The sequence below is a fragment of the Juglans regia genome, chromosome 8 (genome assembly GCF_001411555.2).
Source record: "Juglans regia cultivar Chandler chromosome 8, Walnut 2.0, whole genome shotgun sequence".
NCBI classification, from domain to species: domain Eukaryota; kingdom Viridiplantae; phylum Streptophyta; class Magnoliopsida; order Fagales; family Juglandaceae; genus Juglans; species Juglans regia.
In genome coordinates this window covers 26,886,427-26,958,515 of record NC_049908.1, presented here as the reverse complement: position 1 = coordinate 26,958,515, position 72,089 = coordinate 26,886,427, and the positions used below count along the sequence as shown (strand labels likewise).

General features: G+C 32.9%; 4 protein-coding genes and 1 long non-coding RNA gene across 9 annotated transcripts in view; 4 read left to right on the top strand and 1 right to left on the bottom strand.

Moving 5' to 3' along the window:
• The first annotated feature begins 18,380 nt into the window (after positions 1 to 18,380).
• Positions 18,381 to 19,877, top strand: LOC109022041 (homeobox-leucine zipper protein HAT22-like). Its single transcript, XM_019004824.2, has 3 exons — positions 18,381 to 18,988; positions 19,097 to 19,176; positions 19,409 to 19,877. The coding sequence occupies exons 1-3, from the start codon at positions 18,524 to 18,526 to the stop codon at positions 19,698 to 19,700; spliced, it is 837 nt and encodes a 278-aa protein (XP_018860369.1). The 5' UTR covers positions 18,381 to 18,523; the 3' UTR covers positions 19,701 to 19,877.
• Positions 19,878 to 31,139: 11,262 nt separating this feature from the next.
• Positions 31,140 to 37,470, top strand: LOC109022032 (E3 ubiquitin-protein ligase FANCL). 5 transcript variants are annotated; one of them, XM_019004813.2, is made up of 11 exons: positions 31,140 to 31,393; positions 32,749 to 32,820; positions 34,085 to 34,155; positions 35,091 to 35,169; positions 35,247 to 35,321; positions 35,412 to 35,526; positions 35,615 to 35,672; positions 35,755 to 35,826; positions 36,392 to 36,482; positions 36,603 to 36,726; positions 37,076 to 37,470. In XM_019004813.2, exons 1-11 carry the CDS (start codon positions 31,391 to 31,393, stop codon positions 37,129 to 37,131), a joined length of 816 nt encoding a protein of 271 aa, XP_018860358.1. In that variant the 5' UTR covers positions 31,140 to 31,390; the 3' UTR covers positions 37,132 to 37,470. The 5 variants fall into 5 exon arrangements, with proteins under 5 accessions (XP_018860358.1, XP_018860359.1, XP_035548945.1 ...); XM_019004814.2 differs by having other exon boundaries at positions 35,490 to 35,526; positions 36,392 to 36,522; positions 37,076 to 37,436; XM_035693052.1 differs by having other exon boundaries at positions 36,392 to 36,518; positions 37,076 to 37,436.
• Positions 37,471 to 42,047: 4,577 nt separating this feature from the next.
• On the bottom strand, positions 42,048 to 43,364 carry LOC109022043 (probable xyloglucan endotransglucosylase/hydrolase protein 6). The gene is made up of 4 exons (XM_019004826.2): positions 43,115 to 43,364; positions 42,893 to 42,993; positions 42,594 to 42,790; positions 42,048 to 42,506 (listed from the first exon to the last, which is right to left on the bottom strand). Exons 1-4 carry the CDS (start codon positions 43,299 to 43,301, stop codon positions 42,116 to 42,118), a joined length of 876 nt encoding a protein of 291 aa, XP_018860371.1. The 5' UTR covers positions 43,302 to 43,364; the 3' UTR covers positions 42,048 to 42,115.
• Positions 43,365 to 62,710: 19,346 nt separating this feature from the next.
• Positions 62,711 to 68,470, top strand: LOC109022036. Its single transcript, XR_002001165.2, has 3 exons — positions 62,711 to 62,804; positions 64,911 to 64,913; positions 68,457 to 68,470. It is a non-coding gene; the product is annotated as an uncharacterized LOC109022036 (long non-coding RNA).
• Positions 68,471 to 70,638: 2,168 nt separating this feature from the next.
• LOC109022029 (non-functional pseudokinase ZRK2-like) overlaps positions 70,639 to 72,089 on the top strand; it is a 1,472-nt gene continuing 21 nt past the window's right edge. Inside the window, exon 1 of the mRNA XM_019004807.2 lies at positions 70,639 to 72,089. This exon is cut by the window's right edge and continues 21 nt beyond it. Within this exon, the coding sequence (XP_018860352.1) occupies positions 70,815 to 71,807 (993 nt within the window). The 5' untranslated portion in view covers positions 70,639 to 70,814 and the 3' untranslated portion in view covers positions 71,808 to 72,089.

Here is a 72,089-nt window from a genome sequence, read left to right as displayed (position 1 = left end):
TTTAGAAGGATGTGATTGAGTGAGGTTAGGACTCCTAAATTGATGGAGTCTATTTGGGAATGATAGGAATTCGATTAAGGCAAGAAAGATGATGATGGATGGTGTTTGAATGAAACTAGGGTTGTTCATTGAGTTTAGGGATTGGCTAAGATAAGATGAGATTTGGATACAGCAAGAGGATGTAAGTCTTTGGTTGACTTGAGAGATTTTTAGGATTGGAGTGATTTTTGGGATGGAGTGATTTTAGGGAAGTACCTAAAATTAAGAAATTTGAGATGGAAGGTAGGATTTGGAAAGATGAAGATGATTGAGGGAAGATTCCTAACTTGTAGGAATCTATTAAGAAAATATAGGGTTTCAATTTTGATAAGTGAAGAAGGTCTTGATTGACTTGGGTAATTCTAAGAAATGAGTGATTTGTGGGATTGATTAAGTGATTTGAGAGATTGAGTAATTTGAGGGATAGAGGGATTTTAGGGATAAAAGATGAAATGAAAATTCCTAAGATCAAGGGATTGGATTTGGAGATGAGTCAAGGATTCCTAAAATGTAGGAATTGTCTCGTGAGATGTTAGGGTTTCGGCTAGGCTTAGATGGATGAAGGGTGGCTAGGGTTAGGATTCGTAGAGTTTAAGAGATTCTTATAGAAGGCTAGGGTTTCCAACTTAGGCAAGATATTTGAGAAATCAAAATATATGAAAAATATGGCTTATGATATGTTTGACATGCAAGAAAATGTAAGGAAAATATATGAACAAGTAGAAAAGATAAGAACGATGTATTTTTGGATTTTTGAATATAGAATGAAAAACATAAACAAGATATTGATAAAATGAATCAACACCTATTCACGAATTGCAAGGTGATGAAACATAAGATTGATAAAAAGAAAGATAAGTGATTCAACACCTATTCACGAATTACACGGTGATGTATCAAAGATAGATAAATGGACAATATGTATTCTCGAATTGCAAGGTGTTAATCCTCTCCTTGGGATTCATGAATTTCACCTAAAAGAGGCCAAGTGCAAAAGCATCAAAAGTGTTCTTCAAGAACACACCAAACCATTCTACAAAGGAAAAATATTTGTAACTACTACGATTTTTAAGTTAAGGATTTTAAATTATTTTATTTTTTTATGTTTATATTATTAATACCATTATTATTACTAATTTTAGTTCTTAATTTATTTCCTTAAAAACCTTCAGATTTTTCAGCTGTTGTTTCTATTTCCATTCCTCGGGCGATTTTTTCGATTTTCAGACGTTACATAGTAAGAACCGAATACTTCAATTTATATTTCATTTTCTCCGTAATTTCAGCAGTGCAGCAAATACGCTATCTCCTTTATTCTCTGTTTCCATCCTTTCAAAATTTCTCTTGATCTCATCCATCGTTTTTCAGATAAAAAAACAATAATATATTATGTCTGTGTCCGGCATCTTTTTCCTCTAGTGGTAAGCCTCACTGGTTTGCTCTTTTCTTTTTCTTTCTTCTATTATTTTTCGTCAGTCTAACAAACAAGTATTTTGCTCACATTAGTTTTTGCTCCACCGTGCCTTTGGAAGGGGTAGATCTCTGTCCAACCATCGTTTCATTGACTGCCTTCCTCTCGCACGAAGTCGCTTTGTACATGGTGAGCCTTCAAGCTTTTCCTTGTCTCAGTTTTCTTTGAGAAAACAATTATGTTTGACTGAAGCTCATAGTTATAAGTGCAAAACACTATTCTTATGGCCAAGTTTACCTTAGTGTCCTTAGAGCATTGGCATTGGATTTATCAAAAGTCTAGCCAAATATAAAATATGATGAATTTCATCAAAAAAGTGCTGTATTGGATTAGCCAAAGAGATAAATGTGAAACTTTGAGTTACAGTAAATGTATAGGTTTCTTCAAAATTGAAGGGCTACTGTTCACTCATCAAATCTATTTTTTATTCACTTTTAATCTCCAATGGTTTTTTTATTCACTTTTAATCTCCAATTGTCTTGTAATAATAATGTAAGAATCAAATTAAATTATTAATTAACATATGATTAATGTAATTATAAAATATGAAAAAAAAATTATTATTAAAAAAATAATATTATATTATTATTTTGATGAATTCAATAGCTAATTTAATGTGGAGTTATGGATAAGAAAGTTTTAGATATATGAAAAACATGTATTTTTTATTAAAATTTAAAAATAAATTTGATGAGTCCAATATTAATGTTCGTGGAAGGGTTTATCCTTGTTTCTTTTCTTTCATAGTTGTTTTTTTTTTCTGTCATTAAATAAGAGGTGTACGAAAAGGCGTCCATTCATATGTACAGAGTGGTAGATGGTTTTAAACTAATTTTACAAATTTGCCCTTTAAACAATACATTTTTTAATAAATAAACGTTAGAGTTGTCTAGAAGCCTCATGGGCTGACAAAACGTGTTGGTCTACAGAATTCTTTTATGTTTTCGGCTTTTGAGGTATGACAGTCGGGTTTAAATTGTTCTATTTACGTGAGTTTGGGCTTTCGGCTGGATTTAATTGAAACTTAAGTATTTTATTGTTAATTTCAGTATAAGATAATAATAGGTTAAAGCTTAACAAAACATTTTAAACTGTTTAAGTTTATGATTTTTCTTCACTATTTGTTTTGATAGATTTTAATATAAATTGCTACGGGTTTATGATTTAAAAGAATAGATAATTATTTGAATTTAAAATAATAATAATATTTGTTTTGGACGTAACAAAATTGTTATTAAAATTGTTATTCATTATAGTGTGAGTTCAATTATTAAATGGAGCGTCAAAATACGATTCCTGGAATTCTTAGTGACGTATGGTATTTTTTCTAGGCAGCAGAATACGAGGAGATTACTCGGTATCATTATTTCGAGGTAAATAATTTAATCACAAATTAAGACTGGTATATAGATAGACTATTACTATTAAAGGCAGTTCTTTGATAGCCATTCTTTTTATATACCATGCATGTTACGATTTGTAGAAGCATATCAGTCGTCATAGCATATGATTATATTAATCTTTCGCATCATGTTCAGGTTCAGTATTTTATAGTTATTTATATTAATATGAATGTCATGCATCTCACATCGCATAAGACACGTAAGTTATCTTAAATTTAAGAGCAAGATAAAATAAGATAAGATCAGTTAAACAGATGGCCTTTCAGTTCAATATTCAGGGTGGATGTGCAAGCCACAAACTCAAGTGTGGTCCACCGTAATATGTCAGAATACTACTCAGCGGCTCCCCTTGTTGCAGCTGGATGTGGGGCCGGTGCACAACCTTGTACATAGGGTTAAATATGTGGACCAGTTAGATTAGTCAGTTAATTCAGATAAGTCAAAACAGTCATGCATAACATGAGTATCAGCATCAGCATAATATGACATGATATAATATGAAAATTTTATTAAAGCCTTTTAACTATTATGTTTACGTTGTGATGAGTTTTTACTGATTCTTCGACTCATTTTAGTTTTATTTCATTTTTTTTTCCACCAGGTGAGGAGAATAAGGACTACGAGCAGGTGGGCCAAGTTTAGAAGGAGCGGACTAATGAACCTTAGACTATATTGATGATTTCTTTTAATTTAGTTGGTTTGGAAACTTGGATATGACTATGTTTTTTTTTAAATGGTTTAACTTCAGTTTTTTTTTTTTTTTTGGAATGAACAATATTTTTTTTTTTAATTATGCAAGTCTCTTACTTGGCTTTAGTTACGTACGTACGTGACATTTCTAATCCTAGGGAAGGGGATGTTACAATCAAATTGTCCAAATATATAAACTAAGATGTTAAGGGTTCTATTTATAGAAATTATAAAGTGGAAACCCTAAGAGGTCCCTTGATAAATAAAATAAATAAATAATTAAATAAATAAGTGATAGTGACGTGTGGCCCATGGGGGCCCACATCATTGGTCCTTGGTGGCCTTAGCTGGCCCATGGCATGAGCCATGGGCATGGCTAGCATGCTTGCTGGTTTGTGGCTCACATGGCACAGGGATGGGCTGAGCGCTGGCATGGCTGCATGCAGGGCTAGCTGATGGCATTTGGCATGTTGGCATGCTTGTAGTTGGCATGGCCCAGGCGTGGGCCTAGGCGCTGGGCTGCCTGCTGGGTGGCCTAGGCGCTAGGCGTGTAGCTAGCATGGCCCATGCATGGCCTGGGCGCTGGGGCTGCCTCGGTTGCATGTTGGGGCTGCTAGCCTGTTGGCCTGTTGTTGCTGCATGGGCACACTGGCATGTTGCTGGGGTGCACTAGGCTAGGCGCATGGGGCTGCTGGCCTGCTGCTACGGCTAATGGGCGTGCGTTGGGCTGCTGCACACTGGGCCTATGCATGCTGTGTTGCGCACGGGTTGCTGCTGCGCGTTGCTGGCAGGGCTGTCACTAGCCTCGCTGGGCATCTTGGGTGTGCCATGGCGCAGGGGCCAGGACATGCCTGCAGGGCTGTCAAGGGCATGTCATGGCAGGGGCCATGGCATGCCTGTGGGGTTGTCTTGGGCATATCATGGCAGAGGCCCTGCCATGTCAATGGGGATGTCCTGCCTGCGGCATGTCTGTGGTGTTGACATGGGCGTGTTGATGTTGTTGGACAGACTAATGGGCACGGGGCATGCTGATGGGCGTTGGGCTGCTATTGGGCATGCCATGGCATGTCAGCGACAGTGTCAAGGCATAGCCAGTGGGGCCGTCAGGGTAAGTCAATGACAATGTCAAGGAGCTGTCATGGCATGTCAGCGATTGTGTCATAGGGCTATCGTGGCATGTCAGTAGCAATGTCAAGGGGTTGTCAGGGCTGAGCCATGGCACAGTCAAGAGGGAAAACATAAGTCTTGTTCTAATTGACCCGTGTCATTCCTACAATCTTCCTAGGGCATACACTAGACCCCTAAGGAAGTCCTATAAAGATGGGTTTGAGTCCGAAAGTGGCCTGATCTCGAATACCCATGCATGCCTAGGACCAGCTTGTCCTAGGGCGATTTTTGTTGGAGTCTTGTCACTCCTCCTGCCGTCAATGTACACCTCCACTCGAGGTGTTTTTTTTTTTTTTTTTTTTTTATGTAACATCAACATCATGGTGCCCACTAGGCTTTAAAGCCTTTTGTGCCGCCATCACAGAGATGTCCTGGAAGAGGTTCCCAGCCTCCTCCCAGTGCCGACAACGATAATCCCCAACGAGTTTCTCAATTGGGCAAGACAATGCCAATTTCGGGACTTCAAAGTCCCTTTGCGCTACCCTTTATGCCGCCAAGTTGCCGAGACGGTGACACGACCACCTTACGCCGCACACTATCAACACATAGCGGCTCCACCATCATTCGTGCACGGCAATTTCTCAACCTCATTACCCAGCACAGATACAATACAACAAGGGAGAAATAAGAAAAAAAAAAAAAACCTCAAAACCTGAAACACATATAAGTTTCAACACAGCAGTCAGTGACTCAAGGTTTCTCAACACTCAATAACAACATACAGAGAAAAGTGAAAATAAGACCCAGCAAGATTTAGAATGAAAGACGTAAGGGAGTTTCTCTTCCTCCACCACAGACTCAATAAGACAAAATTCACTTTGTGGAAATCAAACACAGAATAGATAAAAGAGAATACCATCGTAATTTCTCTTCTAGATCTAAAAAGCAATCTTTTTAGTCTTTTGCATCATGATAAAATCCCAAATACAAAAGCACATATAAAACCAAATATTAATTCACTGTATGCATTATTGAGATCATAAAAAATCTATAACCTAAAGCTCTAATACCACGTGTTAAATATTTGAAAATGAACATTAATAATTGGACCTTTAATTTTCTATGATACACAATAATAATAAAAAATGATAATTAAATACGTATATTTATCCATTTGTTTGATGAATAATTTGATCTAACTATGAGAGAAATATCACCTTAGCAACTTAACCTCACAAGTGTCTCTCAATGGCTAGAGGCACTCTAAATGTTGTGGGTGAGAACCATTAACCCCTCAGTACTATTTAATTATAGACTTCTGACCATCAAGAAATTTAAGGACTTTGTGTCCCACTGTGATTGGAAATAGGGTTGTTTTTATCCCACTGTGACTCGTCACTTAAGAGATAACAATTGAGCTATCTTAAACTCATTAGGATATATATGGGTGTGTGAGACATAGAGTTTAAATAAAACTCTTACACTCTCATCAATAAAATTATTATTTATTGTTAAAGTATGGATTTTGGAGACTCCCACCATAAATAAATGAAACTAAATATCTAATCATTTAATGCTATATGAAGACTGCTATGGGAGATAATACCAAATCTCATTATATTCAACTATTTTGCAGGTAAGTGGATTAATGAGATGAAGACATCATGAGGTGACAGTGAATTAACATATATTGACACTCAATATATCATTAATTGTAAATTGGACAGCGAAAGCAAAAGGTTCTTTGAATGGGGGAGACATGTCCTACAAATGGAAGTTTCATCTTCAATAATTTGAACTTACTGTGACAACTACCAGTAACTTAATTATACAAATATATGTATTCTTTTGGAGTCAATCCCTGCACGGGTATTGTTTTTAAGCAATCTCAAGATTTGATACCTTTATCTTGTCTTGTATCTTTCATATAATATGAGATCCTAGCTAGTGATCACCAAGCTTGTTTGGGAAATAGATGCCCATGAGCAAGTCTTCAAGGACATATATAACTGACAAGCATCAACGGTTTCTCTTCATTTCAGAACCAAATTACAGTTTCTCTTCATTTTCCAGAAGATGAACGGATTGGTCATGAGTCATGAACTAAGACCACTGCTGCACCCTTTCCCACATATGGAGTATTTGAAAGTATTGAACTCATCATGCAGGCTGCATGATTGCCCCATCAAGGAATGACATAATACAATTAACCTTCTCTGTTTTTTGCTTCTTTTCCTAAGCATTGAACCCATCAAGGAATGACATTGTGGCAAAAATTACAGTTCATTTATAAATCTAAAGTCGTCTAAGAATGTAGACTATATTTAGGTCACTTGCCGATTGCATGCATCAAAGGCCACCTTTTTTTTTTTTTTTGTTACTTTTCTGGTGCGTAAAACTTGAAGTTCGAATAAATACATGTTTGCTCCCTAATGCCCAAAGTTGAGAATATAAGATGTCAAACGTCGTACGTTATACTACAATTTGAAAAGGATTTTGTTTTAAGAGTACGATATATAAATATATATATATATATATATATTAAGGTCCAAGATAAATCAGCTGCTAATTTTCTTGCACAGTTGGGATCTCAATGGATTAATAATAGCTGGGAGTCCTTGGCTTCGATGCCTCATTTATTGAGATGTGTTCTTTGCACTGACAGGCTTGGTTTGCCTCAGATTAGATGAGTTGGCCAAGTCCTGTGTTGAATGTTTAGCTGGTTTTTTTCCACGTGCTGGGTCATTGTTTTATTTGTTATTTGAGTATTGGTACTTGTGATCTAGAATTACAAATTAGTTTCAATTTCTTTTTCTCTACACATGGGGCAAGAGAAAATAAAAGAGAAAATTAATTACACATCTTAGAAGGCTCGGCTCCGTTTGGATACAAGAAGTATTTCTTCTAAAAAAAAAAAATTTAATAGCACAAAAGTTTGCCGTTGTGATTTTAGTATCAATATTTATAATATTATCAATATTTAACTTCTTGTATTAAATTGATAGTTGAATGTAATCATGGTCATCAAGGGTAATCGATCCATGTCATTTTATCATGCTCGATTTCTATGTTAATATGATTAAATGGATCAACATCTTCTAAAGTTTTAAGAATATCATCATAATTGTTGATCAGGCGCATTCACAATATATATGACTTCTTGCAACTAACCTAAAATTGAATGCCATAAAATATTTGAGTGATATTCTCTAATGCCAATTGGTTTTAAGTGAACTGGCGACTTAATGGTTTGATAAGTGATACTAGAACCAGAGAAAATAGGTTGGATTAAGCGTCATTAATGTGCGAGTAATCACGATTCTCAAATTAAAACCTTCGTATTTATAAAATATGACATATATATTACGATTTGGATCTTGGAATATTATTAAGTTTTCATCTATTAATTTGGAGAAGATTGCGGCATGAAGAGGCACACTTTTGTAGACTGTAGTGGCACGTTCTCCAATATTGGAGAATGTCGTTGCCTCATCCTTGGTAAGAGTACTACAGGATCACTAAGGGAAAACGAGAACGATACAAACGACCGGGCCTCAAAAGACTCCCAGGTGGTTGCATGATTGTACTAGCGCATGAGGTCCATTCGCATGGGAGTTATAAATGGGATGGTGATCATGGTCTAGAGGGCTGATTGGCATCTAGGGAATAGTATTAGGTGAGGTGCATGTGAGTGTTGAAGAGGTAGAGGTGCGGCGGCGCATTAGTCCTACATGCAACTTGTAAATGACAAAAATTACCCCATAGACTGGAACGAGAGAATGATTCATTCTAAGCCCATGGAGATGACCCAAATCTTGATGAAGTGATTTGGAGCTCACGATAGTGATTTGGGATATTGGTGTGGTGTCTGTATATACATTTATAGTAGTAAATAGAGAAAAAGATATAGATTTACGTGTTTACGTTCACAGGTCGTTTGGAGGGCAAATCTACTATGATAGGAGTATTTTACAACTTTTTAGTCTCTTATATCTTACTATACAATGAGGTCAAGAGTCTTTAGCTCCAAAAAGATTTAAAAAAAAAAATCATGTCTCCTATATATCTTGAGGTTCTGTTAGTAGTTGGTGAGAAATTCAATTTTATGTCACTTCATGATTCCCTTTTTTATGTCTAACTTGCCTTTCTTCCTCTATTGTTTTTCCTTGCCTTATCCCTTACTTCTTTTTCCCTTTAGTATATTGATGGCAGCTTTATCATGGCTTGGGAATTAGACGTTATCTTAAGCTGTGCCTGCTATCTTAAGATGACGATTGGTAAAGACGTCGTTGCATGGTGGGGTACTGGTGCAATATTAGATTGGCTATCAGCCATCCATAAAGAGAGAAACTAATAAAAAATAAAGAAAATAGCACAAGGACCCTGTGGGGAAGGGCCGGGAAATAAGAGAGAGGGAGCTGGAGCCTGTTATGAGCTTTGATAAGCTAGAGCTTTTCACTCTGGATCCTTTCCTAGCTAGGGTTTGGAATTGGAAAACCTTTTGTTTATGGAGGAGATGGGAGAAGACGAGTACTTTACAATTCAAAGGAGGAAAGAGAGAGAAAGCTGCTAGCAACCTATAAATTATATTACTAAATTTTTAGTTCATTGCATTAATATCGATCGTAACATATAATATGTTAAGAGATAACTCAAGCTAGCTATAAACTATATATTAAAATCTAATAATCTAAGATATATGGAAACTAAAAAATAAATAATTAAATAGTTATAATAGTAGTACTACTACTACTCAATTAAGGGTTAAAGTCAAAACTAGTACTTCTCGAGTGTTCATGATCATGAGTTTGCAAGAAGCTCCTTGAATTTTCAATTTTAGCATTATAATCCTTAAGTTCGAGAATTTTTACAATTAACTCTCTCTTAATTAGGTACGACACGATTGTCAAGAGGCATTAATACCACGTGTTAACTAATTATAAAAATCTTATAAGTGACAAAAAATATATCACATCAACTATATATATACCTTTTTTTTTTAAAAAATAGGGACTAGAGATTTAACAGCTAAAATGTAGCTAGAATTAAGCCCATGATCAACTCGTGAATTAATGATAAAAGATCGATCGACGTTATCGTTACAAAGAGCGGTGATACGCTGCCGCCGCTCATTTTGACCGTTAGTTTAAATTTTCATTTTTATTTTTTTTAATTTTTTTATTCTTATTTTTTTATCATTTTAAAATAATTTTAAAAAATATAAAAAAATATATTAATACACTAATAGTTACTTTCTTAACTATTAAATAAAAAATTAAAAAAAATAATTAAAAAATATTTTTCTTAAATGGACAAAGCAACATTTTTCTTGTTACAAATTAATTAGTGATGGGCATCGCCCTCTCTTTGACACTCACAATAATAAAAGTTTATGTTGGGATTCAAAATTATTTTTAAATTTATTTTATTATATCATTTAATTCAAACCATTTTGATCTGATGACGACCAAACCTAACTTAATTTCATAAGAAAAAAATTATTATCTAATAATATATCTTTCTAGTTTTTGTGATTAAAAATATATAAATTAAAATATTCAAAATAACTCCACAAAGTTATAAAAACAAAGTTACATAATCTCATTTTTCACAAAAAGTATCTCAATTAAGCTAGCCCCACTAGTTTTACAAATTCCAAAAAATAAAAAATAAATACCTCATAAAAAATCTACTTAATAATTCTTAATCTAAACACATGATGATGCATTAAGCATGTTTAATTGCTATTAATATATATAAATCCCAAATCTTTAACAATATTTAAGACCTTAAAAACATAATGATTTCAGAGATCTTTTTTATTTTACTGTCTTGGTGATTGAAAAAGCTGCTTTCATGCATGGACAAAGATCGATATATAAACTATATAGGGTGAAATTTAATGAAGTAGTAGTACTAGCTGCCGGCCTCTCGCCTCTCCATTTCTCTTCATAATTAATTTCAAAGTGTTTAAGTCGCATGGCTAGCTAATATTTATAGATCAGTGGCTGTGAGCCACTTCAATTCTCCATTCAAAAGGCAACTGAACAGTGCAAGATCGATGATGGAATCCATTTTAATTAATTTGCACGCAAAAATCCATTTTCCTTATAAATAATAATGCTCGGCATGGGCCACAACACACACACACACATATATATATATATTCTCTCCATTATTCTCATCGGCAGGACAATATATGTATGAGCAATTTTATATATAATTGTGAAGTGCGTAAACGTCACATAATTATTTTGAAAAAGAGTGTGGTCTATTTTTAAAAAATAAATTTTTTCATGTGAATCCTATATTTTATTTATTTTTTTTCAAAACGATTACGCGATAATTACACAATTTAAGATTACAAATATCTTTTCTATATATATATATATATATATATGTATATATATACCTCTATGTTGTGACTTTTCAGCTAATTTTGCATAAGTCAAAATTAAAATAAATAAATTCTCTTGGCTGATCTTGCATGATCTCTAAATTTTAGCCACCTAGCTATCTAGCTAGGCTAGATTTATGAATCTGATACGAAATTCTCAACAAGCTAGCAATTAATTGATGAATTAATAAATAGATCACTTGAAAATAAATAATAATAATTAAATCGAAAAGGAAAGAAAGTACAATTCAAAATGTGTCATGATCTGCTCACGATCGATCGAGTTGCATGCCAATTAAACTACAACCACACAACCATGGTTTGTGTTTTCATGACTTGAGTACGGCAAATTCAAACAATTAATTAGGTACGACTAGTTAATCTAGATCAGAAATTAATTAGACTTTATTCCCTATATAGCTAGGATTCAACTTGGGAAAAAGAATTAAATTGATCAAGACTTCGTGAACTAGTACTAAAACATCATGTTCTTGCACTTTTTTTTTTTTTTTTTACAAGTGACTACAATTAATTAATATTGCCTCAAATGACAGGCTACATGATCAACATAATTTCTATCAAGGAAAAATCCCATGCATGGCTGGGAAAAATTAATGCTATAGGATCTATAATCTTCTTTCCCCACTACTCTATTATTGCATTTAGACTTGCAAATATATATATATATATATATATATAAAACTATATATGATATTGCATGAAAAAAGAATATGAAATCAGAATATATATTAATCTCTCTTTTTTAAGTCTAGCAGCTTCCATCTGGATGAATGATATAAGAATTGACTAAAAAGGCGTAATTAACATGATCCAGCCCCTTGGGGTCTACCAAGTTAAATGATTGGAGATATATATGGATCATGAAATATCAGTACTAGTCCTCCCAATATATATATATATATGAAATATCAGTACTAGTCCTCCCAATATATATATATATATATAAAGATCTGGACCCCGCAACTTTTATTCTAAAGGATACAATAATGCATGAATGATAACATTCAGGGAGAATATATAAATTGATTATCATGGAAAACTTCATCTATGATTATATATCTAGCTAGGAATATATATGATACAAGGCATTTTGAGCCAATGAGCTAGCTGGTTAGATAGACCTAGCTAGGACGTACATCATGTCACGTGCACAAAGCAATATATATGTGATGTTCCTCCAACCAGCAACAACCCATATGTCCCCAACGAGAAGACTCACTCTTTCCACTCCATTCCAACAGGAACTTATCCCATGCATAGGGCCCCCTTTTGCCTTAACTTTGTGCTACAACATTGCCGGCATTGCCTCGACTCTGTTTGCTCCTTACCGGCCCTCTTCAACCACCAAATTTATAAATCAATTGGTGCTTTGCTGATCTTAAGGACCCCGGCCACCCCCCAAGTCATGCATGCATGCATTACAAGAAAATTGTTTATTTAAGATTAGTTATTTTCAGCAAAATGACTATATCCAGTTAAAATGAATCTATTTTCGTTACAAATATTCATTTTCATCGTATACAAATGATCACAAATACTCGTTTTTCTTGTAGTGATGTCTGCCTGCCTGCCTGCCTAGTACTATTGTAGACTTCCTCCAATATTCTTTATTTTTTCTTTTAAATAATTATTAAGGCAACAGCTCGAAATACAAACACATGATATTATTTCTATCTTATATAGCATGCATATATGAAGCATGTTGTCATAAAATAAAAATATCATGTCATCAATATTATTTTGAAAGCAGTACTTAATAATTTTTGTCAAATAATTGTGATGTATGAGATCGGGGCATGCATGCAATGACCATGCATGGTGGGGGTAGGAGTACTGACATATTGGCTCTATATAATATGCTTTTCCCCACTTTTAAACGCAAAGCATGATGGTTGTGCATGAAAGCTTCACCCCCAACAAGCATTGGAAAAGACAGTTCAAGTGGCCGGGGCTACCTAGCTAGGCCAATGAGGCAACCCAATTAAAGCTAGCTTTAGCTTTATGCAAAAGTCGGTGCGTTTGTTGATGCTTACATATATGATATATCCATCTCTCTCTCTCTCTCTCTCTCTCTCTCTCTCTCATGAAAAATCATTCCAGATTATGTCTCAACTCTGAGTATGCTAGGATCATGTTTAATTTGTTGTTCAATGCTTAATGATTCTGTCGATCTTCTGCAAGTACTTCGAGTTTCTGCTGATGATCTCTCTCTCTCTCTCTCTCTCTCAAATCAACTTTATCATGTATTATTCTTTAAATAATGAAAAATGCTTGGTTGTCATCCAAAAGTGATTTATAGTGCATTTTATTTCTTTTTTATTTTTTTAAATGTTTAAAAAAATTACCACTAATGAATTTGTGTCATGTGTATGTGTTTTTTTAACATTAAAAAAAAAATACAATAGGGGACACTAGTTTTTTAGGAATATTTGGAGGGCAACCTAGCATCTAAGGGCCATTTGTGTGCACCTCTCAGCACAATTAATTGAGATCATGTTTTAAATTTTTTATCTATATTTTAACTTTTTAAGGCTTAAATTTGAATAGAGGCGGATACATATAGTGTGTATAATGGCCCTACATGATAGTTATCCAATTAATATATCATCTTATTCTAATATAAATATATATTTAAAAAATACCACCAAGAAAATATAAGACATTTATCGTAAGATTGATGCCATGCATACTACTAGCTAATTGTAATGAATTGATCTTCTATATATAATTGATTTAGGGAATGATTGGGAAATGAGATTATGATATGAAAAATCTGTGAATATTAGTTAAATGGTTTGTGAATAGTAGTGAAATGATTTAAGTTAAGATGTTTAATTTATTGGGCTTTGGGAAAGAAGAGGAAAAAAATTGAATAAAAATACTATAAAATTAAAATATTGTTAGAATATAATTTCTTAATATTATTTTTGTTTTATAATTTAAAAAAAACTGAATTATTTTTTATATTTTATTTAAAAATTTAAAAAATTTATAATGAGTAAGTAATGATTAGATAAAAAAGCTGAAAATTTAACATTAAAAAATATTTATATTTGAGTGATATTTAGACCGAATTGATCAAATTATAAGAAATTTTAAAATGCAATGTGTTTATCAAACAACCCCTTATTGTACTACTAATGGATATTGGTTATAGCTAGGGCGTTGATGGGAAGTCCTATGTACAGTGGAACCCATGCATGCTCAATATCTTACTAGCGATTTAAATTGTTCGTTCGAATAGTTAGTGTAAGATGCTAGCTAGTGAGCTATCTAGCTAGGGGATAATCTCTGTACCAACCATAGGAATAATTGATTACATAAATTAATAGGGGTTGCAATTTAATTAGCTATAAGCAAGCAGTACTACTTTTCTAGGTAGCAAAACACTCTTAATTTATTCTATTCGTGCGTACGTACTTATGAATTACGCGCGCACTACTGTTCCGATCGAAGAGGAAAGTGCATGCAGCTAGCTTGCATGGGACATGCATTGTCACCGTGCACTACTGTTCGATCGATCAGCGCGCGCGGTAGACATCGATCGAGCAAGTCCTAAGGTTTCCCGACCTTGATTAAGGCTTCGTTTGGATCATCAATTATTCTCAACTCATCTCAACTCATCATTACAACTTTTCAAATTCTAACACAAATTCTAATAAATAATTTAACTTTTTCAAATCTCAAAATAATAATAATATTAAAAAATAATATTCTAATAATATTTTATCATCTCAACTCAACTCACTTCAACATCCAAACTCACCCTAAGACGGTTGGTATAGAACCAAGAAAACTCGATCTCACACACACAAACATATATATATATATATATATATATATATAATTAAGACACCCATGCACTTAAACATCATGAGTACTTTTGTAACTAACACACACATTATATAAAATTAGAAAACTTCGTGATCTGCTGGCCGACTTAAAGCTGAAGAGACAAAAAAGAAGAAAAAAGAAATACACAAATAATTAATTAATTAATATTGCCTAATATATATATATATATATATATATATATATATATATATTGTATTCTCACCCGATGCGCTCCACAATCATCAGATCACGGAATCGAATGCCCATAAGACCAAATCATTGGTAGGGGCCAAGTGTTTAACACAATCTCCCCCTCTCTTAGCCATCCATGTGTCACCCGGCCTCTTCGAATGACACGTACGTTTCGAACAAGATTTTATGTGAGAGAGTAAACAAGCTGGGAGAGGGATAAGGCTAGCTAGCTGGTGGGGGGTACTGATGCCATGAGAACCACTAGCTAGTAACTTGGTTTTATCTGTCACTCGCTTGAGTCTCTTCTATATATATATATATATATATATATATATATATATGGATGCATGAGATCTCATCCTCTAGAGGATGAGATTTGAATATTTTTTTATAGGATTCTTTTGATATATATAATATATATCATGTGCGATATTCATCAGTTGAAGTGAAAGTTGGTATATATATATATATTGATACATAAATTATTATTTTTTTAATTATATTATCAATTACTAAGTGATCATCATGTATCAAAGTCAACATCTATATCTAGCTATATATATACTTGGTTAATTATCCAGAAATGTTAAACTGCGGGCAGCCAGTCGCAGACAAAAGCTATGGATAATCCTTCTATATAAAAATGGCCGGAGTGCTGTCTCACTTGCTCTATAATAACACGAATTTTATATTTATCTAAGCAAAGCAACAAAGAGCTGGGCCCTCTTATGATCTTCTCTAAATCCTTTAACGAGCCATATTTATGGAATGCTACACCGTTGACATCATGATTGGGTATCACTAATTGGAAAGACAAAAAAAGTCAGTACTCTAATCATGTAATTAATTACTGATTCTTATAGAAAAAAAAAAAAAAAAGTTAAAATATCTATCAGTGTGATTGGAAATGATCAACTAAAGTAAAGATCATGATCAGTAATATTACCCCCTTTTTTTAATTAATATAAAATATAATATGTTCGATCTTTTTGCTTGCTTAGACATTAAGACTTGAAAAAGAAAAAGCTAGCTAGAGAAAAAAAAAAAAAAAAAAAAATCTCAATCTCAATGACATTTGTTGTCCCGGCCTCCACCCTTTGATTTGCATGATGATCATGCATATATACCGACTGATCAAAATATAGGAAATAAATGCTCATTGTTACATGCATGATGCTATATATATATATATATATATATATACTGTATGTACGATCGCATATTGATATAATATAGTATAGTAGGATAACGTACAGTACTATATATTAATTCTTGATCTCTCGAGTAGATCTCATCATGTGCAGCGCCATCAGTACTACTGATCCAATTTTAAAACTAAACGTACGGCTGGAAGCTATATGCACGCATGCATGCATGGATATGATCTTACAAATACGGCTATAATTATGAGCACAACTTTCTCATCCTTCTAATTAATAGCTAGCTAGGGTTCTCAACAATATAATTAATTGTTGTATGAAGTAAAGTTTTCTTAATTAATGAATAATATTACTAATATATAGTTGTTTTTCTCCTATCCATGAGAGACTTCGTCTCAAATTTATTCAAAAAATCTCACTTATGGCGGAGAAATACTGTAATAACAATCTCAAAGCCACCAAAGAATCCTAACAAATTGTAATACTCAGGAGCCAAAATCACAAGTAAAAACAATAAACCCTCTCAATCACTTTCTAATATAGGGCATTCCAAGTTTATCTAATCGAATTAATCTCCAAATGCGCCCTCGAATGGAAGACGCATCACAAAAACTTGACGTCAAACCTTGAGCTTCCTGCTTAGCCAAAAAATCTGCCACCAAATTAGCTTTTCTATATATATATATATATATATATATGACAAAATCGAACATTGAGCTCACGTACCATGCTTAACAGTTAAGGGTAATTATAATAAGTTATATAAAATACCATTAGACTAGGCCGTGGTCATGATCAGCTTGTTAATCGATATATATTATTTTGCTAGTTTCTGTTATTTTAGGTTTATCATGTTCATGTTTTATGGGTGACCTAACTTCTCATCAGCATCGCCGACAAAAGCAATATTATTGAAAGTGCTCATTGTTTATATATTTACAGAGAGAGAGAGAGAGAGAGAGAGAGAGATCAGTAGTAGGTCCACAATTCTGCACATCAACTTTCTAGTTAAGCAAAGAGACCCCCCTCCCTCAATAATTCTTGTTAATGAATCATAATCTGGTAGCATGATATTAATATATATAGGTTTTGAAACTCGATCCATTGGTGTTATCTACCTACTTCCCATTTTTTTTAAAAAATCTTTTTCCTTTCCTTTCTTTTCTTTTTTACACATCATCACACATAGGAAGAGATCAAAACCACTGATCACAGTACAACTCTAGTCGAGAACATAGCCTGAAGACAATAAGAAAAAGAAAAGAATACAACTAGAGATAGTGCACATCCCTTTCTAATCTTGGCATTCATGATGGGTAAGAAAAAAACGGCCCACCCATCGATCCTCATTAATTAAAAGAATGCCATATAGGTGAGGCAAAGTGACATGGTACCCATCTCGATCTCTAGCTATAGTTGAATTAGGCATCGATCATGAGTGGGAGACAGTTCATGTGGTCGATCTGTTATTAAAAAAAGAAAAAGAACTTATATATCCATTCATGGCTTTTACACCTCCTAATTTTCTTCTTGGAAATATCTTGAGTAATCTGTGAATGAGTGCAAAAAATTGTATGTAATTTTGAGAGAGAGAGAGAGAGAGAGAGATGAGAGAGAGATCCAAGGCTGCTTGGACTAAAGTAAAACGAGGCAAAAGTGAGCTAATAATTGGTAGATGTAAAGTGAAACTTTATACTCAAGGAAGCATGGGAAAAGAAAGTGGTCGTAATAGTTAAATTTGGTACGCTAATGGGTGGCGAAGGGCGGGCGAATCATCCTCTTGATGTGTTTCCCACTTCCATTTGAAGTACTGTAGTATTCTAGGGTATTTGAGATAGATCAGAGAGAGAGAGAGAGAGAAATTTCTCTGTTGTCTTTTTTTTTTATATTTTATTTTAAAAGAAATTGTAATATTTTCTATATTATAAGGGTGGTTATAACATGGTATTTAGTGGGGTTCAAATGGTCAACCTATGTAAGAGAGATAGGGGGAACTTTGATGATTTCCCAGGCTGAGATTCGTCTCTATACTCATTCTCACCTTTGATTAATAATCATAGCCACCCACCCACCCACCCAACGCCCCCACAAAAGTCTCATTCATTCTCTTTCCCCTTCTTATAACCCTTCTGCTCCCATAACTTTCAACCATATTATCTCTGGCCTCCTCCCCCTATTTCACATAACAGAGAGAGATTGTCTTCTCCAAATGGGTTTTGATGATCATATTGTTTGTAACACAGGCCTCGTTCTAGGGTTAGGTCTCACATCAGCAACATATGAAGAGGTTCCATCTCCATCAAAGGCAGGGCCGCCAAAGAAACCGTGCCTAAATTTCACGACCACTAATTTTGAGCCGTCCTTGACGTTGGGTCTTTCCGGTGAGGGTTATGGCCACCAAGTCCCCAAAAAGATTGATGTGAACAGAGGTTGTGACGAACCGGTTGACTTGTACCGACAAACTTCGCCTCACAGTGCAGTTTCTTCCTTCTCTAGCGGCAGGGTCAAGAGGGAGAGAGACCTTAGCAGCGAAGAAATTGAGGTAGAGAGAGTCTCTTCAAGAGTCAGTGATGAAGATGAAGATGGTCCTAATGCAAGAAAGAAGCTTAGGCTCACCAAGGAACAGTCTGCTCTTTTGGAAGAAAGCTTCAAGCAACATAGCACGCTCAACCCTGTAATCTCTCTCTCTCTCGCTCTCTCTCTCTCTCTCTCTCTCTCTCGTCGGTGTTATTGTTTCGATCTGTTCTAAGTATTAGGGTTGATGTTTTGATCGAATTAACAGAAGCAAAAGCAAGCTTTAGCAAGGCAGTTAAATCTACGGCCACGACAGGTTGAAGTTTGGTTCCAGAACAGGAGGGCCAGGTCTGTATATCTATCATCCTTAACCCTTACAAAAAAGTAAAACTAAAGGTTCCATAACCCAGGAGAACTTTCAAAAGGGTCCCCATAAAAACTGCCCATAAACTACAGTAAAGGGCTCCAGTTTTTGGATAGGAGGATTTCATTAATGTTCCAATACGTTTTTTTTTAGTTGTTTGGGGATTCATATTTTCCAAGTTCCATGAGCAATAAAAAAAAGTACTGTTATGTGTAGGACAAAGCTAAAGCAAACCGAGGTGGACTGTGAGTTTCTGAAGAAGTGCTGCGAAACACTGACAGATGAAAACAGGAGGCTACAGAAAGAGCTACACGAGCTGAAGGCACTGAAACTAGCCCAACCCTTGTACATGCACATGCCGGCGGCCACCCTCACCATGTGCCCATCATGCGAAAGGATTGGATCAGGTGTCGTCGGCGAAAACGCTTCCAAGATCAGCACCTTTTCGATGGCTCCTAAGTCTCACTTCTACAATCCCTTCATGACCAATCCTTCTGCAGCTTGTTGATTAATTAATAGGGTGTACTTAGGATTAATTAGAAGAGAAAATATAGATGATATATATATATATATATATCTCCTCTCATAACCCCTGTTTTTTTCTGGTCTCGAGGGAATTGCTTGTAGTAAAAAACTAGTGTAATTAAGTTGTAGAAATTAAATAGTCCTTACTGATCATCATCAATTTCCTTTCCTTTCTTTTTTTTTTTCTTTTTTATATGTGTCTTGTAAACCGTTAAACAATATTATATATTATATATATATATATATCTACGAAGAGATATAAGTACCATATTATATATACATATATATTATTAATTTTTTTTATTAATATTGATTTAATTATTCGATCTTTTGTTTCAAGTTCAGACACCTCTTCAATTTCGGCCTCCTTGACGTGTAAAATGGATATAATGGATAGTGAGCATGAGGTGCAACTTCTAACAATAAATTAAACACGTACATATGATATATATATATATATATATCGATCCTTATATAATATATACATGATGATATATTAAACCTACGTACGAGAGATAAGGATGCATGATAACTTGTTTTGGCAATTAATTAAGGTATTTTGCACGTACGATTTCTCCCTTTTACAATAAATTATAAAAGAAGCTTATAATAAACCTTTTACATAAATTTCCAAAAAATTAATGTCTAATTTAAGCTGTCATGGTTATATAATTGATTATTAGGGTTAATATATGATGATATGACTAATTAGTCACGCCACATTCATTCATGCATGTTTTTAGTGTCATATATATATAAAAAAAAAAAAAAAAAAAAAGGAAGAAAGATCATGGGATACTTATAAATTATGATCAGTTGGATGTTATGATTAAGTAAAAAGCAGAGGATAGGTGTGGGCCTGAAGGAGGTTAGCTCACGTGTATCTGTCTCTAATTCAGTTGTTTTTGTGTATTAGAGAGAGAGAGAGAGAGAGATCATATGGGTCTAATAAATGGGTGGTCAGAGGCGTGTATAGAAAGTAAGGAATGGATGATTCATTTGAAGAAAGTATTCCAGATAGAGAGGATTATGGTCTCGTGAGATGCTCTCCCTTTCAGGGGACTGGTGGGGCACACCCCACGTGATGTCCCAATGGGCTTCTCCTTTTCTTTTCTTTTTTTTCTTTTTTTTTTTCAATTAATAATAATTCACATTTTTCTTGAAAGTCAGACAAGACTAATTTTGTGGGCCCAAAGTCCGATGCCTTTGCCTTCTGATTAAACTTTGTAAGAGTGATTTAAATTCTTATCATTAATTTCTATAGTTAGTTTCAACCGTTATGAGTTTTTTATTTTTATTTTATTATTTTTTTTACTTAATAATTAAGTAAATATTTTTTAATAATATTATAAATTTTTTTATTTTTTTAAATATATTTAAATATATTAAAATATATAAATATAAAAATAAATAAATTCTAAATATACTAGCAGAAGTCTCAGTCGGAGCGATAGGAGTAGCACTACTCATTTAAATAGGGAGATAAGATGACTTAATTTTAAATAAAAGTTAAAAATTAAATAAAATAATATTAAAATAATATTTTTTAATATTATTATTATTTAAAAATTTTAAAAAATTATAATAATAAAATATCCTTAATAGTAAAAGTTTGAAATTAATCCATCACATAATAATGGTAAATGAGAAATAATGTTACTGCAATTTGCCAAAAACGAAGGGCGCAGATTAAAGGATGGGAGAAAGAAGAGAGAGAGAGAGAGAATGTAAACGTTGGGGGCACGCCAACATGATTAGAGCCGACAGGCAATGCATGAATGATGAGAGGGAACTTCCGTAGTAATAATAATATTATATTAATATTATTATATTCAGACATTCACTCGTTATGGTGCGGACCAATAATTAATGAGAGGGACTTTCGTGGAAAGGAGGTACTTTCCTGGAAAACTCTTCCTCCTCATCATTTTCATCATCATTTTTCTATCAACATCGTCATGATATCAATTATTTGTTTTTGAACCTTAGAAAGTACGTGCAAGCTTGCTTTACGCGCTCTCTCATCCCTTACATTTTAAAAAATAAAAACAAAAAATCTTTCCTAATTATCATTTGTATATTACAATCAAATAAAATGAGATGAAATTTATATAAAAATTTAAAAAAATGATAACGATGATATGATATAATATGATACGAGATAATTTTTGTATCTAAACGAGTCTTTAATTTCTAATAAATACAAATATTTTATACAATCATATTTTAAAATAAAAGAATAATTTTATAAAATAGTAAAAATACTTTATAAAAATACTTTCACTTTAAAATATGTATTATGACATGTATAGTATAGATATAATTACCCCCAATAAAATACCATGATGCCAAGATGACAACTACCCTCCTCCCCTCTCTCACCTTCTCCATTTTCTAATGAGAGTATTATATCCATTTTTTTTTTTTAAAAGTTTAGAGACATGAAGTCTTATCTACAATAATATTTGATATACCCTTAACTTGCATGCTCGTCACCATCAAAATTAAGGTCATGTTTGGCAAATATGAGAATTTTTAAAATTCTCAAAATTTATCATAACTTCATTTTCAAACATCACTCAAATATAAAATATTTTTTAATTTTAAAATTTCAACATTTTCATCTAATCATTAGCTAATCATTACTTAAACACAAAAATCAATATAATTTTACAAATTTCAAAACAAATATAATATTAAAAAATTACATTCAAATAATTTTTTAACTTTATATATTCACTTTCACACACTCCAATACAATACTTATTTTAAAATATATTTTTATTCAATTTCTTTCTCTCATTTCTCAAAACCTAATAAAACATCTTTACTTAAATCATTCACAACTATTCACAAAATTTTGAGATACTTTAAGCAAGCAAACATGCCCTTAAATTAACATATTGATGTATAAATACGTGTGTTTAAGTAGAATAATAAAAATGACAAATCACATATTAGTGTGTGGTGAAGGCTGAATGATAAGTAACATTTTTAAAATTAACCATTGACCAAACTACTTTTAAGAAGGTTCTTTTCTTGATACTTGATCAACCAAGAAATTCAAAAGGATTGGAGCATTCATTTGACTTTATTTTCCCCTTTTTTTCTGTTTGTTTTAACAATTGTAGTAAGTTTTTATATAGTATCCAATCCCGGGCTTTGTGATCATCAATAATATCATGTGTAATCAATTATGAAGGGAAAAAAACCATAGAAAATACGAAAGCTGTGTGATTCACGTCCTTTTCTTTTCTACTTTTTTAGCTAATTAAAAAGAATTAATTGTCACTTGTCATGCATGTGTGTCGACACATGATGAGGGCCAACTTGCATCGGAAAACGTGTGTAGAAGAGAAGCAAAGTTGCTTTAGACAAAAGATTTTGAACGTTCAAAATCTTCTTACGGGCCTGATGATGATTATTTATATATAGACTTGCTTTATGTAAGTGAGTGCACAAACGCAATTATTGAAAAGAAAAAGAAAAAAAAGATCAACACGAAACACACATGTCTTATGTTGGCTACTTTGTCGGCCTGTCGAGTTTTCGGTTGAATTCGTACACATTAATATATTGGATATTATATATGATTAACTCTAATTGATCATTGTGCACCGATCATTTAGTTTAGATTAATACAAAACTGGTGTCTTTCATGGTTTTGGAGGCCACATGATAGATACCGCGCATGAAGTTCATGATCATCAAGGGCTTCTTCTTTTCTTTGTTTCTTAATTGGGAAATAGAGGTAAGAAAGGTTGGATTCATGATGAGATTGACATATTCATCATGAGTAACATAAAATGAGTGAAAGATCAGAGAATAGTAGATTATTATTTGCTTACTTTCCCAACTTAATACATCTTATAATATCATGGGTATGTCTTAATTTAGTTATATACAAAAATGATCAGTTAAATAAAAGCAAGGTGATCCTGTTCTGCCTAACATTTTTCTTCTTCTCCTCATCAAATGTAGAATATAATGGTCATTTAAGACAAAACTAAAGATACACACTATAAGAAAAAGTAGTTTCGTGGCTACTTTGATTTCCGGTGACTAAACAAAAAGTTTGGAGAAAGTTGCAGTGCTGAAGGAGAAGCTCTTGTCTGAAGGAGGTAGAGAATTTCTTATTAAGGCAGTAGCTTTAGCTATTTCAACTTATGCAATGAGTTGTTTCAAGTTACCTATTAGCCTATGTACTGAGTTGGAAAATATGACGGCTCGCTTTTGGTGGGGTCAGAAAGCAAATGAGAGAAAAAATCACTAGATTAGTTGGGAGCACGTGTGTGAATCAAAGTTCAAAGGTGGTTTGGGTTTCCGAGATTTGAGAACTTCTAACGCTGCCCTTTTGACAAAACAAGGCTAGAGAATTTCACAACAAGAAGATACTCTGTTGCATCAAATCTACAAAGCAAGGTACTTTTCAAATGTCGGTTTTCTTGAATCAAGAATAGGCACTAATCCATCATATGCATGTAGAGGAATTTGGGAAGTAAAACATTTATTATTTCGAGGTTGTCAATGGCAAATTGGGAATGGATCCTCAGTAAAAATATGGGAAGATGTATGGATTCCTAGGCATTAGGCTCTATATAAGGAGATGAGAATGACTATGGAGAACAAAAGTGAAGAAAGAGTGGCATCCCTTATTGATAGAAATTTGAGTTGGTGGAATGTAGAGAAAGTTAGAGCCTACCTCTATTCAATCCAAGGGTGGCTACTTGAGAGTATACCATTCATTGTATCCGATTTAAATTAAGGCCAGTGATCTCCATTTGTAGTATTAATTGGCAAAGGGAAAATCCTACATACCACATTTTCATTCGGTCACTTTTATCCTATTATATATGATCATGAAATTGTATTGCCTATAAACCTTTTATTTATTTATTTATTTTTTAAATAAAGTGTGACACCCCGTATTTTAGTATATTTTAATTGAAGGGATATTTTAATTAATTTAAATATTGGTTCTTTTATCTTAAATTTATCGGGTTTCTCGTTAGTTTATTTTTATGACTTTTAAGTTGTGAAATTTATTTTGATATACTTTCTTAATATTAATTATTGTTTTGCATTTAAATTGCTCTTTAATTTAAATTAGTTTATTGTTAGAATTTATTATTTTATTTTACTTAATCACTGCGTTTAAGTTATTTTATTTAAATTTACTGTTTTGAAATCATTTTCGTTGGATCAATTTTGTAACTCAAGTTGTGAGGACTGGACTTCATTTCTTTCCCTCACTTTTTCTTTTTCCCTTTTTCTTTTTCTCCTCTTTTTCTTTTCCTTCTCTTTCTTTTTCTCCTTATTTCTCCTCTGTTTCTCTCCCAGCCCGCACAAGTCCCTCCCATCTCCCATGTTCGTTTGCTTCATCAGCCCCAAGCATCGCCGTGAGCCGTCTGTGTCCACTACCGCCCCTCCCAACCTTTTCCTCATCGGCCGGCGACCACTCCCTGTGTTTTCAGCTCCTCCCGCGCCACCGTTAACCCCCATGCGCGGCCTCAAGTAGCGGCATTCCTTGTGTCATTGCGCCACTGTCACGCCACCTCCGGCCACCATCTCTTCACTATATCACCCTAAACCACCCATCTCCAGCTCCGATCCGCCACCGGTGAAGTCCATCCAACTCTATTTTCATTTTGGACTTTTTGGACTTCAACCGCCCTCTATGCCGCCACCCACGGCCAACCACCACCACCATTAGTTTCACCGACATCCCTAAGTACTTTCCTAATAATCTCGAGTCTTAGTTTGTCCCTGTTCAAAAGTGGGTTTTGAGACCCACGGCCCAGTGCATTTTGCATTGTTCTGTTGCTGTGTCGCCACCTCTTGCTCCTCCGTAATCTTTCGAAAATTATACTATAGTGCTGTAAATATTTTCTCAAAGAATTTTCGTGATTTAAATGTATTTTTGTATAACTCATTTTCATTGTGATCTGGTTGGTTGTGACAGACTGAGTCCAAGGAGTAAGGGGGTCGGATGGATTAGAGGATGAAATTGTTTGTGTGTTTGGATGGTGTTGTGAATTGATGGTTGTTGGATATTATGTCGTATCATGTACTTTGCATATTTGTACGCATGATCATGTTTGTAAATGAAAACTTGGTTTTCGCATGATTGCATACATGTTCATGTGTTTATTTGAAAATTGGGTTTTCACATGAGAAATGGTTTTGGGTGCGTGTGTATCACGACCCCAAGCCAAGATGAGGCATTATCTTGGTGGAGCTCCTCTGGTCACTCGGGAGCGGAATATACTGAGTGACGTCCCCTGGGTTGTCACTGGGCGACAACGAGATCGGATGGGATGGTAACTCTATCTTGCCGACTTCGTGGCTCCTCTGCTGGCGGGGGTTAGAGGATGCTTGGCCACGAACGGGCTGGGCGTGGAACTGGGCATCACTTGTTACGAAGTCACTCGCACGGTCGTTACTTGTGGTGTGACGATGGGAGCTAAAGTGTGCAGATGATCCCTGGGAAAAATCATGGTGCATACGGTTAAAATGGATTATTGGGCTATTTTCTGGAAAAATAGCGTGTGTTGGATAAAATGATTTTATGTGAACAATTTTCTGGAAAAATTGTGGATTATTGTTTTGGGCCAAATGAGATTTTGGCGTGCATTGGAAAATATTCATTTTTGAAAAAAATGATGTTTTGGGCATAATGCATATTTCGTCATATGTATGCATAATTGTTGGTTGCATTAATGCATTTTTATTCTTGAGGATTGTTTAGATTATACTTACCTGCAATATTGTTTTATGGTCACACATATTTTGATGCAGATGAAGCTGAGGGTGAGCCTGAGGATTCGGCTCCTCCCGAAAAGTGATATGGGATCACTCGTTTTTATATTTGGACCTTGTATTATATTTTATTTTGGGATAACTGCATAACTCTTTTTAAACATTTTACTTGTGTAAATTTGTATTAAAAATTCTGGTACTTAGTTGACTTACTTAAATTATCCGTTGCGTTGATCATTGTACACTGTTGCATGTACACACACTTGACACTATCGTTGGTATGCGTGATCGTGTTGTCATCATTTGTGTGTCTCAATTCCCGAATTTCTGTACATAGGGGTCGGGGGCTCCACATGGATGATCCAAAAATAGTAAAAAGGCTATATTTTATGTAGTGGTATGAAAATAAGATGCATAAAAGTGAAATGTGAGTGTAATTTATAATATTAATCTTATTATGGCATACAAGAAGCTAGGGTGGCATATATATTTTCTAGCAGGGATGTAGGATTAATGTGTAGCCTGATTTATGTTGATTTGGATGAACTCTTATATAAATACATATGTATAGGAGTTCATTTATAGGTTTAATAAATTTCTCCTTGTATTAAACTCCGGCTTCATTAATTATGCATGAAAAACAGCTAGGAATAGGCTATTACAGAAAGGGGAAGCCGTCCTAAGTGTTTAAGTTTTAAATAATTAAGCCTAATGTTTGGTTTAGTTTCACAAACATTTTGAAACAATTTCATCATATCTCATCTCATCTTATTTCATTTCAACATCCAAACACCATTCAAACATTTTTTAATTTTAAATTATCAACTTTTTCATCTAATCATTATAATTTTTCCAAACTTTCAAATAAAATACAAAAAATAATTCAATTTTTTCAAATCTTAAAACAAAAATTATATTCTAATCATCTTTTAACTTTATAATTTTTTTATTCCATGTTTTCTCTCTCATTTTTTAAAATCTCATAAAACATCTTAACTCAAACTATTTCATTACTATTCACAAATTATTTTACTATTATTTACAGATTTATCATCTCATTTGTGTAACCAAATGAGACCTAAAGCAAACCAATAGAGCTCGGTTTCCATCCAATAAAAGTTATTTATATAAAAAAAAAAATCTTAAGTTTGGTTTAGATTCAGATATGAGATGAGATCGATGGTTTTAGATGAAAGATTAAAGTTGAAAAAATATTGTTAAAATATCATTTTTTAATGTTATTATTGTTTTGAGACTTGAAAAAGTTGAATTATTTATTATATTTTATGTAAAAATTTAAAAAAATTATAATAATAAACTGAAATAAGATGAAATAATTTCTGACTCAAAATGGGACCTTAGTTAATTAGTCATACCTAACATAAATATAAACGTTTATCACATCAGCCATAAAAAAAAGAGTTAGTTGCAATGATTTTATATCACATCAATAATATTATTCAGATGACGTTTGCTAATATAATTTGTACAACCTTTCACAAAAAGTTAAATCATAAGGACTCAATTTTGTTTTAATTGATATTAATGGTACGTACTTTGGAGTAAATTTCTAGATGTCTATAGTGTTCTATATATCCTTTAGAACATCAAATGATAATTAAATTTAACTACCCTATCAAAATGTGCATGCAAAGCAACAGATCATTAAAGCAAAAATTCCAAATGAAGTAAAGAATATCTGCATGCTGCATGGTATGTATAGAGCAGTTATGGTAATTTGTAGCTTAGGACTAGCTAGCCTTTTTATATAATATTAATTAATATCGTAACACTTAAAAGTAATCTTACTCTTTTAAAATTTAATTAAGAAAAATTAAATTGTTTTTAAATAAACAACTAACTCTTGCAGTAGTCATGAATAGTTTCTAATTTAGCTCTTACATTTTCTTTGGTTTTAGTTAACCCTACAGTTCCTAAAAATAAATCTGAAAAACAAAAAAAAATGTAGCCAGCTACCATACCAGTAATCCATAGGTTATATATAGACTATTATAGGAGGGGGCTATAGGGATGATCCTGTGCCAACTACATGGGAATACGGGTGTAGAGATAGAAATAATCGGAACCGGTGGAGAACCGATTGGCAGGCAATGAAAATTTGATGAAATCGGTGTCAATTGGTTTGATCCCGATTTGAACTAAATTCAAACCGCTAAATAGGCTGATATAATATATATATTAATTAAAATGAAAATATTTCAATTAACGTATACACATAATATTTTAGAAAATAAAAAATAAAAAAGAAACGACATCATTTGGTTTAATAAACCAAACGGCTCGTTTGGAATTAGGGTTTGAATACCCTTGCCACATCCCTTCCCCTCCTCCCGATCTTATTTCTCTTTTAACTTTCTCGCTCCTCACTTTCTCAATTTCTCATTCCCCTCTCTCCCTCTCTCTCTCTCTCTCTCATTGCACCTCCCATATCTCTCCTCTCCCCTCGCACCATTTTCCTTCTCATCATGACGTTCTCACTTCTCACTTTCTCAATACGTTCTCTGATTTTCTCTATTCTCTCTCTCATCGCGCCACTGACGGGACAACTGCTAACCGATCGGATTTATGCTTAGATTGATGTCGTCAGTTGTCTCCTCCTTCACCGGCCGGTTTTAGACATGTTTACACATTATCGGTTCAGTTCGATTTTGGACCGAAATCGAATCATAGCTATTGGTTTTCACTCTTGCTTTGGATGTTAGTGGATGTGGACCTGTTTTTTGAATCTCCAGTGGATCATAATTTTTTTTTTTGGAAAATATTCTTATCACAAAAAAATTACAAAAAAATAAATTCACAAGCTGATATAATTTGATATGATACGTCAAATTATAAAATTACATTATGTAATCTATTTGTAATTATAGCGGATCTTTTTTTTGGTAGTGTCATCGTAGCAACATCTTATCAATTAGAAAGCGGATAAGAAGGACCTAGACGGAATAAACCCACAATATTACACCGCAATTATACTATACTATTCAAGTCATGCTACACATTCGTTGTATTATCAATTCAATTCATTTGAATTGATATCCATCCCCTCTATTTGTTTTATTCAAATTACATTATCTAATTTATAGAGGAAATAAATGCATCATTAAATAATTAATTCAAATTCAAATTTTCTGAAAATTTCATTTGAGCAATATTAAATATTATATATCTCGTATAATAATTAATATGTTTATCATTTTTTTGAATTAGATCATCTAATTCAGAAAGAAAAATTGATATCCAACTAAACCTTTAGTAATGGAAACTTGAAATCGTTTACATCAAGTTATCTGAACAACTCATAAGCTCGTGGACACCAAAATCAACAAACAAAGAAGGAAAGAAAAACAGGATGATCTATAAAAATAGAATTACACATCAGTACTATTTGTTTTTTTTCTCGTGAGCAGTCTTTGTCGGTCATCGACTCATCAATACGAGAGGGGCCCATGGAAAACCAGAGAATGGAGCCCAAGCCCGTGACAATATATAATTTTGTAATATAATGTACTGTAGCGGAGGTGCACAACTGGGCCCTGGAGTTTGGATTTTGTCAACCTTTTAGATGGAGACTTCTTGTTTTAAAGATGCATTGCAGGGCCCACATAGCTGGATCAATTCACATAATCACAACTGGGCCCACTTCTATCCTATTTATAAGCGGTTGTGGATAATATATCTAGTAAAATGCTTATACAATATAATTTAATTTTAAAAAAAAATTAAAATTTAAATCTTTACATTTAAGTTTAGGTGACGTGATTGTATGCATGAAATTACACGTCACTCTTAACCAACTTGGGTGGAGATGATGATAATTAAGAAGAAAGTTGAAAGATGAGGCCCAATTAATGTTAAAATGATTAGGAGTTTCGATCTGGGTTTAAAAGCCCATACGACAGAAACAAGGGAGCCCAAATGTCCATCATGATCACCATCTTGAACTAAATTACTTTCTGTCTCATATACATTTATGGTTACTAATTAAAATATTAATTATCATCCCTAATAGAAAAAAATAGTTACATTTACACCTTAATTTACTTATTATTATAGTATAGTAGATTAATAAGATTAATACATATATAATAATAATATAATATATATCCAACCCTAAATAAAAACCACAAATTCATTAATTCCTGTTAATTATCTGTATTTTTAAGCTTAGATAAATTATGATCTTATTAATTAGTTCTTAATATGCACTTCAATACATATCATGTCCATCATGTGAACGTACGTGTATTCAAGATATAAGAAATTCGATCTGTGTCCCTGCGGACTTTGGTCCGAACTGGTGTTATGTCCCCATCTCCGCTTTGGTGGTGTATGGGGTTGGTGCACTCTACCTCGCGTAGTCGGGGTATGGGTTTTGTCACCAGGTTACTAGTTTTACTCTGTCGGAGATAGAGATGTGAACGACGGATCTCTTAGACTTCGATTTTTAGAGTTCTGTCATCTGGGCTAGACCATGTCAGTCACGAAAGTGTACTGAAGAGCTATTAACGTTTGTAACTGACTTTTTAAGTCAAAGTTATATGTCCTTTTTATGAATGGAATGTGATCCTTTATTATCAAAAAAAAAAAAAAGAAATTCGATCTGTGCATTAAGGAATTGATACTTTTGTGTGGTGGTCTAGCTGGCATGTTTATGCATGATCTGCAATCTGCATGCATGTTGTCTTTTTTACGTTGTCTCATTTGCTTGAGAAATATTATCAAGCAGTAGACGTGTGTTATACAGAAAAGGTGAAGCCATCTGCGGTTACGGAGAGGACGGTGAAAGCGACATATACAGTATGACTATTCTTTGCGACGACAGTGGTGTTTGCTGCAACTAATAGAGGAACGGGCTCAGCAGATAACTTCGTAGATTTTTCTGGCTAAATCAAAATGGTACATTTTCTCCATCCCCCTTCTCTGCCGCTACAACTTCCAGTTCTACGTTTTGTGAATGCTATGTTCAGTTTTGTGTGGTTTTTATTGGTTAGTTCATCCCGGCTCCTATGGTTTTTTCATTGGCGATTCTTGACTATAAAAAGCAAGCGCACCAACCGTTTGGTTAAATGTCTTAAAGGGTTTGCGCCACTGAATTTTAAGAGCGAAATCAGGAATATGTTATTTAAGAATTCCTGCAATGACTTTGACGTGGTATTAAACTTAGATTTTGTTTCCACCATCGATATTATCTCTACAAATATTACTAGTATATGATCGCCACCAGTGTGACTGTTTCCCTCTGCTAGTGCCTTGGAACCAGTTCAATCACTACCAACACCATTGCTGTCATTTCTGATAACAATAACACTGTAGCCACCAAGGACCCACCACCGACTGTACCATTATTGCGTTACCTTAATCACTATAATGTCCACCATCACCACCTGTCTAGCCTCAAAATTATTGCTTTTCTCACTTTCACTACTATGGTTTGCACTGCCTGGCAATATGCTATTCGTAAAATCACCAACGTAGTCCTGCAGTCATGTTTGGGTGCATTCCAATTGCTGCCACCCTTGCAACCGTCTTCACTGTAATCATTGCCAGTTTGCCACCGATCCCTGATCCCCCATCTATACTCTGAATGCATTGGTTATGTCATAATTGTTCCCACTTCTTTAAGTTTGTTACAATCATGCATTCTCATTCTACAACTGGTTTAACATGCATTTCTTTAACTCAAATGATGAAATTCTGCATGAAACCTCCAATAATAAGAGCACCAGAAACTTTTCCAGACTTTCTTTATCAAAAAAAGAAAAAAAAAAAGAGAACCAGAAACTTCACTGGATTTAAAACAATTTATTTCTTAGACCTAAGATAAGGTCTCGTTTGGTTATACAGATGAGATGAGATGAGATAAAAGTTGAAAATTGAATAAAATATTATTAGAATATAATTTTTTAATATAATTTTTGTTTTAGGATATGAAAAAGTTGAATTGTTTATTATATTTTGTGTGAGAGTTTGGAAAAGTTGTAATGATTATATGAGATTAAATAAGATGGTTTCAGCCCTTAATGTTTCTTGAGACTTAAGATGTCAAAAATTAAAAAAGGAAAAATAGAAAAGACATAATTGACTTGAAGATGTAATTGATTGATGCATGTTTCTTGAGAAACCAAACAATGGATTTTTTAAAACTGCTATGTGGAAGAGAGAAAGTGAGCCGGGGAACTCTCCATGTACACAGGACACATAATTCATGGATTTGTACTTCTAAAAATTCTTTTATTTCCTTTCATCTGTAGGAACATACTGAACAGACTAGATGCACAGAGCTGGCCAAATCATCTTCAGTTTACCGCTCACTGTACTCCGAGGTAATTTGACTGTCATAAATGGATACTATTGCCATTCTTGTGTATTCAGTTTTGTTTTACCATTCGGGAATGAAAAGTATCATGTTGTGGCATAACAGTACTTGCATCTAGTCTTATGTTAAAATTATTCTCATTATCTTCCCATGTCTATTTTCTAACATCGCCTACCTTGTTTTCTTGATCATGGAATACATTCACCTTAAAAATCTAATCAAGCTATGCAATGGCTTATCTCTTCTTTGTAAAAATTGAGAAACTGAGTGTACTTGTCAAAGGGAAAAAATGATTCTTGCTCTTTCCTATATAATTGACAACTCAGAACTATTCCTCAAGGTATTTTAATTTTTTATGTTGTATTTTTTTGGTTCAACAACATCCCTTAAGTTTATTGTGAAAAATAATGGTTTTGTCTCTTTGAACATCCTTCATAATGCTAAGATTCCAAGAAACAGTTAATGTGTAAAAATGGTTTTGGAATTATGAACAACCATATATGTGAGTTCAGAAAACTCCCTCTACTCATTCTTGAATTGTTGAAAAAGTAATGATAGGATGAACCCAAATTCCATATTCCCAAAGCAAATCATCCGCCTTCCAAAGTTGGTTTTTTGGAAAGAGGATAGCCATATAATTTAGTCACTATTATCTTTTATTGCATCAATAGCCATTTTCCTTTGATACTTATTTCTTGTGGTTTTATTTCCCTGTAAACCTTCAAAGCCGTAAAGTTATCAAAACCTTCATTTGAAATGGAGCATGTTGGTAATGCAACAGGCATATATATATATATATATATATATATATATATTTTGAATTAATGAATACTGTTACTTTCTGTCCATTCCAATATGGTACAGCTAACGTGCAGGGTCTTGACTCCTTGCACGGTACTGATACAAACAGTGTTTAGTCATGAAATGGTACTTCATAAAAGGTAATTGATCTGAGCCTCCAGGGCTTGGCTCCAGTGCTAAGGGCTTTGTTATTGGGAGTTGGTTCCCACAGGTCTAAGTTTCGAACTTTTGGGTGCAAAAATTTTTCAGGGTCCATGTCTTATCGGTGAAATTCCTATGTTTTACCTGATCTGTGTTATGTGGGCATGTTACAAGGTTCTGAGGTTTACCCGGGTAAAAGGCATGTTGCATTTGCACTGTCTTTGGTGTTCCTTGTCATAAAAAAATTATGTGTGGTTGATGACTGGGACCTTGAGTACTACACTAAAGATCACAATAGAATGCATTGATTTTGATCATTGTATGTACAGATAGAAGAGGTCGGATGGGAGCGTCTAGTGAGATTAGGAGGAGATCTGACATTTCTCAGCTTTCGCATCTTGTAAGATGTTCTTGCTTGCATCAATCATCCATTAAAACTATTTTCTCTTTTGTGAAGAAGGGTCCCAGTTTTCTTTAGCCCTTTTCATTTATTCACATGCTTATATCTTCCCAAATCCCCCCTATTTCTATGTATTTTGCATGTAAAAACAGAAACTAGGATTACTTTGGTGCTTCAAGTTTAATATGTGGTTTTATATGCTGAGACTTTGTTTTGTTGGCCAAAGACGTCATGCTATGAAGCCAGAAGTAACAGCCTAAAATATTGAGAAAATTGACATTTTAATGTTTGTTGTCAAGATATAAAAAAAAAAAAAAAAAAAAAGGCTGTAAAACATGATTGCCAGGGAATCTTAAAAGAATGTGGAGTCTTCTGAGCATGTTACTTGTGAGAAGTTGAAACTTTTCTTGTGAGAGGATGAAAAACTATTATAAAACTATTATATGTATGCAATGATGTAGAAATCGGGTGATTATCCCAGTGCTCAAAATTTTGCCTTTTCTTCCAGAAACCAGCTTCCTCTTCCACTAACTTGTGCTACTGCATTTGTGATCTTCACTTTTGTATAGTAGTTTACTAGCAAGGACATTGAAAAGGTTCAGCAAAGCTTGATGCACTGATAGCATGCAACAAATATCATTGTTTTGTAACTTTCTATGAAGCATAACAGTGTCCAAACTGAAGTACAGTGAGAACATTTGGGCAGCTGACGGATGATCTATATTAAATTTCTTGGTATTTTAATTGGGCGTGAGTCCACTTGAATGTCAACACTTGGTATTTTCTCTGAGGATGCTTGCATGGCCTGCTGTCAAGTCTATGAATTGCTGTGAATTTATATGTTTAAGATATATTGTGTTTCCCTCAGTTCCTTCTCTTGTTTTTACTTCTTATTCATGTAGTGGACTGAGCCTTTTCCTAAATTTGATTGGCAGGGATGCAAAGAGCAGGGTGCACTTTGTGGAAATCGAATTGGATGAAACCTATCCCAAAAGTCCACCTAGAGTATCAGCGGTTGGTCTTTTTCAATCTCTTTGGTAGATGTATTTTCGCATTATAGACTTCAGTTATCATTCTGACTCCTCTCTCAGGATGTACCGTATATTTTTGACTTGAAATGGTCAAAAAGCTCAAGATTAAAGGATGTGGTGCAGCAGTTTCAAAAGGTATTTCTTGCATAGCAAATGATAGCAGCTACACTATTTTCTTACTTTCACTAAAGGATGCAACTACACTATTTAGCATTTTGCTTACAGCATCTGGAGAAACTTCAGGAATTTTGGTCTACTTTGGATGATATTGACAAATCTCTTTGGGTTGTTGACCCTAAACAGCCTTCACGTTCAATGTGCTGTCGCCAAATCAATATTGGTGAGCCTTTTGTAGATTATAAATGTATTGATAAAGCATTTCTCTTTTCTTTTAGTTGATATTAAACCTTTTAGTTTATGTTTGATAGGAAATGATTGCTACATCATGTTGTATATAAATGCCGATGACCCTAAATCTTTACCAGAGTGAGATTTCATCCAATATTATTTCCTGGCATTGCAACCGCTAGTTTTAGCTTTTCATTCAGTATTGAATAAGTTGTGGTAGGTGTCGTTTCATGGGTCCAGGTCCAGTTGTGGATTCATTGAGAAGGATATGGCAGAGAAACAGCAGAAAATGGTATGCCCTTGATTTATAATTCTTGTGTAAGGGTTACAAAACTTCAAAATTTATATATTTACGAAAGAGATGGCAGTTTTCCTGGATGTGCATGCTTTCGTGCCCAATTACAATGTTTCTGCTGAAGGGTCACACTCCTTTGTTTCTATTTAGCAACAATCTGTTATGGCTCAGTACCTGTTGCGTTCTCCTACTTGTTAATTGCAACCCCCCCTTTCCTTGGTTGGTGGCACCACATAAAAAGGATATGCAATGTTGATGGTTCATAATTAAATGATGTAATACCTTGAAGTTTTATATTTAAGAAAAAGGGGATTTACATATTTTCGTTTCTTTTTGTGAGCTGGATATATGAGTGAAGCTTGAGATACCCGTTGCTTGATCCTGCAATCATGTATTGCCAAAGTTCCTTGAAATACTGTAGAATTTTCTTTTATTTTTCTGAAAAGAGATTGCTTCATCCACAACTGTAGCATTACTCTGCGATACCCTTTGCTCAGAAAGGATTGAGGAAAAATCATCTGTAATATGTTTTTTTGTTTTGTATACTCCTTCATCTGCACAGGACAAAAGACAAACCATACCTGGAAAATATTGCATGTCTTCTGGAGACTCAACTGCCAAGGCCCATTGATGTACAGAAGAATGACCAACAGGTTGAATGTGGAATTTGTTATGCTCAATGTCTTCCAGTTGGTATTGCTCTTTGCATTTTCTATATATTTAGCAACTTATTATCAATTCACACATCATTCACTTTTGTTATATTTATGTAGATGATGAGCTGGGAGTTAACAGTGGAAGCGGAACTGACTATAGATGTGATAATACTACTTGCAATAAGGCTTTCCATAGCGTTTGCCTTGGGGACTGGTTGCGTTCCATCACCACAACAAGGCAGTACGTTGGGTTTTAAGTACTTTTAAAAAAAGTTGGATTCATAAGCCGATGTGTGGGACACATTTCATACTGCTGATATGACAAGATTTGATTTGTAAGAAAAAAGTTGTAAATTTAAATCTTGCAAATCAAATCGTGCCACATCAATGATATGTAAGGTGTATTGTCACACCGGCTTGTGAATAGAATGACTCTTAAGTATCATTACGGCTTTCTAATTGGTTCATGCATGAGTATAGCTTTAGCTGTTAGTTGCTGATTTTTTCAACGAGCGGTGTCCTTTTTACGGAGTTTTATATTTCTTCTTATAATTGCTGGATTTAAAATTTCTGTGCATACATCACTACAGGTCATTCGATGTTCTATTCGGGAATTGTCCATACTGTTCAGAGCCAGTTGCTGTGAAAATCACCGACTCTAGAACCTAAATTATAGGTCCTTATTACCTTCTCACTCAGCAGACGTTTCCTTTCCCTGACACACCCCGCAAACAACAAATTTTCAAGATCAGAACTTCGCTCTTGTTGTGAGCATCACATTACACTGATGCATCTGATATTCTTCACTTAATTTATTCATTAACAATAGTGAGCATACTTATGGTAGATTGTGGCTGCATCCAATGTAAGTTTGATTTTTACTTGAGACTCTTTTGTTTCATAAACTTATGACCCTTCTATCTAATACCGATGATAACTTCAATGCATTATGTACTGATCTAATCCACCTACTCTTTTCCTTCAATGTATTTTGTAGTCGAATGGGACCTGCCTAAGAGATAGCTTATTTTAACTTTATGGTTTGTAGCAGAGACTTTTAGTTCCAGCAATCATTTTCTTTGGCTGTATGTACCATGCTTGTAAACAGCTCTGACATCGACAGGTAGAGCTGTTCACGTTTTTCCTTTCTGAGTAATTCTACATACAACTGTGGAGAATTGGTAGCATGAAAAAGATATTTGCAACCGTGAATTGTGCAACCGTTGCGTAATCGCTTTGAAAAAATTGAATAAAACATAGGATCTACATGAAAAAAATTAATTTTTTAATAGTGTATCTCACTACTTTTCAAAATGATTATGCGACGTTTACGCACTTTATGATTGTAAGTAGAATTACTCTTAGCAGCATAGAGTTAGATGTCCACTTACAATTGACCTTACTTTCGACCATTTTGCTGGCTATTTCTTTGAAAGATATATTGTGAATTAACCTTGTAGACTTCATACGCCATCGTATAGTTGGATTTATATTTGTATGAATGTGAGCAGCTTTATATTCATATCAATGGGTAGAACCGAAAACATTTTTTACTCCATTTATATCGGCAGCATCTTATATTATATGCCACAGCTCTATATTCATATTCATATTTACTCGTTTGCTTTGCTGAAGCGTATTACCGGATGGTCCCTTTCTCTTGACAGCTTAGTCAAACCATTAGGGGTTGTGTTGAGGTCCCTCGTTTTAAATGCCTTGCTATCCAGCCGGTTGATGTTGTGGTCCCTATATTTCATACCCATCTAAGATGGGATTGCTCATATAATTTATAATACTAGAACAATGAATCCTTTTTTCTGATATTCTTGGCCCTGAAAAATCTCCTGAAATTTGAGTCTTCTCCTCTTGAATTTTCTTGTCAATTAAATCTTTGTATTTTTCAAATTGAGTCATTTTGATCATTTTCACTTTCATGCATCCCCATTTCTTATGATGATTGTGAAAGATAATTAACACGCCTAAATGAACTCAAGGGAGGTTTAGTGAATTTGAAGAAATGTAATCTTGTCACTATCGGTTAGGGTTGTAAATGAACCAGTTTGTTCGATAGTCTGCTTAATATTCGTTTTGTTAAACTTGAATCGAATTCAACTCGTAAAAGAAAAGCTTGCTTGTGACAATAGATATAAGCGGCTAAATTTGATTCGACTAGACTAAGTTAAGGTTCACTTGTTTATACTCAAGTCGACTCGTTAGGTCTACTTGAGTAAACTCATTCATACAATGATAAATGTGTTATACACACACACATATATACATATTGGTTAATAATATAATCATAGCACATTTTATAATTAAATATATGATATGTAATCTAATTATTTATGTCTATATATTGAATGTATTTCATAGCTTTTTTATAATTTATATAATAATTTCATATACTAGTATGTAGGAACTATATATAAAATGTTGATATATACTATCATATTATCTATATTTATTGATAATTTATGTAGGCATATAATATATGGTTGTTATGGATAAATATAAACTAGTTACATATTAATTATTTATAAATTTTAACAATTTTCTAATTCAATAAAAGATCTATTTGTTAGTTCTAATTTTAACAATGTCACATGTTATATATCTCTCTTCGAATTATAGAGTATGTTTTGATTTTGTTATTCTTTGATTATTTACTTATAAATGGATTTTTCTCATTATAAAACTATTTATAGGTGGATATATAAGCCCTCTATAAAAAAAGGTCCGATACTTTTCTATGAGTTCCATCATTAACCCTATGCTATAAATTTGAAATTTGATAACGACGTAATTATTTCAAAACCTGACCACAAGATGCTATCATATAAAGTTATTTAATAAGTGTGAAGAAATTGTGCCCTATCGTACGTCATTACTCCTGACAATGCATTTGAATCCTATATTGACTTCAAACATGAGATTACATTTCATCTACTACCTAAGTTCATTTTAAATTTTTTTATTATTTTTTTAAATATATTTTTAACATCCTTAATCATTAAAAAAAATTAAAAAAATATATCAATTTACTAATACTCACTTTCTTAATCATTAGGTAAAAAACAAAAATAATAGTAAATAAGTAGTAGTAGAGTAAAAACCTTATCATTATTCTACATTTCAATCCCACACTCGTGCATGTAAACCACACCGGTTTAATGGGGTTATTATTTATACAAAATTTATCTATTTAAAACTTATATTTAGTATTACTCTATTTTCAAAAATTACGGCTAAGAATTGAAATGATATATATACCAAAAACGTCTATTTTACTAATTATTTTATAGCTTATATTTTCAAACCAAACAATATATATATATATATATATAATTGTGTGGCTTTATTAAAAATAATTTTAATTTTAAACAACTACATCCTCCATTTGAAGTAGAATACTTTTAAATGAGTTATATATAAGTTTATCGTTTTAGAAATCATGTAGCCCTATTCTCATAAAGTTTTTAGGGCATATACACTTAGAAAAAAGAAAAAATCAATAAGTCAATTGATTATTTTGTTATTGGTCAAAGAAAAAATAATATGAGTACGAATTCAGTAACGTGTTGCATGCGACGTTTTTCTCATTTCTTTATTGGCTGGCATCCTACATGATGGACCGCCATTATAGACCGACCTTTAATTTGCTTTGGTCCATCAGTTGAAAAGTAAGAAAGATTTTTGCTTAGGGTTTGAAAAACATGTACATAGAGTTAGGGTTAGTTTGGAAAGTTCACTACTATTTATTATTATTTTATTATTATTTTTTTTTATTACTATTTAATATTCTCAAGCTTTGAGTTTGATCAGAAATTATGCACAAGTTCGATTGAAGTCCAGGATGCAAGTAAAACAACACTTTTGTTGGAAAACTACTCCACCGGAATTGCTCAAACTTAATGTTGATGGAGCTGTTTTTGGATAATTGTGCAAATCCGGCATTGGCTGTATATTGAGAGATGATCAATGCAAGGTGCTTATGGCTGCTTCCAAGATTGATAGTGAAGTTGAGGAACCAGAAGCTATGGAGTTAAAAGTCACTTTTTGGGGTCTTCAATTGTGTGTCAGTATGAGCATCTCAAGACTTCAAGTTGAATCTGATTGTTTGTTGATGGTGGAGGCTTTGGAGCAAAATGCTATGGATAGCTCTCTATTGGGACTGATATACAAGGAGATTAAGGGTACGTTTAGGTAGTGAGAATATTTGATAAGTGTTAAAAATGTTTGTGAATAGTTATGAGTAGAGATTGTAGTGTGTTTGTGGATCCCATTGAGAGTATTTTGAGTTGTTTGGATGTGTGAAATATGTTGAGTTATTGACTTTTGAATAGGTAATTAAAAAAGGTGTGGGTCCCATAAATATTATAGTGATTTTATTTTTAGTAATAAATATTATAGTGATTTTATTATAGTGATTTTTTAATATTAATAAATATTGTAGTGATTTTATTTTATTTTTTTATATAATAATGATAAATATTATAATGATTTTATTTTTAATTTATATATAATAGTAATAAATATTATAATGATTTTATTTTCATATATATAATAGTGATAAATATTATAGTAATGTTATTTTTTATTTATATATTATAGTGATTTTATTTTTTATTTATATATAATAGTGATAAATATTATAGTGATTTTATTTTTTTATTTATATATTATAGTGATTTTATTTTTATTTTTATTTAATAGTGATAAATATTATTGATTTTATTTTTTATTTATATATAATAGTGATAAATATTATATTGATTTTATTTTTTATTTATATTTAATAGTGATAAATATTATAGTGATTTTATTTTTATTTATATATAATAGTAATAAATATGTGAATAGTTATGAGTAGAGATTGAAGTGAGTTTGTGGGTTCCATTGAGAGTATTTTAAGTTGTTTGGCTTGTTGAGTATTTCTAATAATATGAAAATACTTGAAAAGTGCTGAGATATGTTCGCTATCCAAAAACAGCCGAAGTCACTTTCCTCATATTTTGTTGATTGTAATTTTGTCTATGTTCCTACAAAAGGAAATAAGGCAAGTCATACTTTAGCTCGATATGCGAAAAATGTGGATGATATTGCTATGTGGTGAAATTGTAATATTCCAAACTTTATTTCATAAGTCATTTGGTTTGATAAATATCTGTAATCTCCTTTTATTAATGGAAGTACTGTTTCTTATTAAAAATATATATATATATTTTATCATTACTTTTTTATTATTATTCACAGAATATCTGAAATAACTTTACCATCCAAACGAAATCCTAAAGAATATCATTTTCACAATTAGCCAGAAGCTTTATTGGCACATAAAATGCCTACCAAATTAATACAGAGAACATGTATATATATATATATATATATATATATATATATATATATTGCCCACAAGTAGAGATTTGACTTTTGTCGTCTCTTGCCCCACCCTGAGCGCCTTAGGTTTCATTGACATATATATATGGATACATATATATATATATATATATATATATATATCCTCCTAACCTTTACATGTAAGTAAATATGACATAAGAGTTATTAATGTACGTAACACTTGGTACGTGGATATATGAAGGTACTGTATGTCCGGCTATATATTCAACGATTTAGATGCCGGCGAAACACTCCGGCGGTGTCACCGGGTACCTCGATTTGTCGGTACAATAGTCATAGATCATGTGGTTGATACGAACCCATCTGTACTTTCTGGCTTCGAGGGCATTAAGTGCTTGGTAAGTAGTTCCCTCCCACCAGTTTCTGGGGTTGGAAGCACAGGTAGAAGGTCCTGGTACGGGGCATCCCTCAATGTCAAAGTCCTTGTAATAAGCATAGAAAGGTGCTTTGCTCCAATCAATCTTCTCCAGCCCGCCTCTCGTTGCCCAGTCGTCGGCTTCCCACAATGTAGAATACACCCCCATCGGCTGAAACTTGGGGAATGGAATTCCTTTGGCTTCATTGTTTTTGTAATCTCTGATGGGCACTTCATCGACGTAGAATCTGCAGTCCCATCAACAACATGATTAAAAGCAGCACTTCAACCACTACTCGGGTATTAATTAAACAAGCTAAGTGTTAACAGCTTACACAATATGATGGTGGTTCCAGAGTATTGTGTAAGTGTGAAAGTCGGCAGAAGGGTCGAACCAAAGGTTGATTCTTTGCTCCCTATCACCCTTCCCATGAGCGTAGATATTGGTCTGGACAGTGTACGGTTGCCCAGTTCGGTTCCCCAAGAACTCAAAGTCCAGCTCGTCACGAACAGAATCCGTGTTTGAATTCATCTAGTACCAACCAATTCAGAGCAAATAAATGAATACCAAGATAAGCTGAATTCATATATAGGGAGCAAAGGTATTTGAAAATTTAAATGCAAAAACACATACATAAAATGCAGTGACAGTTCCAGCAGAGTCTCCAGGAATAAGCTTAATCTTCATGCTGACACGCCCGAACAAGTACTGGCTTTTGGAAGCAAATCCACATCCTGAAACGTAAACAACTTTCTACTCAGATAATATCCAATTAAACTTTTAGAAATATTAATGTACTTTAAAAAAAAAAAAAAAAACATATTATACATGGGAGCCCAAGAAAAGAGTAATTACCAGAATTTTGGTCAAGAACGAGTTGGATGGCCCTCCCTCCATCGATCTGCTTGATATGGTAATCAGACCATGTGACTCTAAAGTCTTCAAGAAAAGTGGCTGGTCGTCCCATAACAGAGACACCAAATGCAAGCATACACAGAGAAAGGTAAGCAACAGCATGTGTTAAGGATGAATACATGACCATGGTACTTTTTTGGAAAGATCAATGAGAGGTTTTGATCGAATATGATTTAGAAGAGAAAAAGGAGGGAGATAGTATATATAGCAGTGAAGAAAGTATGTTAAGATAATCAGGACAAGTGATTAAGACTGCTGCTTTCAGATTAATGGAAAGCGCTATTAATAAACCTTCGCTTTCCATACAGCTAATGGCAAGCAGTCATTAGGCCCTACCCCAACTGTTTCTACTTTCTTTCCAATTCTCTTCTTTTATCTTCTTCCTCATGACTTTCTCTTTGGTTGCTTTCCCGTCGGTTCTTTTAGCACTTAAATTAGTGTGAGATTAATACATAAATATTTTTTAACTAATTAATATGTAAATACAATGCTATATATTACTTGCAACTGAATAATTCATATAATCTGTTCAATCCATAGCTTGCCTGATGAGATCGATCTTTAGTCAACTAGTTCTGAAGTTAAAGAACTAAAAGTAGGGAAAAACAATAAAAGGTTCAATCAATTAGTGCTTATGTCTGTGGACAGCCAAGAGAAGTAGATTGATTCGAAGGGCCAATTGCAAATTGGTAGGTAAGTACGTTCAATTGGAGACTAATTAGTTGGGGCCTAGCTCGTTGTACAGAATTCTGTGTTGAGCTTGAATTGATTAAGCCATCATTTCAACAGCTTGTTGATCGACAGGATTTTAAGGTAAAAGTTGTAGATGATAGTAGCAATTATTTGATTAGATTTTGTACTACTAAAGCTAGAATGCGTGTAAAGTTGATTAAAAACTTGTGTCAAATACCCAAATGGAGTTTTCTCGATCTCTCCTTATCAAACTTTTTTTTTTTTTGGGAGGGTTCATGTTCACAGGAATATAATGGGGATTCATTGCGTACACATGGCATATGTTTTATCATCTCTAATTCTATCAACCGACATAATACATGTGAATTTGTTTTCCATTTAAATAGTTTACAAATAAAATCACTCAAAATTTGTTATATCGAACACTATAATTGAGAACGATAAAATTCAAAATAAAATTTATCATTGAGAAATGATTATTGCAATCATGAGTGTGCAAGCATTGCATAATCGTTTTGAAAAAAGTGAATAAATATAGAATCTATATGAAAAAAAAAATTAATTTTTTAATAGCAGATTCTACTATTTTTCAAAACGATTGCACGACGCTTGTGCACTCTACGACTGTATGTATCATTACTTTTTATCATCACTCTATTTTGTGTGGGGTCAGTGAAGATCTAGACTGAATACATGGAAATTTTTTACACCAATTGAAGGCATATATAACAGTATTCATGCATGGTTATTTCTAATTTTCTCTCTTCATCATCACGAGCAGATTTTGTTTGAGAATTCTGGTGGCATGATGGGATCGATACTGATCGTCTCTCTGTGTATTATGGTGAAAACTACATCACATAAAGAGAAATTTGGAAAGTGGGACAGACCAAACAGGACCCTATACATAGCTGACAGGGAAAGGCTAGCTTCGAGAGAATTTGTGAAGCTAAAAGACAAACATATCACTTTTTCTGTTTGCATAATTGAAATTGAAGATGGCGATTGGATGGAGAAGGTATGTGAATTATGGGCTATGTGCATGAGATGGATAACACTGTTTACTAATTTCTGGGGCCTATCTGATGTGTAAGATAGGAAGATGACACTGCTGATTAGACCTCCTCAAGCCCAATCTGTTCCAGCATACATCCTCACCCTCACCATTTTGGCTTACAAGTTAAAGATATATGCACTACTGCATAATTGGAGAATTTTTCACATCTTTCACCTTGTCCCATTTGATATATAAGCATTATGATTTACCGATGTGAATTTTTTTTTTTTTTTTTAAGAAAAAGAAGTAAATTGAAGGATGGTATAAACATACAGACAACCCCCAACAAATGCTCAAAATAGGTTAATATAAAGCAAGAAGTTAAAAATCAATTGAAAAAGACTAAACGAAACTGGCCGGTCACATGTTTCTTGGCATGAAGCGATATAAGAAGGTGTCATCATTTCAATGATTTTTAGTGCAACTCAAGTGAAGTGTGCTCTGTACGTTACAATTAGGTCTCGTTTGAAATTTAGATTGAATTGAGATCAACTCAATTTGGTTTATTTTAGGCTGAGTCTAACATACAAACACTTAACTCTCAAATTACTAAATTCATCTCAACCAAAACCTCTTTATACATGAGTTTCACAACCTTTTTCAACTTTCCATAAATATATTTAAATTCATATTAACATCCAATCTTAGGTGGACTCCATAAAACTCACTACATCATCTTAATTTGCTATTATTCATAAAGAACTCAATTCATCTCAACTTAATTCAATATCCAAACAGGGCCAAAGAATATGTTGAATAACTCCAAATTAAACAATGTTTCAGGAAGGAAGAGTATAAAACTTTCAAAAAAGTAGCTGATACGACCAAAATGGTAGTAGAGCTTAAGAGTGTTTAGAATATGATATAAATAATAAAATCTACATTTTTTCATTTGTTTAAGTTTCTAAAATAAGTAGTGTTTAAGTTTCTACATGACTTCATGTCATTTAATTAAATATTTTACATGTTGGACTATTCATTAAGAAAGAGTTTGACTCACACGTGAGGAATGTTAAGAATATGATATAAATAATAAAATCTACATGTTTCTATCAATTAAAATTTTTTAAACAAGTGGTGATTTCACATAAAGTAGATTGGCGGCAGCATGAATGGAGCATGGTAGATTTGGACATCGGTGGCAGCACATATCTAACATGTGCCAGTCAAAATGATCATATGTGGCCACTGAATATGGTAGATTATTCGGATAGTACTAGGAGGCCGTTGACAGCATAGTACGTGCGTGGTGGAGACAGTGGTGGATGGCCACAGGTTTGAACTCTAAAAGTCTTACAAAATTGAGGAAAAAAAAGGCAAAATGAAGTGGAAAAAATACAGAAATAGAACATGATATTTAAGAGTAGTAAAGTGGCTGAGAAAATGGTCAGACGATGAAAAAAGTCTGAAGTGAGCCAAATAAGGAGGTGCATATATGGGACTCATGCTGGGCTACATGATGAGCCTCAAGCGTTGGTAGAAGCCGGAAAGTGGTCGATCACATCAACAGGTAGATCATCGATCATGATCAGGGGGAGGAGATTTCAATGGTGGGACGGACGCCCAATGGCCAGGGATAGTTTAACAAACTGAGTATAAGGATAACTAATAGATCAAGGGGAGGGAAAAGCGAGGGGCATCAACTTCTCCCTCTCCTAGGTCATGTTTGTTACGTGTGGTGTAACATTAAACGACAACCAAACGAGGTGGCCTAAAATTAAGAGCAATTCGAAAAGGAAATAAGAGAATAAAATATCGTAGTAGTCATGTGTGGTGTTTCGGGTCTGACAAGAAAGAAAGAAACAAGTCATAGGGGAAGTTCTCACTTTAACATCAATGTCTTTCCTACCTTATAAGCAAAGAGTAATTATTTCTAATCTCATAGTATAAACATATGGTGTATGTAATTTATTATAAACTGTCATATCATTAAAATTGATGTAATGACATATTATGATAGATTGAAAGTATCGCATTCTCGAATTTTGAGATCACATAATAAACGTTTTTCCTAAACAACACATGAAAAACGCGAGCCCACACACACATGTGAAATCACCACTTGTTCCAAAAGTTTAAACTGATGAGAAGAGGTAGATTTTATTATTTTATATCTTAACACTCCTCCTCACTTTTGGGTCAGACTTCTCTCAATGAGTAGGCCCAATAAGTAGAATATTTAATTAAATGGGAAAGAGTGTAGAATTAGTATTCGAACTCAGGACCTCCGCTCTGATACCATGTGAAATCACCACTTGTTCCAAAAACTTAAGCTGATGGGAAGATGTAGATTTTATTATTTTATATCTTAACAACACACACACACACACACATATATATATATATAAATTAAACTTTAGACCCCTTCCAATTAAGAAGACTTAAACATGTGTTGGGATATTGAGGTGATGTTAAATGATTTTATATTTAGTTGATTAATAAATAGTAGTATTTTATAGATCCTATTAAGATATATTTAAATATAAATAGGTTGAGATATATGTTTGAATGTATGGAGTAAATTGAGATGAGTTTAAATTTTTTATAAAAAGTTAAAAAAGTAATAAATCTTATCAATAATTCGACCTCAATCTCATATAAAATTCATGATTCAAGCTAGGATTATGAATAATTCTCGAAACTTGGAGGAGTATATATAAATAGGAGTATATATAAATATTCATGACAGACTACGACGCAGATCTATGGTTCAGCTCTTTGCCCATTCAAGCTTTATGTTCATGATATTTCATGAGAAACACACACACACACATATATATATATATAAATGTTTTGTTCTGAAAATAAAATAAACTAATTAAAAACAGCAGATAGATATAGGATGAGAGAGATCTAAGCCAGAGCATTCTCAATAGCTTATATATAATACAAAAAAATGTTAATTATTTAAAAAATTGTTCATAAAATGAGTTTTATCCGATTATGTAAAAAAACATGTAAAATACAAATTACTACAACAACCCGTTACATGTAGCAAGTACTGTTCATCTTTCAAACAATTCTTTTTATTATTTATACTTTATTTACTTCTTCATTTCTTTTTACTTTTACATTTCAATATAAATACTTTTTATTGTTCATCATTTAAAACACCTCAATTTTATTTTATTTTCTAATAAATATATAACTTGGAAATATTATCTATCCAATTTTTTCATTTTTTTATTTGGCTTATATATTCTTATTTTGTGTGTATAGGACTAAATTATATTACATTATATATAATAATATATTATAAATAAAAAAATATATGGATATTACAAATTTATTAATAGAAAGGAAATAAAAAAAAAATAAAGCTTAGTGATATATTTTAAAAGTTAAAATAAAGAAACTATTGTAAATACTTAAGCCAGTAGTACTGGCATTGCGGCACTGTCGAAGAAGATTCAGGCCTAGTTTGTTTTTAGAAAATATTTCTCTCATCTCATCATTATAATTTTGTTAAATTTTTACATAAAATAAAATAAATAATTTAATTTTTTTAAATTTTAAAATAAAAATATTATTAAAAAATATATTCTCATAATATTTTATTTAACTTTTTAATTTTAATTTCAACTCATCTCATCTATGTGAAAACAAACCAATCCTCAAACCCAGCTTAAAAGGGGGTGCTCGATCTATCATAAACTGATATCTACTAATTGGACCACATCTGCATGCCCAGACTCTTGTCATCATTCAATTATCAGGGCTGGGTTATCATTTTGGGTAAATCCATCCGGATGCTGCTAGGGTCCACATATGAAGGCCACCCAAGAGAGTAATTTTTTTTTTTTTAATTTTTATAGATTTTTTTTTTTAAATATTAACAATATTATTTAAAAATATTTCCTTAATCATTAAATAAAAAAATTAAAAAAAAAATGGATGGATGACTATTACCCTAATTACTGGTAATAATTCACATGCATGCATCAGACGATTCCTGATGTTTGTAGGCAATCGGCCATGGCATCAATTCTTTCAGCAGTCGGCATGGATCATCGATCAGGGACAGATTTTTCATACTACTTGAATTTTTGCCGGTAATTAGGGTAGCTAGATTTGACGTCTAAGCAACAATATTTAGGAATTATCTACTAAGTCTAACAACATATATATATATATATATATATATAGTTATATATATAGTTATATATATTTATATGATCAGCCTTGTATTCACGTTCGTTAGAAAAATACATCTTCATGATAATGATCGATCAACTGCAAACGTACGAACTATTACATTTGGCCGATGCAAGCTGTAAAAGTAGCTGTTTGGACGCTATGGATCGAAAACGATGGCATGATCAACTCAAACAAACTGCATTAATAGATTCAAGTTAATTAAAGCTGCTGTTTGGAACACTAGATAGCTGATCTTACACTTTAATTACCAACCATGATATTTAAATTTATCATGTGGATTGTTTTCTTTTTCTAATATTCTTTTTATTTGAATACCATAAGTGTTTCATCTCATTTTATTTGCAACTAATACGTACGTACGTAGTTATCGGCAAATATTATATCAAATACTTTTTGCTTCTTATGTATCCTTTCATTTATACAAGTACCATGCATTTTTGGTCCTTAATGGTTTCTGCCTACACATACATGATGATCATATATATGTACAAACCATGCATACACTACAACACAATTACTTTTTAGTGACGGTTGGGAAATTGTGACAGTCCCTAGACCGTCACTAAAAGGTATTTTCTGTGACAGTTTTTGGAAACCGTCACTAAAGATAGAATGAGATTTTTTTACATTCGAACGTATGGGAAATATGCGTTCGAACGTCACATATACGTTCGAACGTTATGTCTGTTTACGTTGGAACGTAAAATGTTTTGGCGCAACCGTTCGAATGTTATTAATTTTACGTTCGAACGTAAAATGTTTGCACCAATGTTCGAACGTTAAGTAATAACATTCGAACGTTCATTGTAAATTTAAATTAAATGACTTTAATTTAAAAATTATGTATTTTTATTGTGCATAATTTGTGAACAAGTCTAAAAAATTGAATTGTATATATTTATATATACACACTTTGTAATATATAAATATATATTATTGATTTATATATATTTGAAATGCAGTGATTTAGTATTAAAGTTGAAAACTATAACATCAAAGAAGATTAAAAATTGAAATGAAAAAACGATAAAAATATTCCATAATATTTTTCGTTACAAATATTAAAAATAAAATACAAAAATTGATAGAACGTAGTAAACAACAGTCAGATGATAACGTTATCCGCAAAAGTCGAACTCCGTACTTCCTCAGTCAAGGTATCAACCTTGTCGTTGAGGATAGTTACACGATGGGTGAGTTCGGCAACAGACGCCGATATAGCCTCGAGCGATCGATCGATCTTATGATCAATATGCGCAGTCAGCTGTGAGATGACCGCATCAACCCAAGCAGGCCGCACATCTCCTGCAGATGTACTCGGCGTATGCTGACTACTACTCCCGACATGACCTGGCTCAGGCTGCGTCGGAGGAACTAGATCCTCTACAGGGGGTGGCTGACGTCCCCTCGCCTGTCCAATGCTACGCCGATGCGTGGTCATGTCGAGGGGGCTCATCTGATCTTTGACCCGCTCCTCTGGCTGGGTCGGCACTCCCCGTGCAAGTAATAGTCGGCTGATGAGGACACCATATGGGAGATTATCCGTGGAGACGATGCTCGCCTCGTAACGGATCCTCTCAAAAATGTGCAGTGGCAAATCTATAGGATCTCCACGTGCCACTCGTATCAAAAATTGTGCCCGAAGCCGACTAAATGTGGTTTTATGAGCCACAGGATCGACATTTGTTGCAACAATAAGGTGCAACATGCGGAAGAAATGCAGCAGATGGTTCTGGTTGAAGGCGTTCTTCCGCTCGATCTGCATGCGATCCCTCCCGGTGAGGATGTAGAAATCCTCGTCTCGGTCATCATCCCGAGCCTCGACGCCAGTATCCTCAGCCTCTGACTGGCCTGCATCATCGGCTGATGCTGGCTCACATCCCCGGCCAGTAGATGATGCAGAAGTGCCTACATCCTCACGGGGTGTTGAGTGTGTAAATGTCTGAGCACCTCGATGAATCCCGATGTGCTCGCCGATGACATCTGCCGATACCTCAATGGAAACACCGCGTACAGTCACGGTGTGAGAGGATGCATCCGGAGGCATGTCACACATCCCCATATAGAATTCTTGAACCATTGAGGGGTATACCTTCCCCCTCAATGTGCAGATATTTCCCCAGCCTCTACTGAGGAAAACATCTCTTAGGTTCGTCTGCTGCCAACAGAGTTCGTCGAACTCATTAATTAAGACCTCTCTCTCTACCATAACAGTACGAGCTCCGATACGGGCAGTGTCCGACGTGGCTCCTTCCCTCCCTCGTTTTCGTGTATGCAGTGGAAGAGCCATATCCTGAAAATAGAAAAGGAAAAAAAAATTATTTAGAATAATGCATTTTTTTGTATTAATTTTAAGATGCTCTGGATTAACGTTCGAACGTTCTATCTTTAACGTTCGAACGTTAAAGATAAAAACGTTCGGACGTTAACTTATACGTTCGCACGTAAAATAATGTAAATAAATTTACGTTCAAACGTAAAACAAATACGTTCGAATGTACAGATGTACGTTCGAACATAAGCAGTAAACAAATACGTTCGAATTTAAGTTCGAACGTATTTGTTTTACGTGTGAACGTAAATATGAACGTCCGAACGTCGAAGCATGAATAATGTAGAAAATCACTACGTTCGGATGTTATAATTAAACGTCCGACCGTATGTGATTTACGTGCGAAAGTAAATATTAACGTTCGAACGTATGTCGTTTAATAATATTCACGTCCGAATGTAAGACGATTAACGTTCGAACGTGGAAGCCGTAACGGCTCGGTAATTTAAACGTCGTACGTTCGAATGTCTTGGTGAAACGTTCGAACGTTTCGACGCAGAATGGCTGAGTCGACTCAGCCATTATTGAAATCTCGAAAATTTCTCTACAAGGGTCTAAATGCCGAAATGTCACCATGTAAATGAAGTATACACTTCAAGAAACATTTCTACGGTGACTATTCGGCCAATGACTGGTCGTGGTGGCCGGAAAATGAAGTTGAAAATCCGGTAATATTTATCCGGTTTTAAACCAAACTCAATCCAAATGTCAATCTAAATCTCAATAAAATACATGTTATTTGCATAAAAGATGAATGCCTACCTTTTAGTGACGGTTGTGGCGGAGTTGACGGCGGCGGCGTGGCGGCAAATAACGGAGAAGACGATGGATACGGGCAGGGAAATGCGTTTCGACGTTCGGTTTTGGCCTTATATACATAGAACGTTCGAACGTACTTATTATTACGTTCGAACGTTTGTCAATATAATATATTATATTATAAATGTTTAAGTTATATATTAGGATGTTATATAATATTATTGACAATTAAATTATTGGTTTTTTTATGAGTGCTTCTTATATTTATAAAGTTTAGCAATATATAAAATCCGCTCCGACTCCGACTCCGACTTGTCGGAGCGGAGTCGGATTTTTTTATTATTTTTTTTATCTTTTTTAACTTCATATTTGACCCACTTTTTTTTTTAAAAAAAAATTTGTGAGCTTTTAAATTTCAATTTTCTCAACATTACAATCTAAATTAATTAAACTTTTGATTATAACAAGAAATACAACTAAATAAAACAAGTAACATAATAACATGCATTAAAAAATTAAAAAGAAAGTCCTATTGCAATAGAAACGACGCCGTATTGTATAGTAGTATACTAACTAATATAAATCTATTTTATATATTATATATATATGAAAATTTATAAAAAAAATATATGATATATATTATTATATATGAATATTAAAAAAAAAGCACCGAAATATTAATAATAAACTAATATACTTGATATATATATATATATTAAATCTCTAATCTCTTATACTTGATATATATATTATATAAATATTAGTTATACTAATAATTATATTAGTATTAGTTATTATTAATACTATATATTATAGTATTATACTAATAGTGATATTAATACTATATCACTATTATAGTGATTAGTATAACTATATTAGTATTAGTTATAGTGATTTAGTATAACTATATAATATATTAGTATAAGTTATAATACTATAAGTTATAACTGTAGTCTATATTAGTATTAGTATTAGTTATAGCGATTAGCATAACTATATATTAATATTTGCTATAGTGATTTTAATTTAGTATAACTATATAATAGTATTAGTATAAATATTATTATATTACACTAGCTATATCACTGATAGTATTAGTATACTAATGTCTAATACTAATATATCACTATAGTTAATAGTATCACATAGTAATATAGTATTAGTAATTAATACTATAGTGCTTTATATAGTAATTTATATATAGGCTTAAAGTGGTTTACTAATAGTATTAGTATTAGGCCATAAATCTAATTATTATACTAATGTATATTAGAATTACTAATATATTTATCAAAATGAATATGTTGAGAATTTATTAGGTCAAAAAATATAATTAATACAAGATATTGTTATATAAAATTGATATGAATAATACTTTAGTTATTATACATTAGTATTATATGTTATTATAAATTTATAGATTAGTGTTTATCCATTAGTATATGTATTACAATATTACATGTTGATGTTATTATGCATCTTAGTGTTTATAGTATATTATATATACATTAGTATTACATGCTATTATATTTATACATTACTAATTTAGAACAACATGGTAGTAATATTGTAAATTTTTAGTAGTATGATATTTACATATAGCCATATACTAAACTATTATTAGTAAATTTAGTCTTAATATTATAGTATAAATATATTATTTAACTAGTATAAATATAAGTAATTTAGAAAAACACATATTTTGTGCATAATATATAAATTATATTATGCACAAAATACTATACAATGTAGTATATATATTATATTATAAGTTAAGTATAGTAGGAATCTTACGTTCGAACGTTTGAAGTTAACGTTCGAACGTTAAACTAAGAGGCGGGAATTTTCCCGCTCGATGTTTAATATCTGTGTAATTATTCAGACGTAAGGACGTTTATACTATACGTTCGAACATCAAATCCGTCAACGTTCGAACGTTAGTCAAATTAGTGCGGGAGATTTCCCGTTCAAATATGGTAACACTTTCATGAAATGTACGTTCGGACGTTTAAGTAGTATGTTCGAACGTTTATCTATAAATCTACGAACGTTCGAACGAGAAATTGTGATACATTCGAACATATATGAGGAAAGTGCGGGAACTTTCCCGCTAGATTTCATGTTATATCATAAGAAGGGTACGTTCGAACGTGTATTTTAAACGTCCGAACGTTCTGGGCGGGAATAATTTTAGAATTAACGTTCGGACGTTTAAAGTTAACGTTCGAACGTTTAAACTAATAATTTTAGAACTTAATCAGTACGCGCACGGGAGGATGCCCATTATTTCTTTTCTCCCGTGCGCGCAACAGAAAGAGAAAGAGAGAGAGAGAGAGAGAGAGAGATTTCGACGAGAGAGAGAGAGAGTTAGAGAGAGAGAGAGAGAGTTAGAGTGAGAGAGAGTTGAGTTAGAGAGTGAGAGAGAGTTGAGTTTTGGTAAGATAATATTTTTATTTCTTGTCTTTATTTAAATTTTATGATATTTATAGAATGTGTTTTTGTTATAGAATATTTCTAATAAGTTTGTGTTGTATTTTTTTGAATGATTGCTTGTTTTGGGAAGTTTGAAGATTTTGATTTGTAAGAGGATATTATGAGTGCTAGGTATATTTCTAAACTTTATCAATATGTTGTTGTGATTTGATGCTTACTCTTTATCATATTGTGATTATTGTTTGTATAGTTTGTAAATAGTTTGTGAGTTATTCTAAATATGTTGTGATATAAATTTGAAATATTGTGTTTATTATTAAAAATATATTGTCATTAGGCTTTGTTAATACATGTTTATTGCTTACTCAAGTTTAGAAATATGTTAATACATGTGGCATGTTATTTTGTGAATATATTGTGAGTTATCACTTTTATATATTGTGAGTTATCACTTTTATATATTGTCGAGACAGCAAGAGTTAGAGTCTCTCTTAGAACGACAGTCTCATTTAGAGACGCGTTTGCAGGACCAACAGAGAGACCAGGAGGAAAGAATACGCAGTGAAGTGCAAGAGCAAGTGCAACGAGAGATGATGGTGCAAATGGAGCGTGTTATGTCGTTGCAACAGAATCCCCGTGGGCGAGGGAAAAAGAAGAAATAAATTTTATCAATATTTCTGACTAGTTTTAATATCTAATTTTGTACTTTTATAAGACATTGTTACTTCTTAATTGGGTATGTAATATGATACTATTGGTATTTTGTTTTTAAATTTTATGAAATTAGTATTTCTGATCTGTACGTTCGAATGTAAATAAAAATCGTTCGAACGTTGGTTCACACTGTACCAAACGTTCGAACGTAAATACAATTGAATCGTTCGAACGTTAAACCGACTAACGTTCGAACAAAGAACTTGCATTCGGACGCTCCTTCGTTTACATTCGAAATAACGTCCGAACATTAAACGCGCTACGTTTGAACATTTACGTTTACGTTCGAACAAATATTCGAACGTTTATTGTAATTAACGTTCGGACGCATTAACATGCGAACGTAAATATGATACGTTCGAACGATATACAACAAACGTCAACTTCTCTCATTCGAACGCCAATCGGGTCGGGTATAACGTCCGAACGTTTAATTGTACGTCCGAACGTGATTTTCTGTGACAGTTCATAACCGTCACAAAAAAGGAACGTTCGAACGTTGTACCGAACGGAACACTTCCAACCGTCACTAAAAATATTTTTTGTGACGGTTGAACAGTAAACCGTCACCAAATGTTTTCTGTGACGCACTTTACGTGACGGTCATGGTGACGGTTTCAAACCGTCACCAAATATGTTTAGTGACGGTTTGCCATTTTTTTGTGACAGTTTCCTCTGTCACAAAATACACATTCTGTTGTAGTGATATATATATATATATATATTTATTCTGGTCACATAAATTACCAGAAGTTTGATCATAAACCAAGAAAAGTATAACAATTGATTATTTGACTGCAACTCAATCCGTATGTCAAAATTATTTGCTACATATAAAAAGGTAGGAGGGGCAACCGGAGGTAGCTTTTTTATTTGTGTGTGACCATGGTAATACACTAATACTGTACCCGCTGAGAACTAGACTTGAAAAGATGCTTAGATGGCGAAAAGCTAGAAGTGCTTACTCAAGTCAGCTTGAGCCATAGCATAGATTCTAACCCCACTAGGAAATTCAATAAATCTTTTAGTGGTTAACATGGGCAGGTTTGGGGTCAAAACCAAAACACAAAATTCTCATCTCATCTCATCTCATCATTACACCTTTTTCAAATTCCTATACAAAATATAATAAACAATTCAACTTTTTTAAATCCCAATACACATTTTTCAAATCCCAAAACAATAATAATACCAAAACTTAATATTTTAAACTTCAAAACAAAACACAAAAGTCTCATTTCACCTCCCAAACCTAAGGGTACGTTTGGGTGTTGAGAATGTTTGTGAATAGTTATGAGTAGAGATTGAAGTGAGTTTGTGGGTCCCATTGAGAGTATTTTGAGTTGTTTAGATGTGTAAAGTATGTTAAGTTGTTGACTTTTGAGTAGGTAGTTGAAAAATATGTGGGTCCCACAAATATTATAGTGATTTTATTTTTAGTAATAAATATTATAATGATTTTAATATAGTGATTTTTTAATATTAATAAATATTGTAGTGATTTTATTTTACTTTTATATATAATAATAATAAATATTATAATGATTTTATTTTTAATTTATATATAATAGTGATAAATATTATAATGATTTTATTTATATATATAATAGTGATAAATATTATAGTAATGTTATTTTTTATTTATATATTATAGTGATTTTATTTTTTATTTATATATAATAGTGATAAATATTTTTTATTTATATATTATAGTGATTTTATTTTTTATTTATATATTATAATGATTTTATTTTTTATTTATATATTATAGTGATTTTATTTTTTATTTATATATTATAGTGATTTTATTTTTTATTTATATATCATAGTGATAAATATTTTTTATTTATATATTACAGTGATTTTATTTTTTATTTATATATTATAATGATTTTATTTTTTATTCATATATTATAATGATTTTATTTTTTATTTATATTTAATAGTGATAAATATTATAGTGATTTTATTTTTTATTTATATATTATAGTAATTTTATTTTTTATTTATATATTATAGTGATTTTATTTTTTATTTATATATTATTGTGATTTTATTTTTTATTTATATATAATAGTGATAAATATTTTTTATTTATATATTATAGTGATTTTATTTTTTATTTATATATTATAATGATTTTATTTTTTATTTATATTTAATAGTGATAAATATTATAGTAATTTTATTTTTTATTTATATATTATAGTGATTTTATTTTATTTTTATATATTATAGCGATTTTATTTTTTATTTATATATATAGTGATAAATGTTTTTTATTTATATATTATAGTGATTTTATTTTTTATTTATATATTATAGCGATTTTATTTTTTATTTATATATTATAATGATTTTATTTTTTATTTATATTTAATAGTGATAAATATTATAATGATTTTATTTTTTATTTATATATAATAGTGATTTTATTTTTTATTAATATATTATAGTGATTTTATTTATATATTATAGTGATTTTATTTTTTATTTATATATTATAATGATTTTATTTTTTATTCATTTATTATAATTATTTTATTTTTTATTTATATTTAATAGTGATAAATATTATAGTGATTTTATTTTTTATTTATATATTATAGTAATTTTATTTTTTATTTATATATTATGGTGATTTTATTTTTTATTTATATATTATAACGATTTTATTTTTTATTTATATATAATAGTGATAAATATTTTTTATTTATATATTATAGTGATTTTATTTTATTTATATTTAATAGTGATAAATATTATAGTGATTTTATTTTTTATTTATATATAATAGTGATAAGTATTATAAAATGTTTGTGAATATTTATGAGTAGAGATTGAAGTCAGTTTGTGGGTCCCATTGAAAGTATTTTAGATTGTTTGGCATGTGAAGTATTTTTAAAAGTACGAGAATACTTGAAAAGTGTTGAGAGTAGCTTGGTACCCAAACATACCCTAAGTGTCAGTTTGGATCTCAAACTCATTTCAATTCATCTCAACTCATCATTACAATTTTTTTAAATCCCAACACAAAATATAATAAACAATTCAACTTTTTCAAATACTAAAATAATAATATTATTAAAAATTAATATTCTAATAATATTTTATCATCTCAACTCAACTCACTTCAACATCCAAACACACCCTAATAGTTTAAGGTGAATTCATATTTGGAATTTGAACCCAAAAGCTATATATAATTAAGTCATAATAACTCTTAATAGTGTAACTCTCAATAATACTTGATCCTCTCTTCACTCAATAGTTTGGGAGAATCAAGAGCGTGATTGCATATAGCCCGGTTCTCCAAATAGAAAATCTAGGTTAGAAGCCTCACCCCCTTATAAAACCAATAGTTTTGGTTCAAATTACCAATATGTAAATATGATCGAGAGAGTAAGGCAGAGAAGATTAAGGTGTATTTTCAATTAGACTAATTTTAAGTTGCCCATCGTGTACTTTTTTGTGTAAATTGTATTTTTTTTTTTAATTTTTACAATCATTTTTTAAATATTTTTAAATATTTTTTTAAAATTATAAATTTATTAATAATTAATTCCTCAAAGAAAATATATACGAGTGGTTAAAATAAGGAGGCAAACCATGTGACAAGTAAGCATTTTGCTTTTAAATAACGGCTCAAGAGATATCATGTGAACTAATTAATTACATAAACTATTTTTATTTATTTACAAACTTAATTTAAAGATCGAATTGCGGATGATCTGTGATAAGCTGTTATACTGTTGATGATTTAGAGGGCTGATCGACCCATATTTGAAAAGACATGCATCTCCAGCTAGCTTAATATTGTCTCCCATATAACATATACCTGCGGACCTGCCCATTAATATTGTGACGTGAATGTCAGAACCTCCTCATATTTGGCTGGTTTGAAATTCAATTAATTTAAAATCAATGTTTTCAGTTATAGGAGACGGATAACAGGTATATTAATTGGAAGTATTGTTAGTTATAAATTCGTTCATGATATTAATTTTATAAGAAAATTATTTATTTATAACCATGCAATTATTTTTTGTTAAAATGATTATTTTTTATTTAAATGAATTTTTTATCGTCACGAATAGTCATCTTTATAGTAAATAATTGATATTTTGTTGATAATATGTTGCCATCAATCTAGACATAATGAGAAGACATCATGGTAATTAAAAAATAATAAATATTTTATTAATAATTTGACGGCCGTGATTAAAAAATAATGAAAGGGTACTGATAATTACTCATCATCGCCGGCGGCCTTTTTGATCAGATATAATAAGTATTATATAAAATATTAATGATGATAATTACATACATAAGCTCACTAGCGTTTGTGGAAATCAATACGTACTATTTAATTACTTGGAATATTATTAAAGGGAAGAAAAGGAATCTAGCTAGGCCGGCTAGTGTTTGCATGAGGTTTACAACACAGAACATGGCCTGTCTTAGATCGATCCAGATATATAGTTCAATCCATTTTGACTACATGCATGTGATCATGTAGTTGAAGCATCATGATCAATTAATTGGACAGCCTCGATCGACAGGAACTACTGCATGACTTCTGATCATAATCATTAATACCAATACAATATGGTTGAGAACATGATGATAGTGTATTATTCACTATAAGAAATTAGATCTTTTGCAGCAAATGGTGGTCTGTTGCAAATAATATCGCTGCAATAATTAGTTATTAACGGCCATTTCTTGCTTGACGCGGGTTTCAATTCGTGCGATTTTATTTTTACTTTTTACAGTGATTTTTAACACACTTACGACGTTAAATTGGCGCCACAAATATAACTCCAACTTTTGCAGTGATTTTAATGATAGTTAAGGCGAATAAAACCGCCGTAAAAGGTTAAAAACTTATGCCGACGTCCAATTTTGCTTCAATTGTCATTTTAATGTAGACGACGCCAAAACTACATTTTCAATACAAGATCATCAAATTTCCCCCCATATCCCGATTTCACTTTTGTCCCCAACTTCTTCTTCTCCATTTCTCTCTAGCTGCACATATAGCAAAATCCACTCAAAATTTTCGTTATGTCCCTTCCACCGAATGAAACCACTAACATCGGCGTGGCTCCAGCCCAGTGATTCTTGCGTAAGCAAATTACTCTTCTCCACCCCACCGAAAACCCAGTAATCGGCATCTTCACTCGCATTTGCCAAGGCCACACTAGTGAAAAAGGTTCCATTCTTTCAACACCCTAAGGCTTCGTTCTTTATGTCTTCATGGTTCTTAATGAAACCCTAGTTTAAGTTGAAGTAGAAACAAGGATGTTTTGCTATAATACTTATGCTTAGGTTTTGAGAAGCACACACATTGAAAAATCTCGTAAGCGAGAGTGTGTTTCATCATGTGTTTCTGAGGAATATTAAACCATTCACATGGCTTTCTTCGATTGAATCACAAACTCCAGAATGCTTGGATGATCCATTGATGTTCTAAAGAGAAAACTAAATTCCCTTTCTATAATTATTCTTCCTCTAAAAAGACAAGCTCAAAATCAACCAAATATAACTTGGTATTCAGTTACAGGCAGGACAAATTATACCTAATGATTTTGCTTTTATACCTAATACAACAGCATTAGCATCTCATTAATTATATGCAACAGTTTAAAATTATCATTCTAAATTGATGCTGGATGAGGAATTGTTGATCAATTTGCTTGCTTGTATATAGTCTAATTTTCATAAAAGCCAGAGAGAAAAAATTAGCAACATTAAACTGTTTCTTAAGTCTGATTTTAACATTTCCTGTTTTCGTTGATGGAATGACTTGCTTGTTAGGTTTGGTTGCTGATATATTGGTTTATGCACTCTACTTGTCTTTTAAGGCATATAGTTTTCTTCATTTTAGATTCATACCATATCGGAGTCGTGCTTTTCATTTTAGATGCACAATGATCTTACATACTTGTGCTTTGAAAAAATGCACCTGATATATCAACTAAGTTGAAAATGTTTGTTGTTCATGTATTATGTTGGCCATATTTCATGTCAATACATTTTCCTTTTTTCCTTCTAACTTGATCACCCTAATTAAACACTCGATTACAACATAAGCGAGCGAAAATTACATTGAACGAACATTATATTTTTTTTGTGTTGTGTCTTTTTAAGTTGGAAGCCATTTGTGTAGTTACATTTTTTTTCTTCTAGCAAGGTTGTACACGATGACAAAGTTACGATTTATGTAGAGAAGGGGTGTAGGATATATAAAAATTTGTATATAATAAAAATTAAAAAACTACTCAATAGCATGCATAAGTATATTATAAGAAGTTTCGAGTTTGAATGTAAAATAAAAATAAAAACATTTTATATGTCAATTGATCTCAATATTTTTTTAACAAATATATATCATTAATTATCACATTCTTTCTCAATATAGACTAGCAAATATTTTATAAGAAAATCATAATTTAATTTTTTTCAAAACCTTATCTCAACAATATTAAAAGCTGAAAAGTACTTTCAATTTGTTTTTATTTTGAAATCTAATATTTAACATGTTTATGATTTAAAGTTTTGGCTTGTCCATATTATCCAATGTGATGTTATATGTAAATGTTTTGTGGGAGCAAGCTAGGTTTGGAAAGTATATGTTTTGGCCCAAGATATATTCTTAAATACGTATTTAATAATATGTACAAACTTTATGAGATGATGTTAGGCCTCACTGCACATGATTAAACATGTAAGTATCTACGCCACCGCCTTTACTATACTTACGAATGGGTGTAGTGGCATGCTTACCAACATTTGATTGCTTGTTGTACAGGCTAATTCACACGATGTATGTACATGGTATGAATGGGAGGGGTCGGCTTATGGCAGAGACCAATACGTGTCCTAGAAAATAATAATCTTCTTCCTCGTGCATGTTATGTCGTGATGGTACATGCTACAATTTTTTGTCTTATGCTTGTCTTATGTTTTGTACATGGTATGAATGAGATGGTACGTGCTTGTCTTATGTTTTGTCAAGGAAAGGTGGTGGTGTGCGTTTAATATGTACAACTTAAACAGGCTTATGAAGATTGTTAATTTCATTTGAGACTAATTGGTGCAGAATATTTCATCTTTCCTTTCATTTGAACTTGAAAATCATATATTTTTTGGAAGAAAAGTGGAAATTCTCTAGGGCAATCATCTTAATCAAACAATTGCAGTAATATGTTTACTGATTTTTTAGGAAATGGGTTTTAAAATCAGAAAAATGATTGGATCAATCTGTAACTTGGTTTCTCAGTAAATGGAATTTGAGATTTTCCGAATCTGATTTAACCATATTCCTTGGGTTTAAATGCATCCATTGTCACCAGGGACCTCATTCTAATTTTGCTGGACCAACTTCTGGGAGAACAGCCTGTGTTGCAATCATTAGAAACAATGAACTTCTTGTTGCAAATGCTGGTGATTCTCGTTGTGTGATATCTAGGAAGGGTCAGGTAACTTTTGGCTCTGCTGGAGTTCTTACCAAATTTTGTCTGGTACACATCTTATGTTTTTAACATGAAAGGTACTGATGATATATTTATGCTCCTCTTCTTTTCAATTGGTAATGCTATTAAAAATGTTGTAATGAGGTGTATGAAATGGAACTGCACTTGATGGTGAACTGAAAATATCATTTTGCGCAAGGAAAGGTTGATAAGACTTGTATGGGTGACAGAGATACCTGTAGAGCCTTGATATATTTATTCTTTTTGTTGCACAAGGGTACCTTGTAGAAGGGCCTACATCAATTTAAGGAATTGTATGGCTTATTAATTCTTGTAGAACTACTTATTGATAGATTTGTCCTGCTAGTGAGTTTCTTAATATAATTAGCTACCGGCAGGTCACTTTATAAATCAAATGCATTTGATGTGTGATATTTTTATGTGGATTACTATCTCAGTAAATTTCTTTCAAGGATTGCATGTCAAGCCAGCAACTGGTAGTTTTATTCACGAACAACTAACCTCAGTTGGTGCATAGGTCTCTTGATACCTATTTAATAACTTGAACATCTAGTTAAGATTTATTGTGTTTGTACGTTGGTTGTGAAGAAGTAATTAACTGTGTTTGGTTTTTACTTGCATATATACATATTCCAAGTATTGAAGGTCTAAATATTGCAACCTGTTTGACAGTAAACATTGTGAAGATGCAGGAAAACAAGTTTTCACTGGTTTGTGAGAGAGTGATTCATAGGTGTTTGGCACCAACAGCTGGTGGTGAGGGATGCGACAACAAGTGTACCCAACAATTAATTGGCATACATTAATGGGTTTTTTCTTTATCCCGATACTTGGTTCCATGTTTCCGAACTTTCGACTCCTCTTTAATTAGATGCTAATTGTTGATGATGATGATGTTTTTCGATATTATGGTATGCAAATATAATGTTCCACTATTTGAAAATTATGGGTTTTTATAGCTAGTTTCATACAGATCATGATCAGTAGGAATGCGTATATATAAGTTAAAAATATATATCTTATTTAGGGGTGTAAATTTAAACCGAAAAATTGGTCCGGACCGGACTGAACCAGACCGGTTGGTCCTGTTTTGAGCGGTCCGGTCAGGAACCGATTTCTATTTTATGAAAACCGGCTGGATCCGGTCCGGTCCCGGAAACTACAGAACGAAAACCGGACCGGATCCAGCCGATTTTCATAAAATAGGAACCGGTTTCCGTTCCGTAGTTTTCGGGACTGGACCGGACCGGTTGGAAAAGAATATATATATAAAAATTAATTTTATATATTATACAAAATATATATATATAATATATAATTATATATTAAATTTATATATATAATATATAGTTATATATCATATATGAAATAATTTTATTTTATAATTTATAAATTATAACATAAAATGTTAATTTTAAATATGAACATTTGTAATTTTTTTGATCATATGTTATTAATAAAATTATATATAAGATAATGTTGTTATAATTTATAAAATGAAAGTTTACTTTTAAAGATGAAAATTTAATTGATCATATGTTTTAAACATAATATATATATTAAATTATTAATAACATTTTATCATAAGAAGTAACATTTTATTATATATTTTTTATATTTAAAAAAATCGAAAAACTGGACCGAAAACCGGTAAAACAGGAGGTACCGGTTTAGGAGGGAAATCGGGACGTAATCGGTTTTGAAAAATGCAAAACCGGTACATATCGGTTCAGTCCTAGATTTTGTCCAAAACCGGACCAGACCGGTTATACCCCTAACCTTATTGATATATAAATCATGTTCAATACGTTTTTTAGTTAGATTAAAAATATATACCCTACTGATATCCGTTAAGATAAATTAGAGTTTATTAGTTACATATCAAATGTTGGACATTACTATTAGATAGCTAGCTAGAATTCATCATGGTTCAAGTACATGATTTATTTTCCTAGATCTTTTGGCTTAGAATATAAAAAAAGGTTTAGAAATTTCTGCTATTAATGTTCGTGTGCAACTTATATTAAGAAAAATTGTCACTTTGGAGATTTGCGAATGTTGGATATTTCTTTTGCACAGCTCATGTAGAAGGCAGTGTATATTTGGGTGATAACACTGTTCCAGACAGCTGGAGTGTTTGCTGCTCAATCACTAGGTCTGGCTTATCAATGATCGATGTGCGAAGTTGCGGATTAACTGCACCCACCATTTGTTTTCATATTCGTTTTAACTGGATGGACATTTGTATTGTGGATGTTTCTGTACTTTAAAGCTTGTAAGAGACATGATTACCTACTCCCATTTGTAGTACTCAATTGCCTTCAATTAATGCACCATATGCCAGTGTATAGTAGTAACCTTAAAGGCTGGCTGATGTACTAATGTATTGATGTATTGGATGGAAACTTGAATTTAATTTATATATATGCTATTATGGTCTAGCATTGGATTAAAGTACTATTTGGTAATATTGTAAATGAGTTAGAGTAGGAAATTAGGTGCCCTAAAAAAATGATGCATTTTATATACTGGTTTGGTAGCAGGGTCAAAAACACATTCGTGGCGATTTCCAGTTCGCTGTGACTAAAATTTCAAAACACAAAATTTTTTTGCACCGAAGAAATCTGGTCGTGAAAGAGTAAAAATGAAATTCAGGATTTTGGCGGCGAAAAGCTTTCGCAGCAAAAAAGCTTTTTAGCGGCGAAAACTTGTCGCAGTGAAAAAATATTCGCCCCATTGAACCATTCACGGCAAACTTGGAGACGGTGTGTGGGTCTATTGCGATGAAATTAACAGCCGTTAGTCATAATCACGGCGATTTAATGGGACACGAGAAATCTTTATTACGGCGATTCCTTAACACGCTGCAAATGAGTGGGAATATTTTGTGGCGACTTTCGGCGTATTAGCGACGAGGCGAAACGCTGCAATAACTTATTCGCAGCGATATTACACTGGGATCCCAATAATATTTGCAGTGTACTTAACAATATGTGCGGTGAATTTTTTTGCCGCAAATAAATCTTTTTTGCGTCGATATTTTGGTTTCGCTGTGTAATATTTTAAATGAGTCAACAATTGCGACGAATCATGCTAAATTGTATTTGCAGCGAAATATGGTGCTATTTGCGGCGAATGGTGGTGCCGGAAAAGATCCAATTTGTTGTAGTGATTTCATAAGCCCATTACCACATAAATTAATGATGGGATGGATCATGATGGAGAATCTTGCCAACATTTTGCCCCACAATGTCATGCTCATGATTTCTAGTGAAGTTATTATAAGTTATAATTTAATTTAAAAGATAAATTTTAAAAATTGAATTTTACAAATCAAATCATTCAGTTTAAGTGATACGGGTGGTATACTCCAAGAAAAAAACCTTTCAAAAAATTCTTACGATACTCGAAATGCTCTATACTTTTATGATTTTATTCTTAATTTGCAGGAGACGCAAGATTTATAGCCCATGACCGGGTCAGTGAAAGAGATCATGCACTACAAAAAGGCATAGTTAGCAAGAAGGATACTTTGCAACCACTTGAAATGTCTTAGCTAATTGCCAAAGATAGCGTTTTCCTTGGTAACTGGTGCTCGTTCTGATTTGTAATGTAAATTTAATAGATCAGCTGATCATATATATGTAGCTCTAGGTTTTGGTGTTGAGCATGTTTTTAACTATCATCCTATGGTTGTAAGGTGCTATATTTAAAAGCCCCAATCCATGTAGAGTACCATATATTGTGGTTGCTTATATATATACAGAAAAGAACATGTGTCAGCAATATGACAAACCTTAAAAAATCAAATTTCATGGAAAGCAAGCTGAAACAATGGAAAAATATCGATATGAGAAAAGGACCAAAATTCTAGAAACATATAATATTAGACAATAACCAAAATTTTCTTATTTCTCAATTTATTTGTTGATGCCTTATTTCGCAGCTCAAGCAGTACCACGATAGCCAAACTCTCAAGACTTGCAGCTAAGAAGAAGAATTGGTTCCTGTGACGTATGGGGTCATGCCAAAGTCAGTAGAGAATATGATGAAGAAAGCTAAGTGAGTCAAGTAGTCAAAGAGTTCAGAAAGCCTTCCCCTGAGAGGGATGGCTGTATTTATACCTGACTTGGACTTGACTTTCGAGGGAGATCGTGGAATGTCAGGCTGTGCTCTAGTGAGACCTGCCACCACCCTCCTGCTGTGCCAGTATGTCAGGCTGTGGTTGTGTTGTCCTATGGCACCTTTGGCAATAGGTCATTGAGTGTTGGGCTCCCAGACATGCATTGAATGCGGCGTGTCTCTAGCCTAGCGCGCCCACGATCGAACACACTCAGCTGCCTGTGCTTGTTGCAGTTTTCCGCTACATACTCTATTGCTCTATTGCAAGGCTTGGCAGTCCACCCAGGACCCAAGTGATCATTGCCTTATAGTTGGTTCCTTGACCGAGTCGAGCCCCATGCCAAGGCCTTTCTGTATGGGCAGGCGAGTCGTGGGATCGAAACATGGCTTCCTGGCTTGGGCTCTTGGTCTACTTTAGGGTTCCTCTAAGGGGCCTAGGGCCTCCACAACTTGATCTCTTTGGGCCTGGGCTACTCTCCGGAAGGGTCCCCCTCACACTATTGTTGCTAACATGGCTTTTATTTTTAGAAGTAAATCACATTGTTAATTGGATGCCAAAAATTGCGAAAGGGCGAGTTCTCACTAATACAGTGGATATCAATCTGTTCCAAGAGAGGTAAGAGCTTTACGGGCTACTCAACGGATTGGGTTGGTGATGGGCTCTAGGCCTAGTTAGATTAATTGAACTCAAGATCTGGCCTAAAGATTTTGTCCAGATTGGGCCAGTTCTTCTAACAAGCAACTCTGGAATTGCGAACTGTTTTCAATTCTAACCCAACTCCTTTATTTGTTGTTAGTAATTTTCATAATGACGTCAAGAATCCCAAATAGAGCTATTTGATTTTGAACTCCAATCATCTTAAATTTCAAAAGTAATCCTCTCCATGTATGCTTCATTTAAAGATAATAAAAATAAACTAATAACATTTAGAAATAAAGAGTAATGTTATATATAGTTCTAGAGTATGAAAGCCTCGCACACTCTATTTGAAAATACGTAGAGTCTATTATTAAAAAAATAGTTTTTTTTATGTGTATTCCAAATTTACTTGATTTTGTTGAAAGAAGTGCGTGAGACTCACACATCCTGTACGTAAATATCATTTATGATAAATATAATGCAATCATAGGGATAAAGCTACTATTACAATCTAATTTAAGAAACAAGTTATTAAAAACCAGAGCTTGTGGTCTACTTTGTGGTATGATTATTCTAACAATTATTTTAAAATAATCTTTAATTTTTGAAATTATTGTGGATGATATATACGCAATAGAGGTACCATAATATGAATAATTTAATTTTAAAAAATTGATTAGGGTTTGAGGAACTCATGAAGAGAATGCTACCCAGGCACGACCAATAATACACATCTCTTATAGTAAGGCCCACATATTATAAGAGATTTATTTAATATAAAGTTGATACTGCAAGCTGGTTCTATATAAGTGAAAGATGTATTGGCGTTAACTACCTTTCATCTTCTTTCATTAACAAAAGCTACTCTTTCATAGTATAATTTGTGATCATTTGCAATTGTTAGTGAAATACACAATAATATAATAAAAATTACAATTAAAATAAAAATTAAGACAAAATCAGTTTGGACTGAGGCACAGAAATATTGCTCTCTTTGAAGAGATTCAAGCCATCTGCAGTGTACAAAATCTCAAATTAACCAGTACAGCAGAAATCTTCTTGACTTGACTCTTCCAGGATACAACAGCCCAACTGATCGTCATATGACTCAAGCCTACTCTTCACAAGTGGTTGAGTCTAAAGCTCCACTCAAAAGAACACATTTCTTTTATCTGAAAATACCATCAAAAATATATACTCACTAAGTATATTTTTGTTTATCACACTTTTTTGTCAAATATTCTACACAAGTATCCACCGCAAGACTTCCCAAATATATATATATATAAAGTGTATTAGACAAAAAAGTGACGCAAAACTTAAAGGACGTAAACGGAAATAACATTTACTAAATAAGCCAATATTAACGGCTACAAGCCCGTTAAGAAACATTGAAGAAACCGTTCAAGCAATAAAGCTTCTTGAAAACCAAAACGGTATGATCACTTAACTCTCTCCGTTCCGCTACTGGCAAATCAAGAGAATAAAAGCAAGTTTAAAACCGTTAAAGCAATAAATCTCATAAATTCTAATAATTATTTTAAAAAATACTAACATTCTCCCACTATTTTTTAAAATAATATGAATAATAATATGAGAGAGATACTTACAGATCAAGAAGAATTATTATGCATCATGAAGGTGTGCTCTACATTGAACCCTCACTTAGTGAAATAACAACTTTTACTCTAGAGTCAATAGTGATCTCAGACTTGAACTATGACTGCTTAGGAGAAATAAAAAATTATTATTCACACATAAAAATCCAGGTGTTGACGTAAACTTTATTAGCCAGTACATTATGGCATTGTGCTCATCCTGATTTCATGAGTGTATTTGAGAATAACTCCAAGTCTCATAGAGAGCGGCCCCACTCTCACACTCACATAGGTGAAATCTATCAATGGTGTTCTTGTAATAATTACACCCTACTCATAAGAGCTACAGAATTTCATTAAGAGTTTCTTTCAAAAACTCATCCTCCACAACATTACAGGATAAATGCACTCACATCATAGGAATGAGAAATAAAATAAATAGTATATTTCTTACGACCATCATATGATTCATTTTTTCTATTGAACCCAGTTCTCAGAATCTCTAGTCCCGGGTTGGGTATCCTCATACATGGCTCTTGAATTATGGATTTTAATCTCATTCCCCTCGATGTATTTCAGATCATTTTTCTTGTCAAAGTTTTGTTAGCGGATCCACATTAATAACACCATCAGTAAAGAAATCTCACAGTACTGTATTTTTTATCTGGATTTACAGTTATAATAACGGTTTTGTACTCTACTAAATATAGTAGTACTATCACAATGAATTAATAGATTTTTTCCATCAAAGGAATAAATCTCTCAACAAATTTGCTTTTTTATAAAAGCCAAAATTAGTGAGGGTTAAGTTTTTAGAAAATAATATTTGTTTTCAAAAGATTTTGCCCCAACATTTTCTTCAGATTTTTTTTTTCCTTGAGTTTTTGAGTTTTCAAAGCAGCAAGCAGTTTTATTTTTAACTCAAATGGGTCTAATTTATTTGTTTCGGTTTGCTTTCTTTAAACGTATTTGGTATTAAGTTTTGCTGCTCGGATATAGCCAGCGTGGTTAGCTTAACAACGGCATTTCTTATACGAGATTTCAGGACCCAACTGTTGATCTCGCAATCTTCGAGACACGGGGAACACTACCCAACTATTCACCGCCCCATTTGCTGGGTCAAATGACTTCCTTTTCCAATTATTGTATCTATTTCAAATGACTTCCTTTTCCAATTATTTAAATAACAACGACCTAAAATATATGAAATTATAGAGATAACAAAAATTATAGAATCAAATCCTCGAGATTGCTGAATACAAAGCCAGCTCGGCATTTTGTTTGGAACAAAGAGATCACATCTCCCACTCAATCCGCCAAAGTCAATGGGCCCAATAACTTTGGAAAATTAGAAAAGGACTTTACGCGCAGAACAAATTGCCAATCAAATGGCCGCTGACTTGCAGAATAAGCAACCCTCTGGTAAAGAAGTCTAATAAAGATTCCCAAATGGCAATGATGAAGAAGTTTCTACAAAATTTCCACGAAATTTCCCTCTACTTTCGACGAAACTAATCTCCCTCTACCTTGATGAATATGGCATGGGAAAGGGATTTAAGGTTAAGACCATATCTCCAACCCTGCAGAATCCACAAACACAGAGAGAGAGACGGAGAGATCATTTATTAAGAGAGAATGCTCGGAAAAAAAGAGAGAGAGAAGGCATTTGTGGAGAATGGAAGCGTATTACTGGAGAAGTTAATTGCCTCTTGTAATAGCAGGTGTATTCCCATCCGTAACTTCTCCATCGAAGAGCTCCTGAAGGCCACGAACAACTACGATCCTCACCTTCTTTTTCACGAGGTTGGGTCGTATCAATGGTACAATGGGTCTCTCGAAGGCAGACTCCTTTCCGTTAAGAAGTACAGAAAGATTAAATACGCAAATGAACTGGACTTTCCCTTCACTGATTTGGTTATCTGTGCAAAGATGTGCCCTCACAAGAATGTTCTTAAGCTCATAGGATGCTGTCTCGAGACTCCATCTCTCGTTTTAGTCTACGAATCTGCTGCAAATGGAACCCTTTCCGATCGAATTTATCCCTCTCAACCACAAGCTCGACCTATGCCATGGAAGTGCAGGCTAAAGGTTGCAAGGGAGATTGCTCATGCTATTGCATATCTCCACACAGCCTTCTCCAGACCCATTATTCATAGGGATATACATCCAAGAAACATCTTCTTTGACCAACGTGACATTCCCAAACTATCTGATTTTTCAGTTTCTGTTGAAATCCCAGAGGGTGAATTTGAGGTGAAAGATGAAGTTATTGGGACTATCAGGTTCGTATGCCCCCAGTATGTTGCTACGGGCGTTGTGACGGAAAAAAGCGATGTCTTTAGCTTTGGAACGCTTCTGTTGGAGCTTGTAACTGGAAAAACTTTCATGGATCTACGCCAAGCAGCTTCTGGTTTTGAGAACTTCGTAGACTTCAGAAAAGAAAACGTTAATGTAAAGAAGATTGTCGAATCTGAAATCCAGGCAGGGGAAGGAGAAGCTGGTCTGGAGCAGCAATTGCAAGCCTCACTGCAGCTTGCCCTGATATGCAGAGATTCGAATCCAGAGTTTAGGCCAACCATGATTGATGTTTCAAAAGAACTAAGACGGATTGAGAGGTCCATTCCATAATTATTTTCTCATTTTGGTATATTTCAAATTTCTTTGGTGCCATCCAGTGGACCAGTACAGAGAGAATAATGAGCTGTGTTCGGATGTGAAGCTAAGCTTAGTTGAATTTTTTTTTATGAATAATAGTGAATTGAGTTGAGATAATAGAGTGAGTAATGTGGGCCGTCAAAGATGAATTTCAATATATTTAAATGTTAAAATGAGTTTAGTATTATTTATGAAAAGTTGGAAAATGTATGAGACTCACCAATAATTGAAAAGTTGTTGTAACGATTGAATAAT

Coding starts and splice junctions, on each gene's coding strand:
- LOC109022041 (XM_019004824.2), top strand. CDS start 18,524: ATGGGTTTTGATGATCATATTGTTTGTAACACAGGCCTCGTTCTAGGG. Junction 18,989..19,096: donor AACATAGCACGCTCAACCCT/GTAATCTCTCTC, acceptor TCGAATTAACAG/AAGCAAAAGCAAGCTTTAGC. Junction 19,177..19,408: donor TTCCAGAACAGGAGGGCCAG/GTCTGTATATCT, acceptor TGTTATGTGTAG/GACAAAGCTAAAGCAAACCG.
- LOC109022032 (XM_019004809.2), top strand. Junction 32,821..34,084: donor ACCGCTCACTGTACTCCGAG/GTAATTTGACTG, acceptor TTGTATGTACAG/ATAGAAGAGGTCGGATGGGA. Junction 36,727..37,075: donor TCCATCACCACAACAAGGCA/GTACGTTGGGTT, acceptor ACATCACTACAG/GTCATTCGATGTTCTATTCG.
- LOC109022043 (XM_019004826.2), bottom strand. CDS start 43,301: ATGGTCATGTATTCATCCTTAACACATGCTGTTGCTTACCTTTCTCTG. Junction 42,791..42,892: donor GAACTGTCACTGCATTTTAT/GTATGTGTTTTT, acceptor GGTTGGTACTAG/ATGAATTCAAACACGGATTC. Junction 42,507..42,593: donor TGGAACCACCATCATATTGT/GTAAGCTGTTAA, acceptor ATGGGACTGCAG/ATTCTACGTCGATGAAGTGC.